Genomic DNA, 72,089 nt, shown 5'->3' with positions numbered 1-72,089 from the left:
TACTAAAAAGTTATTAGAAATAATCCACAATTTTAGCAAAGTTGCTGGTTATAAAATAAATCCACATAAGTCATCAGCATTCTTATATATCACTAACAAAATCCAACAGTCAGAGTTACAAAGAGAAATTCCATTTAAAGTAACTACTGATAGCATAAAATATTTAAGAATGTATCTGCCAAGGGAAAATCAGAAACTTTATGAGCAAAATTACAGACCACTTTTCACACAAATTAAGTCTGATCTAACCAACTGAAAAAATATTAAATGCTCTTGGATTGGGCGAGCAAATATAATAAAGATGACAATATTACCTAAACTAATCTATTTAGCGCTATGCCAATCAAACTTCCCAAAAACTATTTTGATGACCTAGAAAAAATAACAACAAAGTTTATATGGAAAAACAAAAGGTCAATAATTTCAAGGGAATTAATGAAAAAAAAATCAAATGAAGATGGCCTAGCTGTACCAGATCTAAAATTATATTATAAGGCAGCGATTACTAAAACCATCTGGTATTGGCTAAGAAATAGACTAGTTGATCAATGGAATAGGTTAGGTTCAAAGGACAAAACAGCCAATAACTTTAATTATCTAGTGTTTGACAAACCCAAAGACCCCAGTTTTTGGGATAAGAATGCATTATTTGACAAAAATTGCTGGGAAAATTGGAAATTAGTATGGCAGAAACTAGGCATTGACCCACACTTAACACCGTACACCAAAATAAGGTCAAAATGGGTTCATGATCTAGGCATAAAGAATGAGATCATAAATAAATTGGAAGAGCATAGGATAGTTTACCTCTCAGACCTGTGGAAGAGGAAGGAATTTATGACCAAAGAAGAACTAGAGATCACTATTAACTACAAAATAGAAAATTTTGATTATATCAAATTGAAAAGTTTTTGTACAAACAAAACTAATGCAGGCAAGATTAGAAGGGAAACAATAAACTGGGAAAACATTTTTACAGTCAAAGGTTCTGATAAAGGACTCATTTCCAAAATATATAGAGAATTGACTCTAATTTATAAGAAATCAAGCCATTCTCCAATTGATAAATGGTCAAAGGATATGAACAGACAATTTTCAGATGATGAAATTGAAACTATTACCACTCATATGAAAGAGTATTCCAAATCACTATTGATCAGAGAAATGCAAATTAAGACAACTCTGAGATACCACTACACACCTGTCAGATTGGCCAGAATGACAGGGAAAAATAATGCGGAATGTTGGAGGGGATGTGGGAAAACAGGGACACTGATACATTGTTGGTGGAATTGTGAACACATCCAGCCATTCTGGAGAGCAATTTGGAACTATGCCCAAAAAGTTATCAAACTGTGCATGCCCTTTGATCCAGCAGTGTTTCTACTGGGCTTATACCCCAAAGAGATCATAAAGAAGGGAAAGGGACCTGTATGTGCCAAAATGTTTGTGGCAGCCCTCTTTGTAGTGGCTAGAAACTGGAAACTGAGTGGATGCCCATCAGTTGGAGAATGGCTGAATAAATTGTGGTATATGAATATTATGGAATATTATTGTTCTGTAAGAAATGACCAACAGGATGATTTCAGAAAGGCCTGGAGAGACTTACACGAACTGATGCTGAGTGAAATGAGCAGAACCAGGAGATCATTATATACCTCAACAACGATACTGTATGAGAATGTACTCTGATGGAAGTGGATTTCTTCAACAAAAAGAAGATCTAACTTTGTTTCAATTGATCAAGGATGGACAGAAGCAGTTACACCCAAAGAAAGAACACTAGGAAATGAATGTAAACTGCTTGCATTTTTGTTCTTCTTCCCGGGTTATTTATACCTTCTAAATCCTATTCTCCCTGAGCAACAAGAGAACTGTTCGGTTCTGCACACATATATTGTATGCAAGATCTACTGTAACCTATTTAACATGTATAGGACTGCTTGCCATCTGGGGGAGAGGGTGGAGGGAAGGAGGGGAAAAATCGAAACAGAAATGAGTGCAAGGGATAATGCTGTAAAAAATTACCCTGGCATGGGTTCTGTCAATAAAAAGTTATTTAAAAAAAATAAAAAAGATGAATGTGATTAATGAATGTCAGGAAATAGTTGAAATGATTACAGGTATTTGAATTCTGACTATTCTAAGGATAATAATGTAAAGTATGGTCATTGATTCTAGTCTAATTGAAATATGAAGGTAAATTCAAATAATTCAAATATATACATAGACATCTAAGACCATGATACCTTTTTTGCATTTTTGTGAACCCAAGCTTTTGTGAATTATTGAGAGTCTTTATTGCTTTTCTTTTTTCCTCTTAACTACATCCTATGTATGTCAGAGTTTTACAAAATGTGAGGAAGACTCCCTTGAGTGGGTTCCAAAGACCTTGAGAAAGGGAATAAGAAAGGCAAGGTAGGGTTCAAATTTTTCACATATCTTCAAATATAACACTACCCCTTCCTCTTTTTGCAATGAAAAAAAGTTTAACTCAAAATCAACAAAAGCTAGTTGAACACGGCAAATTTGCTCTGACAGTGAGTGGATGAAGCATAATGATTATTTAATACAATATGTGCAGTGAGATTATATTTGAATTGGAGTGTGTCTCTTCTCCAGAAGGACTGGATCTGACATGACCTAAATCATTAGACATGGAGGGCCTATGACACTGACAAATAATGTCATTATGCTACTGCCTCCACTTTGACTTGAAATGGGCAAACTTGAAGTTAAGCAATCTCTGAGTGGAAGTAATATTTCTCAGTGTCATTCATTTTGTTAAATACACTAAAATATAATGATTTTAAAAAAAAAAACTAAAATTTTTTAAAGTTTAATTAACTTGAAATGTTATTAACCTTCTATTCTCTTTCAAATTTGCTTTCCTCAGGCAGCTGGATAATGCAGGATTTGAATTCAAATTTGACTTCAGACAGTTACTGGTTATGACAAGTCATTAAACTCCATTGTCTTATCAAACAACAATTTAAAAAAATCTGCTTTCCTCTTCTCAAGCCCTTGACTTTGATTGATAGCAGTGGTTAAAATATGACTGGACTTCCTAAGTTATTCATTCTCTTGTCTAAGATTCCATAAAATTTAGCAGATCACAATCCTTTGTTAACTCTTTCTTATCATATCATTGATGTCTGCACGAATCACCAGGAGTAAAAATAGTCATAATAGCATAATAGTCACCAGGGTTGACAGGTCATGAGTAATTTTCTATCAGATCCCAGACAAATGCTCTGTGTAGACAGCCCCCTTCCACAGAATCAGAGTGACAGTCAGTTGCTTCAGTGTTCCACATCAGGGACAGTTACCTCCCAGCACTACTTCCCTTAACTGCCTCTGAATGATTGCTTTTCTTTTATGGATCCTCATTACCAAGTCACCCCTACAGTACGCACTTCCCTTTTCTACAGAAGGAGTCTCAAGGCTATGTTCTAGCTTCTAGTGAATGGCTTAGATTATACTACTGATTTACCGTGTAATCTTGAATTATTTCTCCCTTTATCTCAATTCTTTTATATAACATGGTGGGGGGGGGAATGGATTGGGAAAGATAATATAGAAACTTTCTTTGTAGCTTTAATGTTCTATGTTCTAAGATGCCCTTCAGAACCCATTGTTCATGTATTAAAGATCTTTTTAGCTCTGGCAGATTTTGTATTAATAGTCCAGTCCTGGGATTCTGTGACTGCGATCTGGAGAAATTACCTTTGAAGCAAAAAGCCCCAAGTGCCCATGGGCATAGTTCAGGGACAAGATCTATTTTAGAAGAGGGCATAAAAGGTCAATATCATGGCACAGTAGATAAAGCATCAGATTTGGAGCCAGAGGAATCTGGGCTCAATCCCAGTTCTATACTTATAACTTGAATAATCTATAGCAATCAGTTAATTCTTCTGAATCTCAATTTCCTCATCTATAAAATGAGGGGCAGTTAGGTGGCACAGTGGAGAGAGTACCATGCCTGAATTCAGGAAGCCTCATTTTCCTGAATTCAAATCTGGTCTCAGGTACTTACTGGTTGTGTGATCTTGGGCTAGCTACTTTAACCCTCTTTGCCTCAGTTTCCTTATCTGTAAAGTGAGCTAGAGAAGGAAATGGCAAACTATGTCATTATCTTTGCCATTAAAAATCCCAAATGGCTGAAACAATTCAATAACACTAAAATGAGGGAGTTGGCCATGAGGTGCCTTCCAGCTTTGAATCTCTCACCCTAAAAGCTCAAGATGGAGCTTTTTATTATTCCTACATTTTATTACTATTTATTTATTTACTTATTACTATTATTATTACAATTGTGTCTGTAACTACTTTGGGGTCCGTAACTTACAATGGTCAACTTTAGCAAGAGGCATTTGAGAAGATACTAAATCACCACTGGGTGGTGCTATGGGAGCAATTTTTTGGGTTTTTGTTTTTGTTTGTTTTTTGTTTTTTTTGCCCTAAGAGAGAATTTTTAGATCTACCTAATCAATTAGGTGGCATTTAATAAAGCAAAGAAAGACTATGCCCTACCCATCTTATTCCTATGGGACTGATAGCTTTCTCTCTAATTCTCTTTTTCTTTTTCTATGTATTCTCTATGTATCTGACTGTGTCTTGTCTATTTCTGTATTTGCCTTTCTCTCCATTCTGTTTGTTTTCTTTGCCGTTTTCTTTTCTGTCTTTGTCTGTCTGTTTGTCTCTATCTCTGTTTCTGTCTGTCAGTTTGCTTCTGTCTCTCTTTCACACACACATGAACAAACAAACATACACACACACACACACACACACACACACAATCTTCTCTCTGTCCCCTTCCTCCTTCAGATTCAGAATTATATTATAACATGTAGAATATTTCTCTGCTTTCTGAAAAATTGAAAACATTCCACCAAAGACCTTAGGTGGCACAGTGGAGAGAAAGTCAGATCTGAAATCAGGAAGACTCATCATATTGAAATAAAATCCAAACAACAAGAACCCTCCAAGATCATCTTTATTCAACATAAATTATCCCCTTCTTTTTACACATAAGAAAACTGAGGTTCAGAAATAGATGACTTACTTTTTTTTATTATAGCTTTTTATTTACAAGATATATGCATGGGTAATTTTTCAGCATTGACCCTTGCAAAACCTTTTGTTCCCCTCCTTCCCCCACCCCCTCTTCCAGATGGCAGGTTGACTAATACATGTTAAATATGCTAAAGTATAAGTTAAATACAATATATGTCCATATAGTTATTTTGCTGTACAAAAAGAATCGGAGTTTGACATAATATATAATTTGCCTGTGAAGGAAATCAAAAATTCAGGTGGACAAAAATAGAGGGATTGGGAATTCTATGTAGTGGTTCATAGTCATATCCCAGAGTTCTTTCCCTGGGTGTAGCTGGTTCAGTTCATTACTGCTCTATTGGACCTGATTTGGTTCATCTCATTGTTGAAGAGGGCCAGGACCATCAGAATTGGTCATTATATAATATTGTTGTTGAAATATACAATGATTTTCTGGTCCTGCTCATTTCACTCAGCATCAGTTTATGCAAATCTCTACAGGCCTTTCTGAAATCATCTTGCTGGTCATTTCTTACCAAACAATAATATTCCATAATATTCATATACCACAATTTATTCAGCCATTCTCCAATTGATGGGCATCCATTCAGTTTCCAGTTTCTGACCACTACAAACGGGGCTGCCACAAACATTTCTGAACATACAGGTCCCTTTCCCTTCTTTAAAATCTCTTTGGGATGTAAGCCCAGTAGTAACACTGCTGGGTCAAAGGGTATGCACAGTTTGATAACTTTTTGAGCATAGCTCCAGAATGGCTGGATGTATTCACAATTCCACCAACAATGTATCAGTATCCCAGTTTTCCCACATCCCCTCCAACATTCTGCATTATCTTTCCCTGTCATTCTAGCCAATCTGAGAGGTGTGTAGTAGTATCTCAGAGTTGGATGGCTTTCTAAAGATCACAAGGTAGTAAGTGACAGAGTTGGAATTCAAGCCCAAGTCTTCTAATTAAATGTAACACTTCTTTTCCATTATAAAGTGCTCCCATGGAAATTGGGGACAAACAGAAAATGTCTAATCCTTTCCCTACACAATAGCCCTTCAAATATTTGAAGAAAGTTAGCAAACCCACCCTAGGTTTTTCTTTTTCAGACTAAACCTTCCTAGTTCCTTTAAAAATGCTCTATTTTGCTCCTCTGTCCCTCTTGGATGCTTTCCACTCTATCAGTGTCCTTCCTAAAAGTTACTTCCCACAACTGAACCCAGGATTCCCAAGTGTGGCCCAAGCAAGGAAGGATACAGGATTCTCTTGAGACCTGGATACTATACTCTTCAATAAGTCATAAACTTGAGGGCTCTTTTTGTAGAAAAGGGAGATGCATTCTCTGAGGAGGAAGCAGCTACTCAGGTTCCATGACTTGGTGATGAGGATCCAGAGGAGCCTAAGAAGAGAGAACATTCAGAGGAAGTTAAGGGAAGTAGTGCTGTGGAGTGACTCTCTCTGATGTGGAATATTGAAGCAACTGACTGCCACCCTGACCCTGTGGAAGGGGGCTGTCTATACAGAGCATTTGTCTGGGATCTGATGGAAAATTACTCATGACCTGTCAACCTGGATGGCTATTATGCTTTTATTATGACTATTATCATGCCTGGTGATTTGTGTGGATAACAATGAAATGGCAAGAACGGGTTCACAAAGGATTGTGGTCTGCTTAGTTTTATGGAGTCTTAGGCAAGAAACTGAACAACTTAGGAAGAATAGTCATGTTTTAATCACTGCCAACAAAGTCAAAGGCTTGAGAAGAGGAAAGCAGGTTTGTTTTGGGTTTTTGTTGTTGTTGTTGTTATTGTTTTGTAAGGTATATAATTGGCTCCAGACAGTCAAAGTAAGAAAAAATAGAAATTGCAAAGAAACATCCTGCTGACTGAGTGAGTAGAATGCCCTTTGTAACCTGACCTAGTCTCAATATTAATTTAGCTGGACTCTCCTGGATATAAATATAGTTTGGATAAAGAAAAGAAAGTGGCAAACAATGTGATTTATCCTATACTCTGCACCTCCCCTGATATCTTCACACTCACTGATCCTAGCCATGTGACTATGGATTGACAGGTCACTTAACTACCTGAGTTTTCAATTCTCCATATGTAAAATGGAAACCTGTTCTACTTGCCTGTGGTGAAGATCAAATGAGATAATACCTTCAAAACCATAAAGTCCTATATAAATGGCAGCCTCATTATTACTCTGGACATTCATCCCACACAGATACCCTGAGATACTCCCATTTCTCCAAGTCCCTTCTGAATCCCTGAAGGATAGCCCCTGGTCTCTCACCCTCTCAAGGGATATCCTGAAACTCCCTAAAGATGCCCTCAAGGTCTTTATAACCTTTAGAAACTACCCTAGCAGGAAGAAAGAAATGTTCATATGTTCATATGATAAGATGTGACAATCTGGGGGGAAATCACTTCAGAGTAGTCCTGATGCCAGAAGTAAGATTTTCTGGGTTTTTGCAGGTGCATTTTGTCACCTCCAATCCATTGTTATTCTGTGATTTTTCTGGGCTGTCAATAATCATTACTAAAAGTCTACCCTAGACTGGTATTGTTGGGGGAGGATGAAGATATAATCTCCCCTCTGGGAGCCTGGGGTTTTGTCAAGAACAAAGACACAAAAGAAAAACTGTCGAGGCCACACAGAGAGCCATATGATGATTATACTAACCAGACAACATAGAATAAAGGAGCAATTAGGGAAGATTCCTTGGAAGAGTTGAGTTTTTTTTTTATAAAGCTTTTTATTTTCAAAACATATGCATGAATAATTTGACAACATTGACTCTTGCCATGGCCTTGTGATTCAGATTTTCTCCCACTTCCTCCCACCCCTCCCCTAGATCGCAAGCAATCCGATATATGTTAAACATGTTAAAATATATGTGTAGACATTTATACAATTCTCTTGCTGCATAAGAAAAATCAGATCAAAAAGAAAAATAAATGAGTAAAAACAAAATGCAAGCAAAAACAACAAAAAGAATTAAAATGTTCTGTTGCGATCACATTCAATTCCCACAATCCTCTCTCTGAGTGCAAAGGGTTCTCTTCATCACAAGATCATTGGAACTGGCATCAATCATCTCATTGTTGGAAAGAGTTACATTCATCAGAATTGATCATCATATAATCTTGTTGTTGCTGTGTATAATGATCTCCTGGTTCTGCTCATTTCATTCAGCATCAGTTCATCTAAGTCTCTCCAGGCCTCTCTGTATTCATCCTGCTGGTCATTTCTTACAGAACAATAATGTTCCATAACATTTATATACCATGACTTATTCAGCCATTCTCTAATTGATGGGCATCCACTCAGTTTCCAGTTTCTTGCCACTACAAAAAGGGCTGCCACAAATAATTTCGCACATATGGGTCCCTTTCCTCTTTTAAGAACTTTTTGGAATATAAGCCCAGTAGAAATACTGCTGGATCGAAGCGTATGCACTCTTTGTTAGCTCTTTGGGCATAGTTCCAAATTGCTCTCCAGAATGGCTGGATCCATCCACAGTTCCCACATGTATCAGTGTCCCAGTTATTCCACATTCCCTCCAACATTCACCCTTGCCTTTTCTTGTCACCTTAGCCAATCTGACAGGTGTGTAGTGATACCTCAGAGTTGTCTTAATTTGCATTTCTCTGATCAATAGTGATTTAGAGCACCTTTTCATATAATCTGAAATAGTTTTAATCTGGAAGAGGTGATTTTTGTTCTGGTTATTGAAGTACTCAAAGAAAATGAACTGGGAGAATTCATAATAACCAGGTAGGGTAAGATTAGAAATACAGAATCATACAGTGTTACAATTGGATGTAAACCAATTCTTTCAGTATATGGGGTATAACACAGCTGGTGCTAAAACCCAAGTTCCTGATTCCTGATCCAGGATTCTTTCCAAGTTCCTGATTCCAGGCTACATTCCTCAATATGTAGGATTTATATTGAATTGAATATATATTGAAAACCAATGTGGCAGCTGTATTTCTAATCTTCCACAAAACACAAAGACATATAACTGCAACTACCATTGGTGTAGACCACCATTAAAGAGCACAATTTCTCTAGGATTTCTTGAGTAGAGGCTCTTTAAGAGATTCCATGGCCCTGCTGTGACCCAATTTGGGGAAGCCTCTTTGAATTTAGCTGGTGAGTGCTGGTGCCATAAAGGTTCGCAAGGCCCATGCTAGAAATCTTCCCAAGTTAGCAAGACCTTTTAAGGACTTGCATCCTATTGACATCACCCAGATGTCAAGAATCCAGGCTCCCTCCCATATCATTATGAGGTTTTATATTAGCACTTTGTTATTGATGAAAGTGTTGAATCAATTTTTAGTTGTGTCCAAGACCTCATTTGGGATTTTCTTGGCAAAGATACCAGGGTGGTTTGCCATTTCCTTCTACTCATTTTACACATAAACTGAGGCAAATAGATTTCAGTGACTTGCCTTGATTTATGTCTAGATTTGAACTCAGGAAAATGAGTCTCCCTGACTAGACCTGCTCTCCTAAGGGTCTAAATCCTATCATCCTATTGATCTACCCAAGATCAAATTTCCTTTTCCTCTGCCAAGTGACACTGTTTATTTGAGTTTATAATCAATTCCTTTCTCAAGCTTTCTGCTCCCATAAAAGTCTAAATGTTAATTCATTCAATTTAACAAACATTTGTCTAGAATCCACATCCTGTCTTTGGGCTGTTGAATTTTTGAATCAAAATGCAGAACTTGACATTTATCCCAGAGTTATGGTAGAGATGAAACATTGCACATAAAACTTATGAGATTCTTCTTTCTGTGAAAAACCAAGGAAATGATTTTCTAAGAGCTTGGAAAAGCAAATTCTAAGATCAGACATGGGACAAAATGTGTTCCTCTCAACTCTCAGAGTTAAATGGTCCTTCTGTCAACTGAAAACTGGAGGAGTTGGAGACCATACCATGTTACAATCAACATCATTTTCAAATCAACCAAGAATCTGTAGATACTGAGTCCTGGAGTCATCATAGAATTTAATCTCCCTCAGTTTTCTTTGCTTAATAAGAATACACCACCTCTCTCCTATTCCTTTATGAGACTTAAGTGTGCACACTCAGAAAATAAACTATCTATTCCTGAGAGGTGATGAATCTGGAAAGAAGAATTAATTTTTCTTTTTTGCATTTTAATTCCCATGATATGAAAACTACGGAATCATATATTACATTTGATCTATCTGGACACTCAAATTTCTGAAGCACAATGATAATTTTAATTGATTACTTTTATGACACCTACCACCGTAACTTTTCATTGAAAATTGCTAATGTAAAACCCAAAAAATTTCAAAAGGCTATTTAGCTCATAAATTACTAGCAAAAAAAAATCTGCTTCCCCCAACCTCCTTTACCCCCATCAAGTTATATCATTATGACATACTAATCTATAGGTGCCAAGGGAAGAAACCAGAGATGAAATACCTCTATGGGGTGGTGTTAAAAGAAATATTGACATGGGCCTCACCTTGGTCAATAAGGCAAACTCAGGAAAAGAAAGGTAAAAAGGATTTTATTTAACATACCAAGGTAGATTGCAATTGGGTGAAGCTTGTAAATTGATTCAAAACTGCCTACTCCTTTTAAAGATGGGAGTAAAAAATGTCCATATAAGGGCAAAGATATATTGACTGGATAACATCATCATCATGAGATGGAATTAGTGCCTCAGCTCCTCTCACAGATCCTCCCTTGTTACTGTTTTATAGGGATAAAAACCGTGTCCATATGCAAGGGTAACCTTTTCCTCTGCAGGCTGGCACCCACAAGTACACAAAGATTTTAAGTAAGGTTTAAAGTTTGAACTTCTTAGTGTCACTTTTCAAAATAGAAACATGAGCCCCAAATATAAAAAGTTGGTTTTATATTTTAGTATCTGAACAATATTTTATCTCCTATACTCTCTTGGAACTCAGGAGCAAGAGGGAAATGTCATGCAGGGAATCACCATGTTTAGAGGCTTTTAATCTGTCAGCCTGCTGCACAAAATTTTGGCTCAAATTTGGAACTAGGACCAAAGGGCTATCAGAATGTGCATACCCTTTGATCCAGAAGTGTTTCTACTGGGCTTATATCCCAAAGATATCTTAAAGGAGGGAAAAGGACCTATATGTGCCAAAATGTTTATGGCAGCCCTCTTTGTAGTGGTCAGAAACTGGAAACTGAGTGGGTGCCCATCAGTTGGAGAATGGCTGAATAAGTTATAGTACATTAATGTTATGGAATATTATTGTTCTGTAAGAAATGATCAGCAGGATGATTTCAGAGATATCTGAAGAGATTTACATGAACTGATGCTAAGTGAAATGAGCAGAACCAGGAGAGCATTGTGCACAGCAACAAGATTATACAATGATCAATTTTGATGGACATAGGTCTTTTCAACAATGAGAAGATTCAGACCAGTTCCAATGATCTTGTGATGAAGAGAGCCATTTACCCCAGAGAGAGAGGACTGTGGGAACTGAGTGTGGTTCACAATATAGCATTTTCACCCTTTTTGTTGTTTGCTTGCATTTTATTTTCTTTCTCATTTTTTCCTGTTTGATTTGATTTTTCTTGTGCAACAAGATAATTGTATAAATATTTATATTTATATTGGATTTAACATATATTTCTGCCATGTTTAACATATATTGGATTACTTGACATTTGGGGAGGAGCTGGGGAATACAAGTGTTTAAAAGGGTTAAGGTTGAAAAATTATCCATGCATATGTTTTGAAAATAAAAAGCTTTAACTAAAAAAGATTTGGGCTCAATATAAGGAAGAACTTCCTAATAATAATTATCCAACAGTGAAATGGGCTTCCAAGTGAAATAATGAGCTCCCCATTGTAACAGTTTTCAAATAAATGCTAGTTGCTAATCTGTCAGAGATATATTATGGGAGATTTTTGCACAAGATGGAAAGTTAGAATAGGTGACCACTAAGGGCCTTTTCGACTCAAATTCTCTATAACCCGAGATTTTAAAGACCTCAGAGATCATATTCAACCCATCATTTCATGTTGGGAAAACTGGGCCAACTGGGTTAGAGAGGTGGATGCATCAGTCTTACAATAATTGTTGTGCAGTCTTTGAGCCATGTCCTACTCTTCAAGGCTCCATTTGGCATTTTCTTGGCAAAGATACCAGAAGCAGTTTTGCATTGCCCTCTCTAGTTCATTTTATAGATGAAACAAACAGGGTTAAGTGACTTGCCCAGGGTCACACAGCTGAAGTCTGAGGCTGATTTGAACTCAGGTCTTCCTGACTCCAGAAAGGAAGTAATCTATCCAGTGTATCATCTTTTCCTAATCGTAGTCATAGCTCGCATCTATAACACTTTGCGGTGGTATTTTTTCCAAAGCCCATTCCCAAAGTAGCACTATGATATTGATATTGCATATACTATATCCTCATTTTAAAAAGGCAGAAATTGAAGTTTAAAAAGGAACAACGACTTGTCCTGAGCCAGAGAGTTAGTCAACTATGAAGTAAATATTCACACCTAGATAATTTGACTTAAACCAGTGCCTAATAAGCAGCTAGGTAATGTCATAGAGTCCTAGTCGAGGAGTCAAGACCCTGTTTGAATCCTACTTGATGTCCTTGAACCTCAGTTTCCTCATTTGTAAAAGATGGAATTTTTCACAATGGATGGAGTCTCAGATCTCTTCCAACTCAAAATCTATGATCTTGGTCCAAATATTTTAGTGTCAATAGTCAAACAGTGGAAAAACACAGGCACTGAACTCCAGCACAAAGAACTCTAGCAATTAAATGCCAGGGCTGGGTATTCCCACAAAAGGCGTGTAAATGAGAATTTGCACAGCTCTGTACATTTCCTGCTCCAAGTTGGCACCTGGGTTTCAGAGACCTACCCTTTAAGCCACAGACAGTCCCTTTCTTAGGTCTGATGAGATCATTCCAATGCAAAAGTGTAACTTGGAAGGGTTATGAACACTTAACAAATGCCAGCAAGGGCCCCCTGGAGCAACATGAGGAAGGCAGGTGCCTAGAATCTGTGCCATTCATGGCCTTCTGACATCAGAATCCTATTCTTCTCCAGTTCCTGTAGTCCAGTCATTCCCTGGAAGAAGATCCAGTCTCATCACGCTCCTTGCTCCTGCAGAATGGCTCTTTATGGCAGCCCCCAGAGTCCAGTGCAGAGCAGATAAGGTCTGTCCCCTGAAGCTTCCTGGTCTGTCATTATTCTACCATCATTTCCTGTAGTCAATTGATTAGCTTTCACAAGCATGACTGAAACTCTGTAAAGTCTTCCTTCCCAGCTGACACGGCTTGAATTTGCTGAGCCACTAGCCAGCCACGCTTGTGCCTCTGAATTACCAGCATCTGGGTCTTTTGGGGACACAAAGGCCCGTTTGTCCTTGGTCTCCCTTTAGTGGTCTCCCATTAACTTCCTCATAGGAAGAGAAATATAGGGCAGACCACATACATCCTTCAACTTTTAACCCAGGGTTTTGCCTCAAGGGAATGATGTAGGTTAGGGGTGAAGGAATTTTCTCCCAGCTGTGGGCAGCACGGGGAGCATGGGGCCATCTGAAAATTGTGAGATTCTGTTGACTTTTGTAGGGAGGGAACATACCCTTACATTTTCACCATTGGAACTCTAGGGGAGGAGAGGGAAGAGTACCTCCCTTGCCAAGATCTGGGGCTGCCACTCCCTTGACAGTACTCTCCCATCAACTCTACTTCTCTCTCCCAATCAATAATTTTCAAGTTTTATTTTTTTCATTTGATATTTATTTTTCATGCTTTTTCCTTTATATACATACATCAAAAATAATTTTAGCAAACATAGAAAAACTAAATCTTGTAACAAATAATGCACAAACAAGCAAAATAAACAACTACATTTGCTATATCTAAAACATACATCTCATTCTACACTTTGAGTCTATCTGCTCTCTGTCAAGAGATTTCCTCTAGTCTGCCTTCTCCCACTAGCTTAATTACATTCAGTGGGAATGAATCAACTTTGGGCTGGCCATGAGTCACTCCATATAGTAAAAGTTTAGTAAGTACTTTTTCTGTGTTACTCATGTAGGATAAGTGGGTTCACAAAGGTCTTTCTAGATGGAGCTAACAGGAATAAATAAAATTCCCCTATTCTTCCTTCTTCAAGGAAGATTTTGATTCTTACCAGAAGAAGAATGAAGCTAAATACTGGTCATTCTGGTCTCTTCAGAAAGATAGTATGGAGCTAGATTACATCTTTTTTCCTCCTAAATATTATTAGTCTAGGGAAATTTCTAAATTCAACTGTCCTTTAACAGAGAAGCTATAAATACAAGGCTTGCTGCCTTATTATCAAATGTATATAGTGAATAGCACAAAAGCAAAAGCAAAAACAAAAACAAAAAAATTCATCCAAATTAATAGCAAATAGAAAATCTGAAAAGTTATACATATAAGAATATACTGTTCACTACAGTGAATGAACAGTGAATGAATGAACAGAGTGAATGAACAGATTCCCAGTTCCTCAAAGCCTTGAGTAAGCCCTAGTTATTGTTTTTCTTTTAATTATTTTTAGTCATGTTCATTTGGGAATTTCTTGCAAAGATGATGCAATGGTTTGTTATTTCCTTCTCCATCTCATTTTATGCATGAGGAAACTGAGGGTCACATAAGTTAGTAAGTATTTGAGTATCTGAGGCTAGATTTGATGGGTCTTCCTCACGCCAGGCCCAGTGGTTTTTCCGCTGTGCCACCTAGCTGTTCTTGTTATTATATCTATAAAAAGAAGGTAATTGAATAAATGATCTCTAAGACCTGTTCCAGTGCTGATACTCTATTCTGAGCTTTCTCAGGTTGACATTCTCTGCTCTACATTCTAAAATACCTCTCAACTCCAGTGTTTTAAAATCCTGTCCAGCTCTAAAATTCTGTATGTGAAGATCCTTCCTAGCTCTGATTTTTGTTGTTCAAAGTATACCTCCAGCTCTGAGATTCTGATATCATGGAATGCTGCTGATATACTTTTTCCTGTTAGTGTATGAATGACAATGCTAATAACACTGCACATCCCAATTAAATGATATTTAAATTTCCTTTAATTGAATTCCTACGTGGCCTGAAGTCTTATCACTTAATTTAATAATCACATATAAAGCAACCTAGTTTCCAACACTAGAGTGAGATTTTTTCTTTATATTGGGCCCAAATCAGGCTCTACATTTTCTATCTACTGGTTCTCGTTCTGAGCTGTGAAGCCAAACAAAGCATGTCTATGCCTTTTCCACATAGAAGCCTTTTAAATATTTAAAAACCACCATTTTTTCTTTGCTAGATAGGTAATTCAGGAGATAGAGCATTGGATTTAGAGTTAAGAAGACCCAAATTCAAATTAGCCCTCAGACACTGTGCAACTCTGGGCAACTCATTCAATCTCTATTTGCCTCAGTTTCCTCAACTATAAAATAGGGTTATTAACACAATTTTCCCTTTCTCTTTTTTCCCTCCCTCCTTTCCTTCTTCCCTTTCTCCCTCCCTCTCTTCCTTTGTTTCTCCCTCCCTTCCTTCTTTTTCTAGAGTAAAACATCCCAATTTATTCAGTTGGTTGTTATATGACATGGACTCCCATAACTTCATCATGCTTGTCACTCTTGTTTGGACAAGTTCCCTTTTGTCCATGTTCCTCTAAAATGTATCATGCAGAGCTTAACATCAGCTCCAAAAGCAACCTGGTAATAGTAAGAAATTTCTGAACTCAAGTTTTATCTCTAACATAATATTAACTCTATGTCCCCAGACAATACACTGAGCCAATGGGCAACATGGAACGTACCCATATATAGAGGAAGAGGAGGAGAAGGAGGAGGAGGAAGAATATAGAACATATGTAATATTTATAATGTGTTTCTTCTTTTTTTTCTTCTTCTGTCTCTCTATCCCTGTGTCTCTCTCTCCCCCCCTCCCTCCCTCTCCCTTTTTCTTTCTCCTCCCCTCTGCCTCAAAAAATCTTTTTCTTCTTTCAAGATGGAGTTCATGTTATCTCTTCTATAGTAAATTTTTCTTAGTTGAGTAAACCTCAACTAGTAATGTCTTTCCTTCCTAAGGTTGTTGGTGTTTAGTCATTTTTGGTCACATCTAACTCTTTGTGACCCCTTATGTGGTTTTCTTAGCAAAGATTGTGGAGTGGTTTGCCATTTCCTTCTCCAGTTCATTTTACAGATGAGGAAACTGAGGCAAACAGGGTCAAGCTACATGCTCAGGATCACACAGATAGGAAGTATCTATTTGAGCTCAGGAAGATGAGTCTTCTTGACTTCAGGCCTACCTCTCAATCCATTGTGCCACTTAGCTTCCCTCCTTAACTACCTTATATTTAACTACTTCATATTTGTTCTTTTTATATTTATTCTATCTGTATTGCATTCTTATCTCACTTATTAAAATGTAAACTCTTTGTTATTAGGAATTAGTTTATTTTTAAAAATTCTTATACTCTAACATTACTAATACATGTTGTTGATGGATTGACTGATCTAAAACAAGTATTCTTTACACTATCCCAACGTACCTCTCCAAAGAATGACTTTCAGAGCTGAGGCTCAGCTTTTTAAATCTCCTAAGTGATAACAGATATTTCTGAGATCAGGTTTGATTTGTAGAAATAGCCCAGGGTCATTTGGAACTGCTTCTGGCAATGAAGAGAATGATCACACTGGAGAATATCTACCTCTATTTATCACAACATGATGAGCCCAATATGGTAGAAGCAGATGCCAAATTTGGATTCAGAGGACTTGAGTTCAGTGCCTAGTTAACTTATTATCTTAAGAATTTCTAGCACTTGGCATAGTGCCTGGCACATAGTAAGTTCTTAATAAATGCTTATTTAATGACTGAGAACACCAATTCTCAAGTTTGCTTATTTGTAAAAGGAAAGACTTAGATTACATAATACTAAAGTATCTTCAAGTTCTAAATTCTAATAATAGAAATACCAGTATTTAATGGGATACAAAGTAAAGTGAGAAAAACTAGAAGAACAATTTACACACTAGCAACAATATTGTAAAGATAATTAATTGTGAAAGATTTAGTAACCCTAATCAACATAGTGACCCACCATTGTACCAAAAGCCTCCTAATGAAACATAATGTTCATATCCACATAAGAATTGAAAGAATCAGAGTGCAGACTGAAGTGTATTTTTTCTCTCTTTATTCTTTTTTTGGGGGAAGGGGGCAATGTTTTATATTTAATGTGGAAATTTATTTTGCATGGCTTCACATATGAAATGGGCTTTGCATTTCTTGCCTTGTCAATGAGTGGAAGAAAGGTAAAGGAAGGGAAAGAATTTGAAAATAAAATACATTTTAATAAAAAGGAAAAATAATAAAATAAAATAAATTACTTAAGAAAGAAAAAGACAAATGAAAGAAAGAAGGAAAAGAAAAGAAAAGAAAGAGAGAAAAGAAGAACAGAAACTCTTTGATCTAGAAAGGAGATAATTTAATTGAAGTCACAAGACACAAGAACTAAGACCAAAACCCAAGACTTCTGATTATGAGGCCTGGCCAAGCCTTTCCTCACTGCACTTTATTGACAACTCACCTGGGGAACGTCATTTGGTTTGGAGGGAAGAAGACCGGCAGAGAGATCTCTCTGTTTCATCTATGTTGGATACTTCTCTAAAACTCCCTTCTAATTGGCATTAAGAAATGTTTTCTGAAGAAACTATCATGGAAAGAACATGAAATACAGAGAAAAAAAATTTTAAGTTTCAAAAGGAGGTAGAAGCAGTCATTTTGTTACTACCTTTTCAAATTCAATAAATACTTTAAAAAGATTTCAACATAACAGAAGTTCACAGTTTAGTATAACAGATCTGTTTGTTAGAATGTTTGTTATTTTGACAATTATTAAGCTTATAGTTTTGGGGGTTTTTTAAGTATATTGGATTTGTAGCTGCATTCAAACTCCTGTCCTGCTGTGTATTACCTATATAACTTTGATGAAATCATTTAATTAACCTTGGCTGAAGTTTCCCATTTTCAAAATGAGAAGATCCCCAGTGCCCCTTCCATCTTTCCATTCCATATACCCAGGATCTCCCCAAACATTATAGTCTGGAATACTCCAAAAACCATTCTTCTCTCAGTAAGTGATGTCCTATGTTTCCTAAAACTCATGCTCAGGCCAAGCCTCCAATAAAGGAGCTCTATCCCATTGGGGTTCTCTAGCCTGGTGGGGATCCTCCCAACTTCCTTTCCCTGGGACCCAGGAAACTTGAACTGTGAGTTAATACAGGTTAAGGGTGTTCTTTTAGTTCATCAAATCTCACAAATATTTACCTTGGAGGACTCTAAATACAATGGTGAACTCTAAATACAGTCCTAAAAGGAAGCACACCCATTCCTGGTGGCAATTTCTCAGGATAAAAAGAGAGTCTGTTATATGGTCCCACCAGGAGACAGTGACCTGACAGATGACAAGTGGAGAGCTGGAAACTCCAGCTAGTGCAGGTAAAAATGATATGAATTTTATAATGAACTTTGCTTTGTTGGAAAATACCATGGAGATTTCCCTGGTAGAGATATAATTCCTAATTGCAATCAGGAATTCCACTGCTATCTTCTGCTGTGGTATAAGTTCTCCTCATGGTTGACGAGACTAGAATGTATTAGTTCCCAGAGATCCTACAATTAAGTAGGTGAGTTGTGATGAATCAACCTGAGTCCAATCTTCTCATTACTGTTTAGTCAGAACCTTAAAAATCTGCATTTTCCTATTGGATGCAAAGTTTCATTCAATTTCTTTTCAAGTTAGCAATGCCATATTTGCTTTTCTGGTTGTCTTTATTGAGATAATATTTTGATTGACTTGGACTCAAGCAGCTAGATGGTATAGCGTTGGAGAGTGCTGGAATTGGGAATGGAAGATCGAAGTTCAAATTGACTCCCAGACACTCACTAGCTGTGTGAACTTGAAAAAAATAATTTAATTTCTGTTTCTGTCTCTCAATTCGTAATATGTAAATTGGGAATAATAATAATACCTAAATCCTAAGATTGTTGTGAAATTCGACTGAGATAATATTTGTAAAGTCCTTTGTAAATGTTAGATGTAGTATGATTAATAATAATAATAATAATAAATTATTGCTTACTGTGCAGAAGGCAGCTATGAAGCAATATGAGAGGTAGTCTATCAAATTATTCACAGATAGTTTAATTCAACTGATTGAGCTTCTACTGTGCAAAACATTGTGTAGATAATTGAGAACTGATTAGTTGCTTTTTGTTTAGATGAAAAGTAATCCATGGTTTCTTATTAATGAATTCTTCTACTCTTATAGACAAAATGGAAAGATGTGGTATAAATAATACAATTAAATTGATTCCTATCTGGTTGAAAGGCCAGATCTGAGTCCCCTGTGATCTGTCCTTGGTCCTCTTTAACATTTTAATCAATAACTTTTTGATCATTGATTAAGTAAAGGTATCTTTATTTTGATAATTTGTTAATAATATAAAGCTGGAATAATTGGTCATAAACTGGATAACAAAATCCAGATCCCCCTCTAAACCTGATAGGTTAGAACTCTGGGCTAAATCTAATATAAAAAATTTAATAGAGATAAATAGTCATAAACTTGGGTTCAAATAATCAAATTCACAAAAATATAATGAAGGGTGACTAAGCAGCAATTTATTTGAAAAAATATGGATATTTTAGTAGATTTCAAATTTACCTTAAATTAAGGGAGTGATATGTCAGCCAAATAAGTTAGTCCAATCTTGGAAAGCTTTAAGAAAGGCATAATTCCCAGAGTTTATAGTTTATAGTCTTGCCACACTTTGCTTTTGTTAGACCACATCTAAGCTCAGGAATAGGAATTATATTTTAGGAACGATGCTGATAAATTAAAAGAAAATCCAGAATAAGGTGGTAACCACAATGGTGAAGGGTCTCAAGTTCATGTCATGGGAAGACTGATAAATGATCTAGGGTTCTTAGTCTGGAGGATAAAAAACTTATGAGAAACAAGAGAGCTATTTTTAGGTGTTCGAAGATCTGTCATGTGGAAGAAAGATTAAGCTTGTTCTCATTGACCCCAAAGAGAAGGTTGTTAAAACTACTTAAGAGACAGAGTTCCTGAGATCCTTCACAGTTCTGAATTTCTGTGCTTTAGAATTCAGTGCACAAATAGAGCATAACCCCAGTGTTCCAAGGTGGGGAGGAGGAGAGTACAAGTTCTGAGGAACTCAATTTCCACTTAAACTCAATTTTCATGTATAGACAGATATCCAGATACTCCCATTATTCCTACCCTCAAAGTTGAAAATCTTCCATTTTCCCACTTTAGTTCATCATCAACACTAGGACATGACTGATTTTTACTGTAATTACTCTTAGCAGAGAGAGATATCACCAAGTAATGTCCTAGATATATGTTTCTAGAGCTGTCCACGTTTGATAACTGTCTGGTGTGTGTCCTTGAGTGGATGAAACTCAGAGCTATTGTTTATCATCTATTACATGCCCACATGTCTACTTCATGGAGGAAGTGTCACAATTGTCAGGAGCTCATCACTGCCACAAAGCATCTGTGCTACAGAAGATGAGACAGCAAATGGCCTCCAGTCACCAAAGGCTAAATAGCCCCATGACAGCTTAAGGGAGATATTTTAGTTAGGTATTCAGAAAATCCTTGTGGAAAATTAACTTTTTTCTTTGAGCTTGTGCTTGTAGTTTTTAAGGAATTAATTGTACCTTCTTTAGGGAGAATTTCTAGATTTGCAATAGTTTTTGACATTGGTCAGGGTCTAATTTATTTGTCTCTCCAGGTTTAGTTCTTGATCTGGGCATTTGTGCTAGAGCTAAGATTTTCCCCTTGCTGTAATGTTGGATGATGTGGCCTCCCAGGATCAGGTCCTTCTGGAGCTTTAAGGTTCAGTGTGATGGATCTTTGTGGTACTTTCTGGAATTTCAGTATAAAATGTTGGGGACTAAGCATAGGTGAAATGTTTTGTCCAAAGTCAACTATTAAGCTAGAACCTCAGTCCCAGCCCAGAACTCTTCATTCTACCTAAAGTTACTCTCTGGTATGCTGAGCAATTCTGTTATCACTTTTGGCTTTTACATCATTTCTGCCTTCTGACTTTGTTGACTGGCTTGTTCCATTTTGATCTTTACCTTCTGTGTCCTAGTGATTGAAAAAGAGAAATATTTCTTCATATTTTAATAGGGCTTTAAGGTTTAGAAAAATATTTTGTTCATAACAATCTTTTGAATTAGTATGAGGATTACCTTTATTTTATAAATGATGAAATTGAGTCCTAGAAAGGGAAATTGATTTATCTGAGCTGATTTAACAAAAGGCAGGAGACAGAACAAGAATCCACATTCCATGGCTCCATATCCAGCATGCTTTCTACTTTAATCTGATAACACTCAAACTTTTTCTCTACTTATTTCTAATCTTCATTTCTAACCTTTGCCTCAGTTCAGATAGTTCTGTTTTCCATCATGCTGACCCTGGTCTTGGGCTGATCACCTCCACTCATGGGTAATTGCAGCACAATTCCCTATGGCAGTAGAGATGGGAGTCACTAGGTGTGTTCCTTAGTGATACCAAGACAAAATGTCTCTTAGGGAAGCCACTGATTCACAAAAGATACCAACCTTTAACAGCAGTTTCCTGCTTGAAAATTATGCAGAGATATTGAACCTTCAGAGCCAGAACTCTGCCAGGAAGCCTCAATCAGATACATTCAGGCAATGATTTAATTTTTCTTTCTTGGATTAATTTCTCTTTCAATGTCTCATTATGTCATGACAGTGACCTTGACTTCTTGAAGGCTCTTCTAGTAGAGAACAAATACATCCTACCTAACTGGAAGAACTTCAGGTATTAATTCTGGTGACATACACTGTATATTATCTAAGGATGAGCCTAGATAAGTGCAGTGAGACTCCTAACCCATCACCAGAAGTTTAGCCAATAGAAGATGGAGTTTTTCATCCATGACAATCCATTAATCTTGTCTAGAAAGGCCTTCAGCATTGGGATCAATGTTGCTTGAGGGAATATTCAACAACATGAAATTATGGATCTAGAAAGAATAATATTGATCTTTTATATTTAGTCAATTAACAAGCATTTATTAGTCATGATTATGTATCAGACACTGTACTATGTGAAATGAAAGGGAAAAATAAAGTCCCTTCTCTAAGGAGTTCACAGTCCTTTAGGAGAGAAAACTATGAGATAATTGAAAGCCAAGGGAGAGACACTGGGAGAAGCAAGAGTAGAAGACATAGGCCTTGGTTTCAGGGAAGCTCACAGTTTGTTTGAGAAGACAAGACACATAGAGTTAATTATAACCTCCATTTCTGCATTGCTTTGGGGTTCACAAAGCACTTTCTTGACAATAGCTTTATAAGGTAGGTAATGCCTTTATTATTATCCTCATTTGACAGATAAGGAAACTAAGATCTAGAGAGATGAAGGGGTAATCAAGAATGACAGAGTAAGTGTAAAGACTGAGTTAGCATCCTGGATACCTTAGAATCAGCCCGAGTCAAGATAGCAAAAGTCCTTGGTCTTTATTCTTGGTCTTTAGGGGTAGAAGGGAATTGAATGGATGCAAGATCTACACTACCTTCCTTCTCTTCCTCTCTCGCTAAAAGTGACTCTGGCTAGTCTTACTCCACCCCCTACTTCCTCCTACAATTCTCTGTATACACCAAATGATTAAGCCAGCACAGAATAATGGGAAGGGCCATTTTCCAAACATATTCTAATAGAGTATTGTTCAATAAATAATTAGCCTTAAGTGCTCGGTTGTCCAAGTTCACCTACTCAGAGTTTCAGCCCTTTACAAGCAAGGAACAAGGGTCAAGGCTTGAAACCCGATCTTTGGGATCTATTGTTGTTGTTGTTCAGTTATTCGTGATTCTTCATGATTTGATGGATAATCCCATATCAGGCCTTTCTATCTTCCATTATCTCTCAAAGACTGTCTAAATTAGTGTTCATTGTTTCTATGATACTATCTATTCATCTCATTCTCTGCCATCCTTTTTTTATTTTTATTTTGCCTTCAATCTTCTCTAACACGGATCTTTTCCAATGAATCCTTTCTTCACATTATGTGGTTAAGGTATTTAAGCTTCAGCTTTAGTATTTGCCCTTCCAGTGAATAATTTAGATTTATTTTTTTTAGGTATTAACTGATTTAATCTCCTTGCTATCCAAGGAACTCTCAAAAGCCTTTTTAGCACCATAATTTTAAAGTACCAATTCTGCCATGCTCAGCTTTCCTAATAGTTCAACTCACACAGCCTTACATTGCTACTAGAAGAAGCATATCTTGTGATGATATGAATCTTTATCGTCAAAGTGATATCTCTGCTTCTTAGTAAGCTGTCCATATTTTCCTTCCAAGGAGAAAATGTCTTTTAATATGGTTACAGTTGCTGTCTGCAATGATCTTTGAGCCCAAAAATATAAAATCTGATGCTGTTTCCATTTCTTTTCCCTCTATTTGCCAGAAAGTGATGGGACCAGTTGCCAGAATCTTAGTTGTTGCTTTTGATGTTAACCTGCAAGCCAGCTTTTATGCTCTCCTAATTCACCCTCATCAAGAAGCATCTTGATTCCTCTTCACTTTCTGACATTAGAATGGTATTAGATACATACCTGAGATTGTTCACATTTCTCCCAACAACCATAATTCCAGATTTTGATTCATCCAATCTGGCATTTTGCATGATATACTCTGTATACAAGTTAAATAAATAAGGTGACAATTTATAATCTTGTCATACTCCTTTTCCAATTTTAAACTAGTCAGTTGTTTCATGTTCGGTTCTAACTGTTGTTTCTTCATGAAAAATACAAGTTCCTCAGGAGACAAGTAAGATGATCCAGTACTCCTATTTCTTTGAAGACTTGCCACATTTTGTTGTGATACACACAGTTAAAGGCTTTAGTACAGTCAATAAAACAAAAGTAGATGTTTATCTTGGAACCCTGGCAATTTTGTCTCTAGCTCTTTTGCTCCTTTGAAAACCAGCTTGCTCTTCTGGTAATTGAGAAAGAGTTAAATAATATAATAGATCTCACAATACAGTGTGAGCTAAAAAATCAGAATCAAGAGTTAAATAATACAATGCACAAGGCAGCATGAGCTAAAAATCAGAGTCAAATGTATCTAGCTAAAAGGATATCTGGACTAGGCAGTTCAGGGAAGGTTTTCTGCCAGGGTTTGGGAATGAACAGGGTCTTAAAGGCAGAATATTTCATTCTAGATATGGTGCATCTGAGCTAAAGCACAGGAGGATGAGATGAGCCTAGTATGGGAGAAGGGAGAGAATGGGGAAACATAACTGTCTGAAAGCAATGTGGGGTTATTTAGACAAGCAGCAAGCATGGAGCAGAGCTGGAAAAATAGCTGGAGCCAGATTATAGAAGGCTTCAAATATTGGGTGAATAAATTTGGATTTTACTCTGTGGGCTAGTGGTCCCTAACCTTGTAGTAAAAAGGGATTCCTCCCTTTTCTCCAGGCCTTGAAATCTCCTGAATAAGAGGAGAGAGGCAAAAAGAGGGTTTTGCAGTGAAACCTGGAGAGACAAGCAGTGATATCTAGTTTTCTTACATTCTGAACAATTGAATTGCTACTACCCCCAAGGAGTCTTCCCTGATTCACATGGTTGGCCACAACTCTCCCCTATAGACCTAACATAACACCATTTTGTACTCCTCCAATGCACTGCAATATTATTTCATATATATATATATATATATGTATGTATATTTCTTATTCCTCTAATAGACTGTGAGCTCTATAATGGTAGGGATGGTATTCTAGGTGATTTTGATCTCCCCCACCACTTAGCACAAAGTTCTTCATTCAGTAGGCACTTAAAAGATGGATATTGAATGAATGTTCCTTGTCCTGCTGCAAATCCTAGCAAAATACCAAAAGGAGACCTAAGGGAGAGGAGTAAGGAAGTTCTTGGAACTATAAAGCATCAGAGCTGTAAAGAACCGTGGAGACCATCTAACATAATCAGCCTTTCACTTTAAAAAGCCAGAAATATCAGCTTAGCCAGAAGGAGCTTGCCTAAGGTCATATCTTTGCCCATAAGAATATAATTTGTGGTTTAAGTAGCACTTGAATCATGCCATCTTGCACATGAGACTCTACAAAATTCCAGCTACCCCAGGTTCAAATTATAGCATATTTTTACTGGTCAACTAGATGACAAAATTAGTTAAAAGCAAAGGCATTTAATGAAATGCCTACAGACAGCTGGGCCTGGGGTTAGGAAGACCTTTCAAATGTGACCTCAGACATTTAGGATCTTGAGTAAGGTACTTGACCTCTTTCTGCCTTTGTTTCTTCAACTGCAAAATGAGGATAATAATAGCACCTACTTCTCAGAGTTATTATGAGGATTAAATGAGATATTTGTAAAGCTTTTTAGCACAGTACCATGAAGATAGTAGGAACCTAACAATTGCTTTCTTCCTCCCTCCCTCCCTTTTCCCTCCCCTCTTCCTTCTCTTCCTTCCTTCCTTCCTTCCTTCCTTCCTTCCTTCCTTTCTTATCTCCTGCCTTTTTTATATGTGTCCAAAAACAAGCTCCTTCCTTTCACCAGGCTTTTACCTACCCTATTAGTAATTCAAGGTGTTTTTACACCAGGCACATCCTTTTCCAAATTCTTCCTCTTTCTTGGTGGTCCTAATAGGATTGTTTCCCTTTCATGAAGCATTGTGATTGCTCCATATTCTCTGCTGATTTCAGGACTAAAGATGTTCCAGCCATGGGGAATGGTACTTATATGGGGTTTGCTTACAATATCCTTGGCTCAAGCTACACCAAGAGGCCAGGCAGTTTTGGTCGTTGGTCCAGAAGTCTTCAACAAAGGTAAGTCACTTGATAAGTCAGAAGAAAAGAAGGAAGGAGATACTGTCCCACACTAAAACCATTAGAGCTCTACAAATTGGTAGATAGTAAGGTCTACATCAATCAAAAGATTCAAGTACCAGGATACTAGAGAAAAGATTGCTGCCATAATAGTCATGTGTCCAGAACTCTTTGAAACAACTTCTACTGAGAGCTTCTTTGACTATCTGTCCTGCCTTAGAAAAGATATCAGCACCAGAACCAAAAATGCTTATATGGGGACCAGACATAGGATTTAAATACATGACAAGGATGAGAATTCAAATTATGACTAGATATGGCTGGACCTGGGGCTCAGTTTGAGGCTCGTCCCGAAGTTTAGTCTATAACAGAATCAAGAATCCATCTGTGCCTGTGGTTGATGTTTGCTCTGGATATGTTTGAGGGGCTCAGCTCACCATGTGGTCAGAGGTTTGAGAAAAGCTTACTGGATCACACAGAGAGATACTGGGATTTTAGCTTTGAGTTGCATCTGTAACTAAAACTTCTGTCATTGGGGAAGGGTCTGGCTGATCCATTGGTTGTGGTGAAACAATACAGTAGCAATGAGGGGAAGTTTATTGGCAGTTGGAGTATAGAAAACAAGGTAAGGAAAGAACAAGAGTGGGAGAAAGCTTGAAAGATTCCAGTTGTGAGCACAGTTTTGACAGGAGAGGAGAATCCATCCCCTAGAAAAACCCATTCTCTGAGAAAAAGAGAGAGATGGCTAAGGTGAAAGGTATCCAAGAAGAAGCATCAGACAATAATGGGAGATTAATAGATTTTGCACAGGTTCTTGTTTCAGGGCCTTTGTTTCAGGAAGACATTATTGGGGGGTGCAAGTGCCAAATAACACTATGTTTTGTTTTGGATTCTGCAAAAAAAATCAAAAGTCAAAAGACTTCTTTGTACTTAGAACCGTACTGAAAATTAATTCCTGCTTATGTTATGTCCCACCTTAATCTTTGTTCCCAAGTCCATAGCATATACTGCCTGGTCAATGTGTGCAATTTTAAGATTGGCATCTTCCTTGACTATGAATGTGGAGAGATACCATTTTATCTTGTGAAAAATAGATATCTAATTTACACTTTCCCTACCGTTTCATTCTCAAGACTCCTCATGCCCATCTTTAGTCTTTCTAAGAAAGTATTGACAAATGACTATTTTATCACAATCTGCTCCTAACTGAGAGAAATTAAGGAATACACATTTATTGGCCAATGGACTTCTGGCATTATCACCCCAATTCCTATGTACTATGTTACATGAAAATAATTATACCTACTTGCCCTGCTGATAACTTTTCCTATTTTATCTTTGTATATGTTTTATCTCAACTCCAGTAGAATATAAGCTGTTATATCAGAGATTGTTTCAAAGGCAATAGGGGGGTGAGGGAGCAGACTTGTGTTATATGCATAGCTGTTGCTTGTCCTCCATTCTCAAAAAGGTCCATGACATCAGGGAGAGGATGTCATGACATGCAAGTGAGGGGGATTTAAGTGAGGGACCCAGAGAGAGGACTGTGGGAAATGAGTGTGAACTACAACATAGCATTTTCACTTGTCTGTTGTTTGCTTGTATTTTGTTTTCTTTCTCAGGTTTTTTTCCTTCTTGATCTGATTTTTCTTGTGTAGCAATATAACTCTATAAATATGTATATATACTGGATTTAACATATTTTAACATATTTAACATGTATTGGACTTCCTGCCATGGGGGAGAAAATTTGGAACAGAAGGTTTTTGTAAGGATTAATGTTGAAAAATTACCCATGCGTATGTTTTGTAAATAAAAAGCTCTAATAAAATAAAAAAATAAAAAAGACAATTAAAAAATAATCAAGACAAAGAATGGCCTCTTTTATCTAATCCAAAAAAAAAAAAATTCAATCTGGGAGAGGAAAACCCTCAGGGTTTCTGATCAAAACAGAAACAATTGCTATTTACATTCACTCTGAGTGGATCAAGGCCCAATCAATGGTCAATTGGCCTGGGACCTATAATTGGCCAAGCAATAAGAGTCTGAGAGATTTGGGTTTAAGGTATGATCCTTAAAAAAATAGATCTAGTCTTCAATGGGAGGTTTCAGTTGTATGTTTATCCTATATAGAGAGAAGGAAGGAAGGAAAGAAGCAAGCAAGGAAGGAAGGAAGGAAGGAAGGAAGGAAAGAAAGAAAGAAAAGGGGAAGGGGAGAAGGGAGGGGGAAAGAAGGGAAAGGAGGGAGGGAGGAAGGAAGGAAGAAAAGAACGGAGGGAGGAAAGGAAAAAAGGATGGAGGGAGGAAGGGAGAGAGGGAGGGAAAGAAGGGAGGAAAGGAGGGAGGGAAGGAGGGAGGGAGAGAATTATGTTATTCAACTGACCAGTTCTATTTGGGTCTCCAGAGGGGCAATTCTACTCACAGAGGTTGTTGTTCATCCTTTGTTATCAAAGAGACCATGACATCAAGGAGAGTTGATGCCATGATATGCAAGTGAGTTGTATTTAAGTGAGGGCAAACTGTATGTGCATAGGATAATACATGGAAAAGCCAGGAGGTTTAAGGACAGTGGTCTGAATACAGTCAAAAGAAGGAAGCATGTTTCCTGGGAAAAGCATTGCATTTCTCTGGGTATAGATGCTCTGGTACAAGACTTCAATAGTTATACCCTAGTTATAGCTCTGCTCAAGAAGCACTGTAGTCCAGCAACTAAGCTGATGAGAAATACTCTGCTATTTTGCTGAACCCTAGTTCCTCTTGGATAAAATGGCAATAATATCTGCACTACTTGTATCAAGGAGGGTTTTGTTTTATTTTGTTTAGGAAAGTGCTTCATAAATCATATATTTATATAGATACAGTATGATTTTTTTTACTATAGCTTTTTATATACAAAACATATGCATGGGTAATTTTTCAACATTGACCCTTGCAAAAACTTTTGTTCCAATTTTTCCCCTCCTTCCCTCCACCCCTTCCCCTAGATGGCAGGTAGTCCCATACATGTTAAATATGTTAAAGATACAGTATGATTTCAAGAAAAAAATTTTTTTCAGCTTTTCACCAGGAACTCATGAATCAGGATACTATTAAGATCCTAAAAACCTTGCCTCTTTATGAAGCTATGGAAAAGAATCAGGTCAACAGCTTCCCCTTGATTGGAGGCCTTGTCAACAATTTTCTGAAGCAGATTATATGGTAAGCAACTTAGTGATACCAAGTACATCCTGATATGATCCAGTCTCTGGAAAGAGATATTTGAATGTAACTTATTTCCAATAATAGTTGATTCATTTCAATTCAATAGCATTTATTAAGGACTATATTCTAAGTATTGTACTAAGCAAGGAGATATCCTTCCCTTAAGGAGCTTAGAATCTAGTTGACCCAGAAACAAGGTGAAATCATGATGCTCTACAAAGAGCCCTGAATTTAGAGTTCTGGGACTTGAGTTTAAGCCTCTTAAACATTTTGGACCTCAGTTTCCCAATCTGCAAAATAGAGTGGAACTAGATAATGCAGGAGGTCTAAAATTGCATTTTCTTCATGTATGATCCCATATGTGTGCATATATGTGATGGAAAGTATATAGTATATGTCAAAGAGATAAAGTGTATGTATGAAATGAGCAGAGAAAGTTGGGGATAAGGGGTTTATAGCTGCTCACCTTGTCCACCTTAGTTGCAATTCTGTATATTTATGTGAAAGAAATAGGGTGAGTATATTGATACATATGTATGTTAGTATGCATGTGTTTATGTGTGTTTTTGTAGATATACTTGTGCATATATGTGTGAGTGATGAAATTTTGCTCTGGAATTAATGATCTTTCAGGTCTCAGAGATTCCAAGATTCTAGAATTCTATCACAAGAGGACTATGTCAGTCAATTCAGTAAGAAAAGTCAAACAAAACAGTCATTTGGTTTTTTATGACATTCTTTTTCACTAAGGCACAAAATTAGGCTATTTATAAATCACCACCACAAGAAGTATGTTTGGATCTGATGTTTTATCCTAGCCACTTATGCTTTTTATATACAAATGTGTCATGTGCAAACTTCCTCCCTTCCATTAAGAAGCAAGGCACCTTGGTCCCAACACATCTTGAGTCTAGGGGTAGAGCCTTGGCTACATCTTTGTTTCATTGTCATTCCCTTGCTGCAGGCTGAAAGTTACTGAGGCCAGTATTCCCCATGTAGCATTCCAAATTTCTGAGGGGCATCATCTCCAGATAAGGATCCCCCTGGATATGGTGGCTGGCTTCAACACGTGAGTAATCCCACCAAGAGTTTGGGCCACCTCCTTCACTGAAGCTGGGGGCCTCAGGGAGTAGCACCTGTTCAAATCAGTATTATCCTCCCCATTTCTTTTCTGTTGTTGTCCCTCAACTTCCATCTCTGTTATTGGGCCCAGGTTAAATCCAATCTTACCTAAATTCTTGGGGGTACGGTCTACCTGGGCAGACACTCAGTGCTCCTAACTTCTTCCTGCCATCTCTTTGGATAATTTTTTGCTTGCTGAGTTCTATTGGGTGAAGCTTAAGGTCATTTCCAATGATATCTCTTTTCCCTTTTAGCATAATTTCCCCCAAACTCATAGAGCTGCATGTGGAAATTGATGTCATAGCTGATGTCCATACAGTAATTGACCAACAAGGACCCTCTCATTTAGTCCTCAGGCACTGTACCAACAGCCCCAATAACTTACGCATCAGTCTTCTACAAAAGTGAGTATTTGTCATTTCATAACTAATAACTCTTTATAGCTAGACAGCACTTTATAATTCTCTAAGGTATATCCTAATCCATCTGATTTGATTTTTTACTTTATCAAAAGTCACCTTTATTTTTTTCAAATTATCTAAGATGAAATTTAATAGAGATAAATGTACATTCTTACACTTGGATTAAAAGGTATCAATTTTGTGAGTATAAGTGTAGACATGGTTATGTGGCACTTTGTCCAAAAAAAAAAGATTTGAAGAGGTATTAAGTGGCCTAGTTATAAGCTCCTTATATTTTGTATATTGTGACATGGCAGCCAAGAAGGCTACTTCATCTTGGACTGCATTTGCAGGAGCATAATATTCACAATTTAGGAGGAGAATATCACACTGTATGCTGTCCTGGTCAAATGAAATATGGAATACTGTATTGTCATGAGCAGCTCACTTTAGGAAAGATAGCTCTATCAGGGACCTTTTTATCATACCCCAAAACAATCAAAAGAATGTCAATAATACCTTCCAATCCCCATTAAATTTTACAAAGATAGACTCCATTTGTATTAAAGATATAGAAGTCAAGAAAAAGAATCAGGTCTTCTTTCACAAACATGTTAAATAGCCAGCATATGTTTATAGCCAAAAAAAAAAAAAAAAAAAGAGTGAAAGTGGCAAATAATACATGATCCCATTGTTCTTTTTGTTTGTTAACTATTTTTTTTAAAAAAAAGCATTTCATTTGGTAGAGTAAAATTTGCCCTGGAAAAGCTTTTCTCTAAGAGAGTACAATTTATACATATATTAAAATCATATTATTCATTGAAAATGTAGCAACAGATATAAATTTGTTTTATTACCCTGAGAATATTGATGAGCTCTAGACTACAGAGATGAATCTGACTCAAGAAGTTTGCTATCCTATAGGATGTCAATTGCAGGATCCAAATTCAACAGGGATTTTTTTTTATATGTTCCAGATATTTATTTTTGCAAATAACAATGTACCAATAGTATTAAATAGGGGAACACTGCAAGCCTTCCAAGTGGGACTCACATTAGCGAAAAAAAAAATCCACTCTTCACATGGGGCTAAAAAATAGATGATGAATACATATTTAATTGTATAGAAAATCCATAGAGCTGATCCATCAATAAATAGAACTTAGAAAGTGAAGAGAAAATAAACCTGGACAAGAATGAAATTGATTTTCACAAAACTCATCATTCCTTTATTTATTCTTTGAATGAATTATTTAGTGAACCACTATTTATTAAGATTTTGATATGTGTCAAGCATCATGTTAAATGCTAAGGATACAAATACAAAAACAAAGAGTTTGCCTGCCCTCAAAGTACTTATGTTGTAATGAGGGAAATAATGCTTATAGAAAAATTGTGAACAGGATTGGTGAGTAATGTCACAAGGAGAGTATGGCATACTCTTTTCAGAAGCAATGGCAAGGTTAATTTAATCATGGTTCATGGTTGCAAAAAAGGGGAAGGAGATTTTAGAGAAGAAAGTTGGAAGAAAATAAAGCATGGCCAAGACTTTCCAGAAATAGTGCCTGGAAGAGATATCCACTAATTCAGAAAGGGGCCCTCAAAGCTTAAATTCTTCCTGGATGTAGTCTCTGATAGGGACAGTTTGATCTAAGAGATCATAGTAGGGACAGAAAAAAGGGAGTCCCTTAATGTGATAATAAAAATGGCTTTCTGTTGTTGTTAAACCTCTGGGGATTGTGATAATCTGTGACCCCTCTGAATATAGGCACATAGAAACATAATTTATGTGTAGCAAATAAAATATTAACAACTTAACTATTTTAATGAGCCAGCTCACTAAACCACAAGAAAATGTGATTATCTATTTTCTACAGTAGCATAGAATTCATTTTCCTATGATTTCTGCATATGTGGTCTTCAGTATGGTCCAATTTTTTGTGACCCTATGGACTTGTTCTTGGCAAAGATACTGTAGTAATCTGGCCATTTTTTTCTATGATGTGTTTCCATTTTACAGATAAGACACTGATACAAATAAAGAATAAGTAACTTGCCCAGGTTATACAGATAATAAGTATCTGAAGTTACATTTGAACTCAGAGCTTGCTGACTCTATCTATCCATTTATTGCATTATCTAGTTGCCCCACTATAAATATTGACAGTATTCAGGTATCCTTAATTCTAAAAAAAAAAAAAAAAAAAAAAAAGAAAGAAAGAAAAATGTTTTCCTATTTTCTATTCAGTTATTTCATTCCTATCCTCCCCTATTTTGCTTAACATCTTGAAAAAGTTTATACCCAAGTCTTCTATTTTACCACTGTTTTCTCAGCTTCTTTCAGTAAAGGTTCAATGATCTTTTCTTTTAAGTCTTTTATTTTGTTGATGCTCTTTTGTTTACATGGCTGTCAGTCCCCAATGACTACTCCATTTCCCCACATATCCTTCTCAAAAAAAAAAAAAAAAAAAAAAAAAAAAAAAAAAAAAAAAAAGGAACCTTTCCTTTTAAAAAATAAGAAAGTTGACATTTTTGACCATTGTTTCAATGCAAGCCTTATTCTACATGTAAAATCTATCACTTCTTTGCCAGAGAAGCATGTTTCATGACCCATTAGTCCTTTGAAATTATAACTAACTCCTGTGCTTATCAGAATTTTGAAGTCTTTTAATGCTTTTTTTTTTGCATTTTCAATGACTTCTTTATCCAGTCCTTATGTTTTGTTTTTTTTTACTTTGCTATAGTTTTTCTAACCCTTGTGACCATTTTACTTTACTAGAAGAGAGGTGATAAATGTGCCTGAGTAGTTACATTCCCTGAATAGGGCCCAATCAGATTAAAATGAAGTGTGCAAATATTTAACAAAATAAATAAATATGTAAGAGAGCATAGATAATATTAGATAATATTAATGTGTGGTTTTCTAAATCAATATGCAGTCCACAGGGATTCTTATGTGAAGTTTAGTGATCCAATTTCTATTTGAATTTGACACTACTATACAAGACTATGCTTAGCTTTGAAGACAGCACATTCTGTGGATCCTCCTCCTCCCCCCACCCCCAGCAGCCTCTTTTCGATTTCCTTTACTGACTCTTTTTTTGTGGTTGTGGTTGTTCAGAACTGCTGGACTTGCATGACCCCATCTGGAGTTTTCTTAGCAAAGTCATTGGAATGATTTGCCATTTCCTCCTTCATCTCATTTTGCAGGTGAAGATACTGAGGCAAACAGGCTAAAGTGACATGCCCAGGACTTCTAGCCCAGGGCCTTGCTAGAAAATGTTTGAGGCTAGACTTTAACTCAGTAAGATGAGTCTTCCTGCCTCCAGGCTTGGTATTCAGCCATTGTGCTACCTAGGTGATCATAATTCTGATTACACATAGTTGAAGCTGTTACTTAAACAAAAGCAGTGAAGCCAGAATTAGAAGTAAGGCAGGGAACCATGAAAAAAATTATAGCAAGTTTCTCTGATAAAGGACTCATTTCTCAAATACATCAGGAAATTATCTATATTTATTTAAAAAAAGGGAGAAAGGACCCACATGTGCAAAAAATATCTGTAGCAGCCCTTTTTGTAGTGGCAAGGAACTGAAAATTGAGTGGATGCCCAACGGTGGGAATATGGCTGAATAAATTATGGTATATGGATGTGATGGAATATATATGGACTATTATTGTCCTAAAAGAAATGATGAGCAGGATGATTTCAGAAAGACCTGGAGAGACTTACATGAATTGATGTTAGCAACGAGGTAGAACTGAGAGAACATTGTACACAGCAGCAAAAAGATTATGTGATGATCAGCTGTGATGGACTTGGCTCTTTTCAACAAAGAATGAGGTGATTCAAGGCAATTCTAATAGGCTTGTGATAGAAAAAGCCATTTGCATTTAGAGAGACTAGTATGGAGACTGAATATGGATCAAAACATAATATTTTCACCTTTTTTGACAATGGTGGTATTGTTAGTTTGGGTTTTTCTCATATTTTTTTTCCCTTTTGATCTGATTTTTCTTGTTCAGCATGATGAATATGGAATTATGTTTAGAAGAATTGCAAGTTTAACCTATAGTGGATAGTTTGTTGTCTAGAGTTGGGGGGAAGAGAGAGAAAAAAATCAGAATGCAACATTTTACAAAGGTGAATGTTGAAAACATGCATGTATTCAGAAAAACATAAAGCTATTATAAAAAAGAGCCATTTCTCAATTGATAATTAGTCAAAAGATGTAATAGGTAGTTTTCAGAGGAAGAAATCAAAGCTGCAGTTATATAAAAGATGCTCTAACTCATTAATAATTAGAGAAATGCAAATTAAAACAATTCTTTTTTAAAAAATAATTACAACTTTTTATTGATAGAACCCATGCCTGGATAATTTTTTACAATATTATCCCTTGCACTTACTTCTGTTCTGACATTTCCCCTCTCTCCCTCTACCCCCTCCCCCAGAGAATAAGCAGTCCTATACATGTTAAATATGTCATAGTATATCCTAGATACAATATATGTGTGCAGAACCGAACAGTTCTCTTGTTGCACAGGAAGAGTTGGATTCAGAAGGTAAAAATAACCCGGGAAGAAAAACAAAAATGCAAACAGTTTACATACATTCCCCAGTGTTCTTTCTTTGGGTGTAGCTGCTTCTGCCCATCATTGATCAATTGATCTCTTTGTCGAAGAAATCCACTTCCTTCAGAATACAGCCTCATACAGTATCATTGTTGAAGTATAAAATGATCTCCTGGTTCTGCTCATTTCACTCAGCATCAGTTCATGTAAGTCTCTCCAAGCCTCTCTGTATTCATCCTGCTGCTCATTTCTTACAAAACAATAATCTTCCTTAACATTCATAAATTAAAACAATTCTGAGGTGCCACCTCACACCTATTATATTAGCTGACATGTCAGAAAAGGTAAATGAGAAATGCTAGAAGGGATGTGGAAAAAGAGATACACTAATGACAGTTGGTGGAATTCTGAACCACTCCAACAAGGAAAACAACTTGAAATATGCTGAAAGGTCTATAAAACTATGCATACATATACTTTGAGCCAGCACTAGATCTATTCCCCTGAAGAGAAGAAAGAAAAATACCCATTTGTACAAGAATACTGATAGCAGTTCTTAAGGGGTGAAGAATTGAAAATTGAGGATACGTCCATCAATTAGGGAATGACAGAATGATCTATGGTAAATAAATGTAATGGATTACTTTATGATTCTGCTGTAAGAAATGATGAAGGGAATGGTTTCAGGAAAACTTGGAAAGTTTTATATATACTGATGAAAAGTGAAATGAGCATAATCAAGAGAACTATTTACATAGTAACAGCAATTTTGTCAAGATAATCGACTGTGAAAGACTTAGCAATGCTGGTCAATATAATGATCTACCACAATTCCAAAGTACTCATGATGAAAAATGCTACCTACCTGCAGGTAGAGAACTACTGGACTCAGAGTGCAGATTGAAAAGTATTTTTGGATGGCAGCTAGGTGACACACTGGATAGAGCACCAACCCTCAAGTCAGGAGGACCTGAATTCAAATCTGACCTCAGATACTTAACACTTCCTAATTGTGTAATCCTGGGCAAGTCAAGTGATTATTCTTTTTGAACATGGCTGGTGTAGAAATCAGTTTTGCTTTGCTTCATATGGATGATGATACTTTATTTATTGCCTTGGGTAGGGAGAGAATTTAGAACTGAAAACAAAATAAAACTGAATGGAAATGGTAAGCTATAGGAACAGAACGCTTTTTTTTTTTTTCCCAAAGGAAGAAAATGGAAAGTAATAAAAATAAAGACGTTGAAGGGGAAAAGAATTACTTGGGGCGCTGAGAGAGTGTAAAAGACTTGTCTAGGATAACACAAGCATTGGATGTCAATAGGGTAGCTTGAACCCAGGTGTTCCTAGCTCTGAGGTCAGCTTTCTATACAATATAACATACTGTCTGGTTTTATAGGTTAGTATATTTAAGTAAATATATTCATATATAGAGAGTGTGTATTTTTATTTAAATATATTATAAATGTGTATATTACATATTATACAAATTATATATATATTCATATCATGTAATATATAATATTTGTATATAAATGTCAGGTAATAGTATATGTAAAGACTCTAAAGTCTCTTCTCATGCTTTATCATAACCTGGCAGTGACACTAAGTTTTTAAAACAGTTTTAGAAAAACACAGATTGTTATAGATCCCACCAAGCTGAAAATGTTTCCATAATGACCTTGTAGAAGATTATACATTTCCTATCCAAATATTAGCTTAGAAAATTTTCTATTAAAGCTTTTTATTTTCAAAACAGTCATGGATAATTTTTCAGCATTAAATCTTGCAAAACCTCCTTCCCTCCACCCCCTTCCCTAAGGCAAGTAGTTCAATATATGTTAAACATGGTAAAAATATATATTAACTCCAATAGAGACATACATATTTATACAATTATCTTGCTGCACAAGAAAAATCAGATCAAAAAGGAAAAAAATGAGAAAGAAAATAAAGTGCAAGCAAACAACAACAAAAAGAGTGAAAATGCTATGTTGTGATCCACACTCAGTTCCCATGGTTCTCTCTCTGGGTGTAGATGGCTCTCTTCATCACTGAATAATTAGAACTGGTTTGAATCATCTCATTATTGAAGAAGCCATGTCCATCTGAATTGATCATTGTATAGTCTTGTTGTTGTCATGTATAGTGATCTCCTGGTTATGCTCATTACACTTAGCATCAGTTCATGTAAGACTCTGCAGGTCTCTATGAAATCCTGCTGATCATTTCTTACAAAATAATAATATTCCATAACACTCATATACTATAATTTATTGAGCCATTCTCCAACTGATGGATATCCACTCAGTTTCCAGTTTCTAGCCACTACAAAAAGGGCTGCCACAAACATTTTTATACATGTGGGATCCATTTCCCTCTTTTAAGATCTCTTTGGGATATAAGCCCAGTAGAAACACTGCTGGATCAAAGGGTATGCACTCTTTGATAGCCCTTTGGGCATAGTTTCAAATTGCTTTCCAGAAAGGCGGGATCAATTCACAACTCCACCTCACATTAAGTTATGTGGCAATGTGGAGTAGTGGATAGAGCTCTGGACATGGAGTTGGGGAAATCTAAGTTCAAATTCTACCTCAAACATTTAGTAGTTTTGTAAATCTAAGCAAGGTTTAACCTCTGTCTGCCTAATCTGCATCTGTCAAATAAGTATAATAATTGCATTAATCTTAAAGAAAGATAAAGTGAAATAAATTATGCACATGTTAAAGTTTTGGATAAATATGAACTCTTACCAATTTATGTGTCATTGGAGGAGGTCTTCACACAAACACCATTACAGAGCCTCAAAATGTTTAAATAGAACCATTATTTGGTATCATAATGGCTGTTTTATTTTGGGCAGGTTCTCCTTTGCAATCAACATCTTGGCTAACAAGATCATTGATGCTCTGATGCCAACATTGCCCAGCTTAGTGAAAAATGAAGTGAGTGTGATGCCTTTTTCTTATAGGAGGTACCTTTGAGCATAGTATTGTGGGAATACATTCATGCTGATAACTGATCCAGTGAGTTCTGCTCTACAATTGCAATGATTGGGCCATTGGCAGGAAGAACCAGCCAGTTTAGTTGTGAAAATTGAGTCTTGAATAATGGATTAGTAAACACAATTTGACTATGGATGTTTCAGCTGGAGAAAAAAAAGGGGAGACTTAGGGATGGTATCTACACTGTCTTCAAATATCTATCTGGAAGATTATCATAGTAAAGAGGGATTATACCTGGGATTCTTAAGCTTTTTGTGAAATAGACAATTTCGGTAGTCTAGTAAGTGTTTTGGACTCCTTCTCTGAATGTTTCTAATGCAGAAAATAACAACAATACAAAAAAAATCAATTATATTAAGATATAATAATGAAAATATAAAATTAAATAAAACAAAGGCACCAAGTTTGTGAACTCTAGATCAAGAACTACTTAAGATATTCTTAAGGGAAGGAACTTTCTTGATTTTTGTTAGTGTTCCAAGCACTTGGCACAGAGTTTTATATATTATATTTTAATAAATGTTCATTCATTTATTCTATTTGGCTTCAGAGGATAGAGTGCAGAAGTAGGAGCAATGGATAGAAACTCGGGGGAATAATATTTCATTTCATTATAAGAATTTCCTAATAATCAGCATTATCCCAAAGTGGAGCTGATTGCTTTAGAAGGCATTATTCTTCTCTTCCCTAGAGGTCTTTGGACAGAGGTTGGTTGACTGCTTGTTCAAAGGTATTTTATATAGGATTCCTGCTTTCCGTTGGGTTTGCCCCTTATGTTACTACCCAATTCTACAACTATTGAGACTAAATACTTGATCTGCCGATTGTCATATAGATAAGATAGCAACCTAAAGTCTTGTTCAAGAAAGAGTTACAATCTGACTTTTACTTCCTTTGTAACCATATTGTTTTTTATCACAAAACAACTCCCCATCTTACAACACTCCTTATATTGTGCTGACAAGTTGTGTGTAAACTAAATTTTTGTAAGTTGAATTCAATGTCACTGACTTGAAATTGCACAGACTTTTTTGGGGGGGAGGGTGCTGTGGGTTAAGTGACTTGGGGTAAGTGACTTGCCCACAATCACACACAAGGTTTGAGTTGAGATTTGAACTCAGGTCCTCCTGACTTCAGAACTGGTGCTCTATCCACTGCACCACCTAGCTGCCCCAGCACAGATATTTTCATTGTGCTTTCTAATTATGATTAATTATTTTTCTCTGACCAATAAATGTCTTCAAATATTAGAAGAATTGTATGTGGAAGAAGGAGTCTTTCTATGCTTAGCTGAAGCTAATAAGCTGAACAAGAGCAATGGAAATATCAGAGAAAACTTCCTAGCAATTAGAGCTATCTAAGAGAAGAATCATCAGCCTCAAGAGAAGATGAGTTCCCCTCTTCTTCCATTCAAGAAGAGGCTAGATTGTTGAGTACTTATTGGGTGGGTATATCATAGTGGGGATTCTTTTGGTGAAGAGGTTGGACTAGTAACTGATGGAAGTCCTATCCAATTCTCAATTTGCATCCTAAGATTTAAGCTTCCTTCCTTGCTTGCTTCTTCTTTTCATTCCTCTTCCTTCCTTCCTTCCTTCCTTCCTGCCTGCCTTCCTGCCTTCCTGCCTGCCTTCCTGCCTTCCTGCCTGCCTTCCTGCCTTCCTGCCTGCCTGCCTTCCCTCCTTCCTTACTCAGCCTTATACTTAACATTGTGGCACCTTGCTTTATTGTTTCCATTGCATAAGCTCTGTAGGTCAAGCTGATCATATAGTTCAGAACTCTCATTAAACTTCTTGAAACCCCAAATTTTTGTTGTTATAGATATGCCCAATCATTGAAAAGTCCTTTACAAGCGTGACTTCCAAAATCTACACTTGGTCAACCTGTAAGTCCTAGGCATTTGATATTTTCTTTCCATGTAAAAATATATTTTCTTTCCTCCTTTTCTGCCTCTTGGGTTAAGCAGCCTGTCACAAAGCTTGGGAGTGGGAGGAGGGTAGCCCTCTTCAGGGCAACTACCTTTTATATTCATTAAATAACTCCTGTGTGCCCAGGATTTCTTATGCACATTCCTATTTTCAATGTGATATTAAGCTCTATAGAGCCCCTTTCCTTACAAACTATTATGAGATGTGTCTGGGTCAAGTTTTATTAACCTTATTTTACAAATATGGAAACTGAAGTACAGAGAGAACAAATGGCTTGCATAAAAGTCTTAAGATTTAATAAAGATACTATGCCTGGGAAGTGCAGTGAAAGACTGAGGGTAGACTGGGTGGGGACGGGAATCACCACAGTATAGTGAGTATAGTGAGTCTATTTCCCCCTGAAGTGAGGAAATAGACAGGAGTATACAGTCAACTGTTTCCATTTGTTGATTTTAGATTTAAGATCCTAAGTACCATTTTTATCCTGGCCACAGGGAAGATGAGGAGGAGGAAAAGAGGAGGGAGAGAGAGGGAGAGAAGGAGAGAGGGAGGGAGGAAAAGAGAGGGGGAGGAAAGAGGAAAAGAAAGGAGGAGGGGGAAATAAAGTGGGAAGAAGGGTGGAAACAGAAGGGGAAGAAGGGAGAGGGGGGAGAGAGAGAAAGGGGAGAGGGGTGGAAGGAGGGAAAAAAGGAAGAAAGAGGGTAAGGGAGGAGGAAAAAGAGAGAGGGGGAGAGAAGGAAGGGAGAGAGGGGAAGGAAAGGAGAGGGAGAGGGAGGGAGAGACAGAGCACAAGAGCCACAGAGAGACAAACAGAGAGAGACACACACACAAACTGACAGACTGAGACAGAGATAGACAAAAAGACAAAGGAAGGCCTTGGAGTCAAGAAGATCAGACTTCCTATCTGGCCTCAGATATTGATTAGCTGTGTGACCCCAGGCAAATTATTGAACCCCTATTAAGGTTAACAGTTTCTTCAAGTGTAAAATGAGCTAAAAAAAAAGGAAATGGCTAACCTTTCCAGTATCTTTGCCAAATGGGGTCCAGAAGAATTGGAAACAACTGAGCAACAGGGAACCTTTGGTGGAAGTGGTATTATGAGGTGGCACTTTGAGTAGACATTTCCTATCAGGGAAGAGAGATAAGTCTGGAAAGGTAGTTTGAGGGCAGATTGTGGAGTCTTTTAAATGACAGGGAATGGGCTTAGCTTTTTGTTCAGTGTCTATTACATTCTAAGTTCTTTAAGGTAAGATGCTTTAATTTTGCTTTTCTATTTCCCTTTCTTTTCCTTTTCACATTTTCCTGGCCCTGCAATGGTTTTGCCAGGGCTATTAACAAACTAATGAGTTAATCTCAAAATTGTAGTCCTTAAACTTCTTAATCACAAAGTTAAAGAATGTCAGAGACAGAAGGGACCTGAGAACATAGAATGTTGGCACTGGAATGGGCCTTAGAAAATAGAATGTTAGAATTAGAAGGGACTTTAAAATACAAAATGATAGAACTATAAGGAGTCTTAGAGACACTGTCCTCCCCAAGCTCCTCAGCCTATCTCCATTTCCAATACTTCATACTATTGTCCCAGTATATTCTACATGCACATGCTGTGCATTTTTAACAAACATTCTGCTATCCTCTTACAGTACCAGTGCCAATTGGATCCAATTTCCTGAGTTTCGATGTTCTGTCATTTTCAGTTGTAGACACCAACTTTCAGCTGGATCTAAATGTGAGTATAGCTGCTTAGAGATATATGCTAATCTAAGCCCTTCAAAACCTTTAAAGAGACAGTATGTCTTCCTGAGGTTGGGTGAAGGCGCTAATGTGCCCCCTAAATAAAGCTCAGAAATCCTCTAGATTCTGGCTCCCTTTGAAACTAAAAAAGATAATGGAACTCTTCAAAAGAAGTCCTTTTCCCTTCCCCAAGGGGGAATGCTAAATCAGTCCCATTCTAAGCTTGGGGTTAAGCACATAGATTTCCATTTTCCTTACCTCTGATTTATGTCTACGCTGAGGATGAGAGAGTGAGAAGAGAGGAGAGAGGAGAGAAGGGAGAGTGGAAAGGGAAGAGAAGAGAAGGGAAAGGGGAGAAAGGGGAAAGGAGAGAAGGAAAAGGGAAGAGGAGTGAGGAGAGAGGAGAGAGGAGGGGGGAAGGAAGAGGAGGAAGAGAAGGAGGGAGGGAGGGAGGGAGAAAAAGAAGGGAGAAGGAGAGAGGGGAGAGAGGGAGGGAGGAGAGAGGGAAAGGAAGGGGGAGACAAAGACCGAGATTTACAACATGGGTTGTGAGAGCAAAAGGGACCCTTTGAATGGAGAATACCAGAACTGGAGTGAATTTTAGATCATCTAGTCAAATCCTTTCCTTTTGCAGAATGACAGAGCAGGGAAGTGACTGGTTCTCCTGAACAATTCATCATTACAACTTGGGTTTGAGCTTGGCGCTGAAGCTAAAGCTGACCCCCATAAATGTACTTGTGGAAATTACACAAGCTTGTCATTCAGGGAGAAGAAAGCCTTCTGCCAACTATACTCTCCTACTCAGGGATGCAGTCAGAGCTCAGACTGAGGAAGCCACACAGCTGGAATCCTTTCACAACTTCCTCTTTCCCATGTATCTCCCCAGGCTAAGCTTCGGGACCGAGGAGGAAAGCTGATCAAGGTCTTCAAAGACACAGAGGGCCAGCTGGTTATGCCCAGCTTGAATAACTTTGATTTCAGTTTTATAGTGAGACAAGAAGTGGTGAAGGCCGCCATTGGGGCACTGATCCCTTTCCAGGAGCTAACAGTTCTTCTGGACTCTGTGGTAAGGAAGTTCAGTCTTATGGACTGGCTGCCTATGATGTATGGGTAGAATCACAGCAGCTCAGAATTTGAAGACAGTAAAAAGAACATCCAGTTCAACATCACTAGTAAAAGGAAGGAAACAACATTTTAAAATATCTACTAAGCACTTTACAAACATATCCTCATTTGAGCCTCAACAATATTGAAATATAAGTGCTGTTATTATCACCACCTTCCACTTGAAGAAACTGAGGCAAACATTAAATCACTTGCCCCAGGTCACACAGCCAGTTAAGTCCCTTGAGATCAGATTTTAACTCAGGACTTCCTGACACCAGGCCCAGCATTCTATCTACTGCAACAACTAAATCACTTTTAAAAAGAAAAGTCTATTTCACAGTTTCCTCCATTGTGAGAGGAAAAGAACATCTGCAGTCTTTCATCCATCCTTCATCTAATCTCTACCCACACAGACATTACCCTAATTAAGGCCTTCATCACCTCTAACCTGAACTAAAGCAATGATGTCCCAACTGAATTTCCTGACTCTTAAGATCTTCCCTCTCCAGTCTATCTACTACAGTTACCAAGCTGGTGTGTTTTTGTTTTTCTGAAAGCAGAGCCTGTCATGTCAGTCACCTGCTCAAGAATTTTCAGTGGTCCCTTCTTTCCTCTAGGATGAAATTCAAACTCTTTGGCTTGACATTTAAAACCCTTTAAAATCTGGCTCCTGTTTTCAGACTTGTTATTGTCCATTGCTTCCCCTAAATTCCAACCAAATTTGACCATTCCCAATGGGTTCATTTCTTTGGACCCTATTTGCTTTGACTTTGGCAAGATTGCCCCCCAGTGGTCATAGGTCCATCTCCCTCACCTCAGCTTTCTGGAATGTTTAGTTCCATTCCCAGCTCTTTAAGTGCCACTTCCTACAAGTCCTCATTCTCTGTCATCATACTATTTCCTTTAAGCTAGTCCTTTGAATTTACTATATATTTTTAATTGATTTATTTATAAAAAGCTATGTCATTCCCATTCCTCTAATCTCAGTTGTCTGAGTTCAGATTTGAACTCATGAAGATGTTTAATTCCAAGCTTAGTACTCTATCCATTGAGCCACCCAGCTGCTCCCTACTCTTCTATGTGTATTCTCAATCTCATCCTCTCCCATCTTCTCCAGCTAACTATCAACTCCTCTCTCTATTTCTGTCTGTCTCTCTCTGCTTCTATCTCTTGGTCTCTCTCTGCTTCTATCTTTTTGTCTCTCTCTGATTTTCTCTGTCTTTCTCTGTCTGTTTGTCTCTCTGTCTTTGTCTCTGTATCTCTGTCTCTGTCTTTCTAGGTCTCTATGTTTCTCTCCCCCTGACTTTTTCTGTCTTTGTCTCTCTGTATTTCTGTCTGTGTCTCTGTGTTTCTGTCACTCTATGAATCCCTGTCTCAGCTAAATTTCTTGAGAAAGCTATCTCTTGTTGCTTATATTTCCCCTATTTTCATTTTCTTCTAAATCATCTTAAATCTCATTTCTGACCTTATTGTAAAATTGAAACTACTCTCTCCAAAATTATCAATGATCTCTTAATTACCAAATCTAAGGACCTTTTCTCAGTTTTCAATCTTCTAAACCTCTGCAGCCTGTGGCATTAGTGAGAATTTCCTCCTGATTATATTCTCTCCTGTAGGTTGTAATGTCATCTTCTCTCATTATTCCTCTTGTCTGATCAAGCCTTTGCTGTCTTCTCTGCTAATTCTTCATCCATATTACATATGGTAACCATGTTTGTCCTCCATTTCCAAGTATTCTGTCTGGATACGCTTCTTTTTTCCTTCTATATTATCTCACTTTCTACTTCTTATATATTAGTCTTCTTTACACCTGGATCCTCTCTGTACACTCCATGGCCCAACTATACTGGCCCTATATGCTAGTCTTCACCCTCAATTCCTGTGTCTATGCATTTGGCAGGGACTGTTCCTCATGCTTGGAATGGTCTCCGTCATTAGCACTGCCTCTTCATTTCTTTGTTCTCCTTCAAAAATTAACTCAAATACTATGTTCTGCAAGAAATTTTTTCTAATCCCTCCAGCTCTAGTTCCTTCTCCATCTATATCTTGTACATTTATATCTGTGTTATCCTCCCTTATTATGTAATGTGAACTTCTTGGGAGCAAAGACTGTTGTTTGACTGTTTTTGTCTCCTTGGAGCTTACCATCCTACACATAGAAAGTATTTAATTTGACTTCTTGACTGTCTGACCTGTGGGATACAAAGGCAGCATCAGGACTTCATTATGAATTTTCTTGAATTGGTGGTGTGAATAAGCAGCATAGTCAAGTATACCATGGAGGATATTCATGTTCATATGTAGTTTGAACCAGACAGCCTTTGAGATGCCTTCTAATTTTTTAATCTGTGACTTACCTCTAACTCCAAGAATGAGAAACTGTTCAGAACACTATCTCCCTGATCTCACTGTAACTGAGAAAAAATGATTTTCCATTATCTATTGTCCAATTCATCTATTAATTCATTATTTCCATAAGTTTGAGTATTAGATGACTCCTTTGAGAACTTCACCCCCATTTCATAGTTGAGAAAATTGGGACCCAGTTTGGGGAAGGAGTATTTCTAAGGTCACATAGAAAAATGTTCCAATGAAATTCAACCTATAACAAGTTTTGATCTCTTTTGATTCTTAGCTTCCTGATGTTGCTCGTCACCTGAAATCAATTCTCAATAAAATCAACCCAAAGGTTGGTCTATTCTCTATGTTATTTTCTTCTTAATTTTTATTTTCCCCAGTTACATGTAAAAACATTGTTTTGGTTATACATTTACACCAATTTTTAACATATTTTCTTATGAATTATGTTGGGAAAGAAAAATCAGAAAAAAAGGAAAAAAACACAAAAGGAAAAAAGCAAACAAAGCATGTGTTGTTTCATATTCAGTCTTTATAATTCTCTCTAGATGCAGATGGAGTTTCTCATCCAAAGTTTATTGGGATTGCCTTGGATCATTGAACCACTGAAAAGAAAGAATTCTGTCATAGTTGATCATTGCTATTGCTATTGCTATTGCTGTGTACAGTGTTTTCCTGGTTCTGCTTGTTTAGTCATCATGAGTTCATGTAAATCTTTACAAGCCTTTTAAAAATCAGCCTGCTCATCAATATTTATAGAACAATAATATTTCTTTTTTTAGTTTTAAATTTATTTATTTAATATTTTCTCCAAAACATTTTTTACATTTGCTTTTAAAACGTTTGAATTCCAGATTCTCTTCCTTAATCCTTCCCCCAATCCCCATTAAGAAATTACATGTGAAATTATTAAAACATTTCCATAAAAGTCATGTTATGAAAGAAAATATAGATATTTCACCCTAATAAAAAAAAAACTCTCAAGAAAAATAAATTCAGGGGTAGGGGGACAGTGCTTTAATTTGCATTCAAATACAATCAGTTTCTTGGTATGGATAGGATTGTTTCATCATAAATTCTTCAGAGTAACTGTGGATCATTGTTCTGCTGAGAACAGCAAAGTCATTTATAATGGTCATTCCAGAACATTGCTATTTCTTTGTAAACAATAATATTTCATTACTTTCATATTTCATACAACAATATTTCATTGCTTTCATATACCATAACTTATTCAGCTATTCCCCAATTGATAGGTTTTCCTCTTCATTTTCCAATTCTTTGCCATTACAAAAAGAGCTGCTATAAACATTTTTTGCACATGTGGAGTCTTTCCTCCTCTTTTATAGATTTCCTTGGTATACAGATTCAGTAATGGCACTTGCTGGATCAAATAGCATGCACACTTTTATAGCCCTTTGGACATAGTTCCAAATTGCTCTCCAGGATGGTTAGATAATTTCACAACTCTACCAACAATGCATTAGTATCCCAGTTTTCCCACATCCCTTGCAACATTTATCATTATGTTTTCCTGTCATTTTAGCCAAACTAAGAGGTGTGAAATGGTACTTCAGAATTGTTTTAATTTGCGTTTCTCTAATCAATAGTGACTTAGAACATTTTTTCATATGACTATAGAAGGCTTTAATTTTTTAATTCAAAATTGTCTGCTCATATCCTTTGACCATTTATCAATTGGGAAATGATATATATTTTTATAAATTTGGTCCAGTTTTTTATATATTTTAGAAATGAGGACTTTATCAGAAATACTGATTGTAAAAAAATTTTTTTTCAGCTTTCTGCTTCCCTTCTAATCTTGACTGTATTGGTTTTGTTTGTGCAAAATCTTTCTTATATGATGTAATCAAAGTTGAATGTTTTGTACTTATCTTATAATCATCTCTAGTTCTTCTTTGGCCATAAATTCCTCTGTTTTCCAAAGATCTAATAGGTAAACTATCCCTTGCTTATACTTTCACCCTTTATGACCTAATCATATACCCATTTTGACCTTGTTTTGATACGGGATGTGAAATGTGGGTCTGTGCCAAGTTTTTGACATATTATTTTCCAGTTTTCTCAGCAATTTTTTTGTGAAAAAAATGAGTTCTTATCCCAGAAACTGGAGTTTTGGGGGTTTATCAAATACTAGATTACTATAATCTATGATTATTGTGTCATGTGTATCTAACCTATTCCCCTAATCCACCACTCTATTTCTTAGTCAGTACCATATGGTTTTGATGACTGCTGCTTTATAGAGTTTTAGTTCTGGTATCACCCTAGGTCACTGTCCTTTATATTTTTTTTTTCATGAATTCCCTTGATATTCTTAACCTTTTCTTCTTCCAGATGAATTTCATTATTTTTTTTCTAGCTGTATAAAATATTTTGGGGAGTTTGATTGATATGACATTGAACAAGTAGACTAATCTAGGTAGAATTGTCATTTTTATTATATTTGCTTGGCCTACCTATGAACAATTGATAATTTTCCAATTGTTCAGATCTGACTTTATGTGAAGAGTGTTTTGTAATTGTTTTCATGTGGTTCCTAGGTTTTGAGTTGATAGGTAGACAGCCAAATATTTTATATTGTCTACAGTCATTTTAAATGCAACTTCTCTTTCTATTTATTAGTAACATAGAGAAATCCTGATGATTTCTATAGATTTATTTTGTATCCTGCAACTCTTCTAAATCTGTTAATTATTTCAAGTAGATTTTTCAAGTAGATTTCTAGGATTCTCTAAGTATACCATCATATCATCTACAAAGAGTGATAGTTTTATCTCCTCATTGCTTACTCTATTTACTTTGATTTCTTTTTCTTTTCTTATTGCTAAAGGCAACATTTCTAATGCAATATAGAATAATAGTGGGTAATTATATAGAATAATAGTGGGTAATTATAGGCATCCTTGTTTCATCCCAGATCTTATTGGGAATGCATCTAACTTTTCCCCATTTCAATAAGGCTTGCTGATAGTTTTATATAGGTGCTACTTTTCATTTTAAGGAAAACTTTATTTATTCTTATGTGCTCTAGTGTTTTTAATATGAATAGGTGTTGTATTTTGTCAAAAAGCTTTTTCTGCATCTATTGAGATTATCATATGAATTTCTGTTAGTTTTGTCATTAATATGGTAAATTATGGCAATACTTTTTTTAATATTGAACCAGACCTGCATTCCTATTATAACTCCACCTGGTCATAATATATTATGTTGCTGATAACTTCTTGTAACTTCTTTGTAAATATTTTATTTAAACTTTTTGCACCAATATTCATTAGGGAGATTGATCTGTAATTTTCTTTCTCTGTTTTGATTGTTCCTAGTTTGGGTATTAACACCATATTTGTGTCATAAGGGGAATTTAGCAGAATTCCTTTTTTGACTATTTTCCCAAATAATTTATAGAGTATTAGAATTCATTGTTCTTTAAATGTTTGGTGGAATGCACTTGTAAATATATCTGGCCCTGGACTTTTTTCCCCCTAAGGGAGTTCATTGATATTTTTCTAAAATAGGATTATTTAAATAATTTATTTCCTCTTTTGGACAATTTATATTTTTGTAAATTATTCATCCATTTCAACTAGATTGTCAGATTTGTTGGCATACACTTGGACAAAATAGCTCTTAATTATTGTTTTAATTTCTTTCTCATTGGAAATAGGTTCACCCTTTACATTTTTGATACTGGCTTTTTTCTTTACTTTTTAAAATCAAATTAACCAAATGATTATCTATTTTGTTGGATTTTTCATAAAACCAACCATAAATTCATTAGTTTTCTTACTTTCAATTTTATTAATCTCTCCTTTGGATTTAAGAATTTCTAATTTGGTATTTAATTGATGGTTTTTAATTTGTTATTTTTCTAGCTTTTTAGTTGTATGTCCAAATTATTGATCTCTTCTTTGTTTTATTCATGTAACTGTTTAGAGATCATAAAATTTCTCCTAAAAACTGCTTTGGCTGCATCCCATAGGTTTTTTTATGTTATCTCACTATTGTCATTCTCTTGGGTGAAATTACCTTTTGTTTCTATCATTTGTTGTTTAACCTCCCCTCCATTCTTTAGAATTGATTATTTAATTTCCACTTGGTTTTTAGTTTGTCTTTCCCTGGTTTTTTATTATATGATGTAATTTTTATTTCATCGTGATCTGAAAAGGAAGCTTTTACTATTGCTGCCTTTCTGCATTTGATTATGAGGTCTTTATGCCCTAATACATGGTCTATTTTTGTGTAGGTGCCATATACTGCTGAGAAAAAAAAATATATATTCCTTTCTCCCCCTATTCAATTTTCTCCAGAGATCTATCATATCTAAGTTTTCTAAAATTCTATGAAACTCTCTAGTTTCTTTCTTGTTTATTTTGTTAGATTTATTTAATTCTGAGAGAGGGAGGTAGAGGGTCCCCCATTAATATAGTTTTGCTGTCTATTTCTTCCTGTAACTAAAAACATTTTCTCCAAAAATTTGGCTGCTATACTACTTTGTGCATACACATTCAGTATTGATATCACTTCATTGTCTATGACACCTTTTAATAAACTGTCATTTCCTTCCTTATCTCTTTTAATGAGGTCTTTTTTTTATTGTTTGTTTTTGATTTATCTCAGATCAGAATTACTACCTCTTTTTTTGTTTTTTTTTTTTTGTTTTTTTTTTGCTTCAGCTGAAGCATAATAAATTCTGCTCTAGCCTGTTATACTTACTTTATATGTATTTCAAACTTTCAAATGTATTTCTTGTAAATAACATATTGTAGGAGTCTGGTTTTTAATCCATTCAGCTATCCACTTTTATTTTATGGGACAGCTCATCTCATTCACATTCACAGTTATGATTACCAGCCGTGTATTTCCTTCCATCCTATTTTTTCCCCTGTAATATACTTTTATCCTCTCTTTCCACCCTGTCCTTTCTTAGTAGTGTTTCATCTCTGACACACCCCACCTTCAACCCCTCTTTTATCACCCCTTCTTCTCTTACTCCTTTCTCTTAGTGTTTCTGCCTTCCCTTCTATTCTATCCCTACCTTTTCTTTCCCCTTTCTCATCCTTATAGGGTAAGATAAATTTCTATACTTAACTGAATAAATATGTTATTCCCTCTTTGAGATTAAGCTTCAGATAATGCTCATCCCCCTCCCTTTTTTCGCTGTATTGTAATAGATCTTTTGTACCTCTTCATGTGATGTAATTTATTACATTTTGCCTCCCTTTTCCTCTTCTCTTAATGCAATCCATTTTCCATCCCTTAATGTCTTTTTCTTTAATATTATTACATCAGGGTCAATTTATACCTACCCTCTGTCTATGTATGTCTTCTCTGACTGCTCTAATAAAAGATAAAGTTCTCAAGACTTACAAGTATCATTTTTCCACCTGGGATATAAATCTTTAAATAACATTTTGGGTTTTTTTTCTTTCCTTTTTGCCTTTCCATTCTTCTTCTCTTTGAGTCCTGTGTTTAAAGATCAATTTTTCTGTTTAGTTCTGGTCTTTTTAATAGAAATGATTGAAAATCACTTATTTCACTGAAGATCCATCTTGCCTCTTCCTCTTTTCCCCCTCCCACCCCACACCAAAGAATGATGTTCAGTCTCATTGGGTAGTTGATTCTTGGTTGTAATTCCAAGTCCTTTACCTTCTGAAATAAGTTATTCTAAGCCCTCCCATCTTTTATTTTAGAAGCTGCCAGATCTTGAGTGTGGCTCCTCAATTCTTGATTTTTTTCCCCCTGGCAGCCTGCAGTATTTTTTCCTTGAGATTTGCAACAATATTTCTAGGATTTTTTCTTATGGGATCTCTTTCTGGAGGTGATTGATGGATTATTTCAATAACTATTTTGCTCTCTGGTTCTAGTATATCAGGAAAATTTTTCTTGATGATCTCTTAAAGAATGCTGTCCAGGCTCTTTTTGGTTATGATCTTTAGACAGAGCAGTAATTTTTAAGTTGTGTCTACTCAATCTATTTTGTTTTTCTGATGAGGTATTTTATATTTTCTTTCATTTGAAACAGAACTCAACCATAAAAGTTAAAAAAAAAAAAAAAGAGCAAAAAACAGAAAACTCTTCTGAGTTGGTGTTTTGATCTGCCTTGTCACCTTAGTAGCTTTTTATGGCCAAGGTTCTTTTCTATTTCTGATTCATTTTCATTCTTTCTTTTTTTCCTATTTTGTCACTTTTAAGGTTGAGCTCTGCTCCTGGGATTCAGGGGATGGTCCCAAGCTTCTTGTGTCACTCTGAGTCTTGGTTTTGAGTACAGAAGCCCCTTGTAGAAAGGTTCATAACAGGGGGTAGCCTTACCTGCTCTCTCCAGGAAACAGCCTGGTTTCCCAGCTGGCAATTTGCCTTCTTTGCTGGGACTGGAGGCTGGCCCACTGATTCCTGAACACCTTCTGAGCTAGGCTGAACATCCCTTTCACCCCAGAGAGACTGGCCTTTCTTCAAGTCCTTTTAAGCTATCTTGAGCTAGAGAGTGGTTTCATTCTCTTAGACTCTGTTCAGAGGCCTGGTTTCATATGCTTTTTCAAAAGGAACTGGGCTATATATCTGGGTACCATTTTGACTCTGGCCCCCTCCAGATACATTATAGCTAAATTATTTTCCATATCTCTTAAGAAAAATGTTTGTCTGTCGCAGTTGCTTCAGGATGAGATAGGCTCAAGGAGCTCAAGGTCAAACCAACTATCCTAAGAGATTCTTCTGATGGGCTGTTTCTGCCCATTCTGCTAGCTAGTATGACATAAACGAGCCATGGTTACATGAAGTATGGTTATAAAAATGGGGACTTTTTTAACTAAGGTGGAAAAGGGAAAGAAAGGGATGGAGGAAAGATTTCAAGAACACTTGGTCAGTGATGTCCAATTTTTGAAGGGCTATCATGGAGAAGAAGGAACAAGCTTGTACTGAGTGAGGGTGGAATTAAGAAGAGAGCAGTTGGTAGAAGTAACAAAGAATAGCAAATACTGGCTCCAAAAATGGAAACTTTCTTTATAGTGACCCTGTGAAGTAGATAATGCAAACAAAGCATTAACTCTATTTTATAATTGAAAAGTGAGGAGGTGGGCGTGTTTGGGGGGATGTCACTTATCCAAGGTGATATAATGGCTAGTAATTATAAGCATTATATAATGATATAGCAAGTTTACAAAGAGCAAGTATTAAAATGTTGGATTAATCCAGGATCCAAGCCCAAGGCACCTGACTCCAAATCTAAAGTTCTTTTTTACTCTTATCTTAATAATGGGTGCTGTATAAAGATGGTTTAGGGAGCTCACTGGGTGGGAATGAATGAACTAGAAAAGAAGAAAGTTGAGTTTAAATGTAGCTAATAGCCTCCCTTCCAAAAAATTCAAATTGGTGACACACCCACCACCTGGATAATTGTAATCTCTGAGGCCTTAAACCTAAAATGGGATGTATAACAGCAATTCAATCCAATCTCAATTAATAGTGGCAGAACAGCATAATTTAGGGGACTCAGCAGGTATAGGAAGAGTTTTCTGAAGTAAAAGGTGGTTTTTGAGTCCTCTTTCTCTTCTTATACTCTGAAATTGAGGAATTATATAGAAATTTTTGTTTGCTATTGGAATACCCAGGGTCATCTTTGTGAGCACAAATCCTTCCATCTAGGCTGAGACTACAAAAGGAAAAGGGCAGAGAATTAGGGAAAAAAATCAACCTTGTTTCTTAGTGGGTTTGATTCTGGAAGACTGGTTCAGACACAGAATATCAGAACTACAAGAGATTGCAGAGATCATTTAATCCAAACCTTTCATTTTACAGATGAGGAAAAAACCGAGTCACAGAAAGAGAAAAATGGCTTGTCCAGGATCACAGTTGGAGAACTTAAAATCAAACTCATTTTCTTCGATTCTAAGCCAAGCACTCTTTCCATTATGGATCAGCTTAGTTTTTATTTAGCTTTTGTTTGTTTTGTTTTGTTTATTTATTTTTTGATTATTTTTTTTCCCTTCTGGAAACCAAAGAGAGTAGAACAAAGGCACTCAGTGGGGCTTGCAGATGGGAGAGCAGCAATGAATTAAATTTTCCTTTTAGAAATGGTTTTTGGATTGTCTAGTAGAGTAGAGGGGAAGTGGTGAGAATATCCCTGTACATTTATGTTACAAAACAAGTTAGCTATAATCCCCAGATAAGTAAGGAAAATAACATATTCTCCAAAGTCAGTACTTCACATTCTCCCACATCTTCCAAATCCTCTCCTTATATTACCCCACAATTTAATTTTCTTATCCTAGTGTCCTAAGCCTAAACTCTCTCCTCAAAAAAATAAAAATAAAAATGATGCTTCTAGGCTTACTTTAAGTGATCCAGGTCACTGGATCTATCCATCTCTGGAATATAGAGTCCAATGATATTTGGGTCTTATTCTGTATCACTTTCCACACCTGTACAATAAATAATCATATCCTGTATTTGTCATAGAATGATTATGAGGATCTAATGAGAGGATTTTAAGGAAAGTTAAAGTATTTCTATCTTACATTAAGAAAGCCGTTTTTCCTCTGGACCCTAATTGACTCATCTCTCAAAAGGGGATAATAAATCCATATGCTACTCAGAATTGTTGTGAAGAAGATGATGTGTGTGAAGAGAAACTGTAAAAGATTCTAGATATACAATGGTTGTTATCATTATTCAGGCTTCTGCACAATTGAAACAAACTCAGATGGTGAAGATCTTCCCTGAAGAACCTCCAGAGATTATCTTGAAAGCTGGCAGTGTCAGGGTAGCCCACATGATTGTATTGGAAGTGTTTGGTACCAACCAAGAGACCCGGCCTCTTTTCACTCTGGGCATTGTAAGTAGTATGGCCAATGGCCATGATCATATCCAAACTCCTCCACAAAATTGACAGTCTTTCATGGGTTCTAACACATTAGCGGGGGGAGACCTTAGAGCATAGACTAGAAAATGTCAAAGCAAGAAACAACATTTATAACAATGAATTATAGAATGAAAGTTAGAAAGAGAAGTTTGGAGCTATCTTGTTCAACTCCCTCATCTTACAGATAAAGAAACAGACTGAGGGAAACCAGAGGTCTTCCAGTATCATTCAATTAAGTAGAGATGTGAAGGACCTTGAAGCACTGATAGAGCTTGAAAAGAGACATTAGAGGTGGACTGATCCACTCCTGTAATTTGACAGCTAAGGAAATTGAGATAAGGTAAAGTGACTTGTTCAGGGTTATATAGGCAGTAAGTAACAGAATAAGGATTCAAATTCAAAATCTCTGCTTTCTGATCAGATCTGATATGGTAGTGGAATCTTTTGCCTCAGTCCCCTCTAGAAGCTATTCTTTGACTCCTTAGCCCCTTAAGTCACTTTTACTTTCTGAATTTTTAGGTCAGATCATGATTACTTTTTAAAAAAATTATTATTACAGGAAGCAAGCTCTGAAGGTCAATTCTACACTGAAGGAGACAGACTCTTTTTCAACCTCAAAGGAATCAGGTAAAAACAGAAAACACTCTTCATTCTTTTATTAATCCAACAAACTCTTATTAAAGTAACTTCTCTCTGTAAATCATTAAATCATGTTGGGGGACATTGGGGATTTAAATAAGTCACAGTTCCTGCCCTCAAAGATTATCCTGACATTGGCTTTTCTGTTACAGCTCTGATCACATCCATCTGATGAACTCAGGATCAGGCTTGTTCAGTGTAAGTCAATTATCTTCAGAGACTGGTGTGAAAGCCTGGACTGAAGTCCCTGAAAATGGGCTTATTCAAGGAAAAGGCAGCTGTCACAATGACTTGTCTAAGACCATTTCTCCCCAGACATCATCATGGCTTAGTCGCTTAGAGTCCTGGGGATCAGTCATGTGGATCCTGAGTGCTCATCATTGCCAAATGCTGTGAATAGGAACAAACAGGAGTACTTCTTTTTGGATGGGGTTTTAAATGTGAATTATGTAAACCATTGTCTACATTTTCCATTTAGAGTGAAAAGCAAGGACCACTGAACTTGGATTGGGTCTTAAAGGTCATATAATTAGGTCTTTATAAGCCAATTCTACGTCAAATGATGGCTTTTTATTTGTGGCAAGTGAATGATGATGGTCGGTTTTATGTCAAAGGGACTTTTTCTGTAGGTCACGGTTTGGAGAAGTTAAGATAGGGAAAAGGTAGGGAAAAATTGAGACCCAGATTTAAAAAACTGTTGTCTAGGGGCACATATAGCCAAATAAGTCTGCCCAAATGTTGAGATTTGAATCTAGAACACTCTCTCTCTGGCCAGGGCTTTTCCCATTCTCATCAAGTTAATTCACATTGTTCATATAGATTTAGCCTTAGTGAAGTTGGGAACATTCTTCTCTGAGTCACAGTGTCCCTATTGCTAAAAAAGATTCTTAGACCTCTAGATCTCTACATTCTTCTTCAAATGACACTTTTACCTCTAATTCACTTGTATTATAGATCTCTAAGAATCCTGTATGCTCTGACATTCTATGAATCCAAGGACAAGGGTCATGACTTCAATTCAATCCAAAGGATTTTTAAGCGCTTATTATGTTGGGAGCCACGTGGCTGGCAATGGGCTGCACAAATATGCTGAATAACATGGCTTCTGCCATTTATGGAGCTTATATTCTATTAGGGGAGATAGAGTGTGATGAGAACAAAAGAGGATCCAAGCCAAAGTCTACAAACAAACTAAGGAGGAATGAATTCCCTTCAACCAGGAAGAGATCAAAGACTTTGGGGAAGAAATAGCACCTGAACTACAGAGTATTCAAGGAAGGATTTACAGATGTTTCCTCTCTTAGGTTGGGTTCCTAAGAAAGAGATTTTCTTAGACCACATCTATATGTAAGGATCATTAGTTTCATGTAGGAACCTTGATAAAGCTTATGATAGTGTCTTCTGTTTTCTCCATCCTATTTGCCCTGGGACTACCATTAAGGATTCCTAACCTCTCCATCCACAACAATAGCAATGTACCAACTTTCAAATATGAGGGTTATCTTCTCACCTACTCTCCATAAGACATAAGATTTTAGTTGCTCCACTTAGCAATAGGGATAAACTTTATTGAGTCATTCATTTTCCCTTTCCCCCCCTCCTCCCCAAATCCCTCATAAACATTCTTTCTCATCTATTTTCCCTGGGACTAACTGAATCCTAGAGGTTTATGGAGAAGAATCCCTGGGCAAGAGTATAAGACTTCATTTTTCTTTATTGCAGCCCGAACTTATGGGGAGCGTGATTAATGAAATCTTAACCTCTGTGTTGCTGCCAAACGAAAATGGTAAGCATAGCTCCTCAAAGTTCCTAGAGGAGATAAGATATTAGCTGGGCTTTGAAGAAGGTGTAGAGTTTAGTGAGAAAATGGAAACAGTGAGAGGGGAACATCTCCAGCAATGGCCAAGAAAGGAGAATGTATATGTAACAGTTGTGGGTCATTGGGGAGACTGAACTGGGGGAATGGTAGGCAATTATGTAAGACCTAAGGCTTGAAATGAATGGAAAGAGGGAGAGTGTACCAGATTTTGAAGGACCTCAAATGCCAATCTTATTACTTATTAAATTTATTGTCCTTGGTATTAGGGGAGATAGAGTTAAAATAAAATATGGTTTCTACTCTTATAGAACTCATAGTTTAGCCTGGAATGAAATACACAGATAGTTGCATAGTTGCAATATATAATACTTATTATGTAAGTGCATTAGAGGGTCAAACAAGAGGCTAAATGACATTTAAGGAAGAATATGTTTTATGAAATAGGGAAGGAGACAGAAGATCAGAGAAATGCCTAGAAAATATACATTTCAGTTGGGTTTTAAAGGATGGATATGAATCCCACAGTGGAAAAGGAATAAGGAGATTCTATAAAGAACAGATTAAGTGAAGGTAGAGGATTTTATCTCATGGCCCATGGGGAGTCATCAAGGGATTTGGAACAAAGGAAAGCTATAAAAAGGTGGAATTTTTCTCTTGAGATGTCCAAAGGCATGAATAGGAAGAGAAGGATCATGGGAAGCTAGGAAAGTAGAGTATCTGAGAGGCCCAGGTTGGTGGGAATAAGGATACCTTCATGGTGAGTTTCCAGATCCTGCCCTAAGAAACCTAAATACCCCTCAAATGCAAATAGTGGATTTCTGGGCGTGGTCCTCTTCTCTTACTCAAACACCTGTGCTTTGTTTAAGGTATATTTCGAAAGGGAATTGCCTTATCTATCCTTAAGGACATGGGATTTAATGAAGCCAAAGTGATTCCTATCCAGGTGAGTAAACCATTCTGGAAGTCCCTAATACTGCTTCTTTAGGGAAGTCTGACAGTGAAGAGGAAAGAATATTGATCTTTGAGGCACAGAGAAGGAAAACCATTTGCCTAAAGTCAACACAGTAAATCTGAGACTAGAATTTAGTTGCTCTAGATTCCCAAATCAAATCAGACAATAAACATTTATTAGACACCAACTATGTGCCAAGTGCTGGAGATACGAATAGAAACAAAGACAGTTACTGACATCAATAAGCTTACAATCTAATAGAGGAAGATAATAATAATAATAAATATTTCTGTAGCACTTACTATGTGCCAGGCATTATCCTAAGTGCTTTACAAATTTTTATCATCCCCCAACATCCCTGGGAGATAGATTCTATTATCCCCATTTTTCAAATGAGGAAATTGAGGTAAACAGAGGTTATGTGACTTGACCTGGGTAATCCTGCTAGTAAATGTCTGAGGCAGGATTTGAAATCAGATCTTCCTAATTTCAGGCCTGATAACTCTATATCCACTGTGTCACTTAGCTTCTTCTAGATAGTACACAAAAGAAAGCTGAAAAGTAGAGGATAGTCTTAAGGAGTGTGATGGAAAAGGTATCAAGTATAGGGTCATGATGGAAAGCTCCAGAGAAATTCAAAAGTCAAGGTAGCTGATGGGAAATATGGGGAAAAACTATGGTCAATGCCTTCCTGAAATAGAGGTCCCAAAACCCAAGGCTTGCAGTCGTGGAACCAATTAAAGGAGCAAGAGATATTGAAGAGATGTTTGAAGCAGGCATGTTTGGTCTTACAGGATCATGAAATTTCCCAAAAATGAGTTTCCTGAAGAAGGAAACATGGTGCAAAGATCCAAAGAAGTCCAAAAGCACTCTGGCATCCCATCTTTTTTCCACTGAACTATATACTGTCTCATGCAAAAGCCATGTGACTGGATTTATTAGACCATTAAAAACACACACATACACACACACACACACACACACACACACACACTCTACCATCACCATCACCATTACCTCCATGAACATCAATACATCACACAACATCAAATGTGGCTTGCTCTAAAGGATCGTGTACCTTCAGATGGCAGGTTGCTGATCTCTCATGAGTAACAGTTCAAAAAGAATTGTAAACTTCAGCTGATCAAGCAATTCAGGGGGAAATTAAAGCAATGGTATGACCTCAAATTTTTCTCTTTGCCATGGTCATAGAGACTATCAGAGTAATAGAAACATTATCAATCTGACTCTCCATTAGGTCTCAGGCAGCTGATTTTGCTCTGTCCTTGGTGACATGATTTATTTTTAAGGATGGCTCTTATCCCTCAGCCTGCAGCTCAACTAACCTTTCCACAGCAAGAAAACTCATATTCTTCAGCCAGTATTATCAGAGGAGTTGTATCTAATAAGAATGACATTTTGAAGCAAGTAGCATGACACAGTGGAAAGAATTCTGAGCTTGGAGTTAGAGAATGTGGGTTTGAATCCATACTTTATCACTTAAAATAGCTCTGGAATTTGGACAAGTCACTTGACTTTAGTTTCCTCATCTATAAGATTAAATAACTGGACTAGATTATTTTTTATATCCCATCCATTTCTTAATCTTTATGTCTACCAAAGTATAAAAGAGTAGCTACAGGCTGAGTGAAAGACAGTCTGCTATTTGAGGATGATCCTCAGTGGTTCAGAGAGAAGCCAGAAGGCTGGTCATTGGGATATTACTTGTTTTTAGCCATAGTGATTTTTAATGACAATCTACTAAGTCACAGAATGTTGTGATTCCCTCTGTGCCTTCCACCAATAAATTCATGGATTTCTGCTGTATGTGCTAGATGTAGTCTTCTCAACTAGGATGCTTGTTTGATTTGTCCTTTTCTAGGGTGCACTCCTGATCACTCCAGCCTAATTTGAGAACATCTGCTACTCCTGGCTCAGCAGATCCATCGATAAAAAGAAGCCAGAGGAGATGGAGATGATGGCAGAAGGAGAGATCATCAAGTTTGCTCCTAAGTTGGACTTGAGAGGAGCTGAGAATGGGAGAATACAAGAACTTCCCAGTCTGTAGCTGTTCTGACTTATCAATAAACATGTCTGTCCCTGCACTGGTGGCATTCTTTAACTTCTCCCAGGCAGACAAGCTGTTGGTGTGGGGATGATCTCTGAATGAAAAGAACAGGTTGTTGATGTTAGTAGCTCTATGTCATAGAGCACTGAATTAACAGTCCCAAGAGGCTTTATTCAATCTTCCACTAACTTGTGTGAGCTTGAGTAAATCAAACTTTTCAACTTAACATTTTTCATCAAAAAACCTATTCACTATAGAAAACCAGGAAAATCTTTAAAGATGTTTATCATTTCTTTTTGAGTTTACACACACACACACACACACACACACACACACACACACGTGTTCACATAGGGTATTACAAACCTTAAAGTACTTAAAGTATATAGTACTTTACAATCTTTTCCCCTCCTCTCCCTCTCCTGTTCCCCTGAGTTTCTGTTCTCTCTCTCTCCATGGGTATACATTGCCTACAAAAGTATTTTTCTAAGTCTTTTTGAAATGAAGGCACACGGAGCTAAAACAAGAAATTTTTGTCCCTGGGCAAGAGGTACACAAGGTGTCTTTAGTTGAAGAGGCATAGGGAACCCCTTGCCATCCTATAGTTAACCAATCATCTTTGTTAAGTAGTTAAATAATGTCTAGCCATTCCAGAGAGCCCAAGCGTGTGTGTGTGTGTGCGTGTGTGTAAGGCAGGGGGAGGAGATGTGGTAGAGATCTGAGACATTTGATACATCCACCTCCCTCTCCCTTTCCTCTCCCACTGCCATGTTGGCAAAGAGGCAATGTGCCAAATGCATCTCTTTCTTCCTGCTAATGGGGAGTGGGGGCTGACCTAGCCTAGGCAGAAGGGAGGAGAAATGGCAAAGGTCCAATATCTTCTGCCAAATTTGGAGCTTATATGAGCATTCCTGATCTGGGGCCAAGTGAGTGTATACCACATGGTCTGAATAGCACCATGTTTGGGGAAGGGCGGGAGTAGTTGTGCAAAATAGCTGGGAGTGCTTCATTACCAAGATGTATGAGGCCAAAGTGAGAGGGCATGGACCTGCCCTTGAGATCCCCTCACACCACTCCTGTTTCCATATGGAGATCCTAACAATCATCTCCTGAAGCTCTTTGAGGAGGCTCAGACATTAAGAAGTACTGGGACTCTTGCAAAGCAGGAAGGCAGTGGAAACTATTGGCAACACCATGCCCTCATGCTGACCAGATGACTTTCCCAGCCCTTCTCTGCAGTGATCCATTGCTCTATATGTCCTCTTGGGCCAGGTCCCCTATCCAATTCCTTTCCCTGAGGGGAGTCAGGATGGGGAGAATGATGGATAATCAAGAATTCTACTCATGCTTTCCCTTACCCTAGGTCCAGACACTTACCCATTCGAGCACAGAATTCTTTCACTAAATTGCTGTGAGATACTGAACAGGTTCCTTCCTCATTCTGGGCCTCCTTCATTTGTAAATGGAGAGGGTTTGACTACTAGGATACTCTATGGATCCTTTGGCTCAAGCATTTGTGATCCTAAAACCCTATGATTCAGGAATTACCCGCTATTCATATTTCTAGACTCCTTATCCATGCTTGACCTATTTTTTAAAAAAAGATGTCTTTCAACCACTTCCTGGATCTTGGTGAAAGTGTGAGTAAAGTCTATTTGCCAGAGGATACAGATATGAATAATCAAACCAGGAACTAATAAGTACATGGAAATAAAGAGGTCCTGAGTGAGGAATACCAGTGTGGGAGTTCCTATAATACCCCACTTTCATGTTTTCATGGATGTATTCCTCTCTGCTCCCCTCCATACCTATGGGAGAATTGATTTTTCAGTACCCAGGGCAAAATGCTGGTAACCCTTCTATACTTATAGGTCTAAGGGTATATATTACATCTAGCTTTCCAGAACTATACAATAATTGTATAAATGACCATGATAAATATCCTCATGATAATTATTGTGGGAGAGGTGCCTTGAAGCAACTCTCTAGCCTTTAAACGCCAGATGATGATTCTGCTCCTAGGATGGCATCCTTTAATTGGCTAATTTACATTTTAAAGAAAATGCTGTGGTCAGCCAGGGCCATTATTTCATTGTCCTTTAGCATACATTCCTCCTGCATCCCACTCCCTCTTTTTTCTTTCCTTTATATATTGTCTTTTCCTATTAGAATGTAAGTTCCTTGAGGAAAGAAAGTGGTTTCCTGTCTCTGTATTCCCAACACTTAGCACAGTGCTAGGAATATACTGGACACTTAATACTTGTTGACTCAGAAGAAAGGTCCGCATCTTATCCTCCTTCATACACACACATACACATATACACAGCAACATAGGGTCATGTTCACAGGAGGTATCACATTCTCTTGATCCTCCATCCTTGTGATTCACAATTTAAAATAATCCGGGATCTGGAGGAGCAATCCATGACCAGAGTACAGAGCTTTTACTACAGGAGACTAATAAGTTAATATAAGGATAGAATCCACATTCATATCTGTCCTCCTTTATTTACCTTTTCAAGGAAAAGTAAGTCTATAATGGGGTCCATGTGGAGGAGTGGAAAGGCTTCTGGAGTTAATTGCAGAAAAAAAAAAAAAGACATTTCTGTCCTTAACTACTTCTGTGATCATGGATCAATCACTTAAATTCTCTGGGATCAGTTTATGAATTAGTAAAACAAGGGTTTTGTTGTATACAGACATCTCCAAGGTCCCTTCTAACTGTTCCTCTGAATTTTAAGGTTTTCAGAGCAGTTTCCCAACAATTCTGTGAAATGGATAATGTGAGCATTACTATTTCTATTTTGCAGATGAGAAAATTGAGGCATAGAAAGGAAGAAAAGTCTCTCTCTCTCTCTCTCTCTCTCTCTGTCTGTCTCTGTCTCTCTGTCTCTCTGTATCTCTGTATCTCTCTCTGTTCCCCCCCCCCCCCTTTCACACACACGCACAGCTAGAAAATGAAAGAGTTGGTATTCTCTTCCAAGACTTTCCACATACTAATTGACTAATTAATTACTAATTAATGCTAAACATACTGATTGACATGCGATCTGTGTTTAAATCTTCTCAAACTGTACAAAAAGTCCTCTGCCTAAGAGAGGTGGATTCCGGAGACCTGGGTTCTGCCATTAAATTGGCATGTGATGTCACACAAGTGTCTTCCTCAGCCTGTTCGTAAATGGTGGCCCTTGACCTAGCTAAGCTCTATGGATCCTTCGGTTCAGGTGTACCAGAGTCTTATGACTGTGTGGTTGTCCTTTTTCCCAGCGTGGCGGCTGGCATCAGGATCAGAGCAGCACAAGGGCCCCCTTGTTCTGGGGTGGACCGTGATGTGAGAGGCCTGGTCAGCCCATGTCATCTTGAGGGTAATTACACTGGATTGGATTGCATCTGGTGTTGAAGGAAATGATGTTTTTCCAACAAAGACTAACACAGAGTTTCGAAAATTCATGTTAGGAACAATAGGATTGAATGTCTTTGGTGAATGCACAGAGGAAAGAATGGGGCCCAGAGGGCCTGGGCAGCTTAAGTCAACAAAGGTCCTATTTCCATGGACAAACACTTTAATTTAACCTTGAATTACTCCCTTAATCAAAGCTTCTTTCTTTACCTTTTTTGGAGTGTAGGTCACTTTGACAATCTAGTGATGTCTGGAGTCCTCAGAATGTTGGGTTTCTTTTTGCACTTAATAACATTTTATTTTTTTCCAATTACATGTAAAGATAGTTTTGAACATTCAATTTTGTAAAATTTTTGGGCTCCAATTTTTCTCTCTCCTTTCCTTCCTTAGGAAAGCAAACAATTGCTATAGGTTGATTGATATAGGTTATACATGTACAATCATATTAAACATATTTCCAATTAATTATTTTGTGAAAGAAGAATCTAAGCAAAAGGGAAAAACAACAAGAAAAAAAGTGAAAATGGTATGGTTTGATCTGACTCAGACTCTATAATACTTTCTCTGGATGTGGATGGCATTTTCCATCACAGAACTTTTGAGATTGCCTTGAATCATTGTATTGCTGAGAAGAGCTAAGTCTGTCATAGTTGATCATTGCACAATGTTGCAATTAGTATGCACAGTGTTCTGGTTCTACTCACTGTGCTCAGTATTGTTGAGATTGGGAAGGAACTCCCAAAGGTTGGGGGTCTCAGACTGGTGTCCTGAGGTATCTCAAAAGAATTTTCAGGCTTGAACCCATATCCAAGTCAAGAGGCAAAGTTTATTGTAATTATAATACCAATGGAAGTGAGCTAAATTCCAAAAGAATTTAACAAAGAAGCAGGAGCAAGGGGACAAATTTATCCAGTTCTTCATGTTCCTGATATGCTAATTTTATGGCCTAGAGTTAGAAGTGATGAGTGGTCTCAGGAATTTTGTTATCACTGACCAGCATATTATGTATCTGACAGTCAGTAATAATTTATAGAACTATTCTAAGGCAGGAAGACTTTAGAATCATTGACAGACAGATTGTCAGAACAATAGCACTCTAAGGTCAAAGAATCTCAGGATCACTATTGTATCTTCCCTAAAGTCTAAAGGAAGAAATATTTTTATATTCCTAGGCCAGAGGACTTTTACAATCATTAATAAACAGATTGTTAGAACAGAAGAACTCTAAGGTCAAGGGATCTTAAAATTATTGCCATATTTCCCCTGGAAGATATACAAATCAGTATCAGTATGTAAGTCCAGGTTTTTATGAAATCCTCCTGCTTATTACATTGATATACCATGGCTTGTTCAGCCATTCCCCAATTGATAGTCATTATCTTAATTTCCAATTCTTTGTCACCACAAAAATTGATGCTAGAGATATTTTTGTACATCTGGGTTCTTTTCCTTTCCTTATGATTGCTTTGAGATATAGCCCTAGTAGGGGTATTGGTGGATGAAAAGGAGTATACAGTTTTATAGCCTTTTGCGCATAGTTCCAAATTGCTCTCCATAGGGTTGCATCAATTCATAATTCTACCAACAATGCATCAGTGTTTTAATTTTCTCACATCTCCAATATTTATCTTTTTTTCTACAATATTAACTAATCTGATAGGTATGAAGAATTTTTTTAATTTGCATTTCTCTAATCAATAGTGATTTGAGCATTTTTTTCATATGACCATAGATAGCTTTAATTCCTTTGTCTGAAAGTTGTCTGTTCATACCCTTTGACTACTTATCAATCCGATAATTATTGCATTCTTATATTTCTCCATATATTTTAGAAATGAAGACTTTATCAGAAATACTGGCTATAAAAATTGATTCCCAGCCTTTTGCTTTCCTTCTTAGATCTAATTGCATTGGTTTTATTGTGCAAAATCTTTTTAATTTAATGTAATCAAAATTATCCATTTTGCATTTCAAAATGTTCTGGGTTTTGGTTATAAATTCTTCCCTTCTCCATAGATCTCCATAAAACAAGCAAACTATTCCTTACTCTTTTAAATTTTTGTAGGGTATCACCCTTCATATCTAAATCATGTACCAATTTCAACCTTTGATATAGGGTGTGGTTGGTCTATGCCTAATTTCTGCCATACTATCTTTTAGTTTTCCTAGCAGTTTTTTGCCAAATAGTAAGTTCTTGTCCTAGAAACTGGAATCTTTGGGTTTATCAAATTGTAGTTATTTAATATTGTATCTTGTATACTTAACCTATTTCCACTGATCTATTATTATTTCTTAGCCAGCAATACCAAATAGTTTTGATGATTGCTGTTTTATAATATACTTTTAGAACTGGTACAGCTAGGCCACCTTCCTTTATCTTTCTTTCATTGTTTCCTTTGATGTACAATGTTGTTTTTAAATGCATTAAAAAAATACATTGTATCAAAAAGGGAAAAGGAAAAATTGAAATGTAATTTTTTCCCTGATTTAACTTTATGCCCTTCCTAAAATTTATCCCTAGGTTAGAAGCCTCTTGTTCTAGAATCTTAAGTTCCATCAAACACACAATGCAAAATGGACTGGATCTGGAACCCAAAGACTTAAGTTCAAATTCTAGCTGAATACCTAAGGCAGCTCTTAGCCTCGCTCCTATACCACATAAGATATTGTTACTTAAGGTTCAATATCTGAGTCTAATTGAGGACCACTGAGAACCTTGTGAATTCACCAAATGGTGCTATGAAAGAATGCACAAAGATCCCCTGCCAGATTTATTATCCACCCCTTGAGGGCAAGTTCTTCATTTTATCTTCTAAAGCTCCCTGCATCCAGCAGCACAGTCCATGTAGAGAGGAACCCAGGAAGTCCAATTTTTGGTGTCATGGAAAGAGCATTGAGTTTGGAATCAGACTATTGAAGTTGGCTGTGCCCTGGCTCTTACTAATTATGTCACCTCTGGGGAAAAAAAAGTGGTTCCCATCTGTGACTTTCAGTTTATTCCCCCTAAAAATAATGAGCTTGAGGTATCTTCAGGCTCCAATGTTCTTTGTTGTTGTTTGTCCTTTCTTCTCAAAAAAGACTGACATCAGGGAAGTGAATCCATGAATGAATGAATGATTGAATGAATGAACGAATACATGAAACACAACCTAAAAGGACCAAATTCAGAAATTAATAAGCAGCTGTCTTCTTCTTCTCTTGCCCTAGGAAACCCTTCTGAAAATTATTATTATAAATTTATGTACTCCGAAAATTCCTCTGACTCTTCTATCCCTGTCTTTCCCTGTGTAACAAGCTACAGCCCTCCCTCAAATACAATTCACTTGCATATTAAGCCATCACTTCCCTGATGTCATGGTCCTTTTGGATAACAAAGGACAAATAACAACAAGCTATTTCCTAATCAATTTTTTTTTTCTTCCTACCACATTTCTCCTTATTCCTTTCTTCCCAGCTCCTTTTTTGGACCTTCTCCCTTTACTCACCTTCCCCCATCTACTTATATCTGGAAGCTTCTAGTTTATTGGTACCTCCCTGCCTAAGACATTGGACTTTGAAAAACATTCAGACCTGCCTAAGTAGAACTTACCCGTTCTTATAAAATCCCAGACCAACTCTGATCCATGAGCTTCCTAGATTCCACTCATCTTCCATTTTTCAGCAATGGCTATGACCCTAGGAGTTGCCCTAATTATTGAATTTCGTGAGCTGCTCAGAATCATGAACTTGGAATTATCGACAGACATAGATCCTTCCCCTTTTCCTGTTATAGCCTGAAGGCTTGACTTCCCCAAATTCTCTGGTAACATCCCTAATTATATCTCTTCTGGGCTGGGTTTTGCATGTGTTAATCCTCTCTTACAGGAGTTTAAAGAAGTCAGTTCTGCCCCTCAGTGAAAGACTCATTAGGTTGCCTGATACTCCTCCTTTTTTGTCTTAGATTCCTATCCATCTGGGGGAGTAGGGAAGGGTACTAGACTTTCTCTTTGGGGCCTTCTTTTAAATACTTCAAAGCATACAAATAGAAGGTTCTATCCTCTAATTCTTTTGTATTCTTTTAATTTGAATTCTAGATTTTGAATTCTAGATTTTATATTTATGAATTTGGGCAATCAATCAAAAAACAATTATTAAGTACCTACCTTATGTTACTGAGTCATTTATGTTGTATCTGACTCACATGACCCGATTTTGGAGGATTTTCTTGACAAAGACACTATAATAGTTTTCCATTACCTTCTCTAGCTCATTTTACACTTGATGAACTGAGGCAAATAGGATTAAGTGATTTTCCCAGGGTCACACAGTGAGGGCAGATTTGAACTGAAGATGACTCTTCCTGCCTCCAGTTCTGACATTCTATCCACTGTACATCTAGCTACTTCTACCTACAATATGCCAGGCACTATGCTGGGTAGTAGGACTAGAAGGTCAAAAAACAAAATAGTAATCCTCCATCAAGGAACTTACTTTCTGGGGGGGAAATATAAACACATATCTGTAATCACAAATATATGCAAGTAGGTACAAGGGGATAGGAGGGTATACAAGGAAGTAGTAGCTAAAGATATTAGGAAAGTTTTCCTGTAATAGGTAGTCATTAAAATTTTTATTTTTTAAAATTTATTTTATTATAGCTTTTTATTTACAAAAGAGTGAAAATGCTATGTTGGGGTCCACACTCAGTTTCCATAGTCCTTTCTCTGGGTCTAGATGGCTTTTTTCATTACTAAACAATTGGAACTGGTTTGAATAGTGTCATTGTTGAAGAAAGCCGCGTCCATCAGAATTGATCATCATATAGTCTTCTTGTTGCTGTGTATAATGATCTCCTGGTTCTGCTCATTTTACTTAGCATCAATTCATGTAAGTCCCTCCAGGTGTCCCTGAAATCCTCCTGCTGGTCATTTCTTACAGAACAATATTATTCCATAACATTAACATACCATAATTTAATCAGCCATTCATCAACTCAGTTTCCAGTTTCTGGCCACTACAAAAAGGGCTGCCACAAACATTTTTGCACATGTGGGTCCCTTTCCCTCCTTTAAGATCTCTTTGGGGTGTAAACTCAATAGGAACACTGCTGGGTCAAAAGGTGTGCACAGTTTGATAACCCTTTGAGCATAGTTCCAAATTGCTTTCCAGAATCATTGGAACAATTCACAATTCCACCAACAATATATTAGTGTTCCACTTTTCCCACACCCCTTTCAACATTCATCATTATCTTTTCCTGTCATCTTAGCCAATCTGAGAGGTGTGTGATGGTGCCTCAGAGTTATCTTAATTTGCATTTCTCTGATCAATAGTGATTTAGAGCACCTTTTCACATGATTAGAAATGGTTTCAATTTCTTCATCTGAAAAATGTTCATATTGTTTGACCATTTATCATTTGGAGACTGGCTTGAATTCTCATAAATTTGAGTCAATTCTCTATATATTTTATAAATATGCCTTTATCAGAATCTTTGAATATAAAAAATATTTTCCCATTTATTGCTTCCCTTCTAATCGTGTCTGCATTACTTTTATTTGTATACAAACTTTTTAACTTAATATAATTAAAATTATCTATTTTGTGATCAATAATGATCTCTAATTCTTCTTTGGTCACAAATTCCTTCCTCTTCCACAGATCTGAGAGGTAAACTATCCTATGCTCTTCGAATTTGTTTATAATATCATACTTTATGTCTAGATCATGAACCCATTTTGACTTTATCTTGGTATATGGTATATGGTGTTAGGTGAGGGTCAATGCCTAGTTTCTGCCATACTAGTTTCCGATTTTCCCAGCAGTTTTTGTCAAACAGTGAATTCTTATCCCAAAAGCTGGGATCTTTGGGTTTGTCAAACACTAGATTGCTATAGTTATTGACTACTTTGTCCTGTGAATCTAACCTATTCCACTGATCAACTAATCTATTTATTAGCCAGCATCAAATGTTTTTGATGACTGCTGCTTTATAATATAGTTTTAGATCTGGTACAGCTAAGTCACCTTCATTTGATTTTTTTTTTTCATTAATTCCTTTGAAATTCTTGAACTTTTGTTCTTCCAGATGAATTTTGTTGCTATTTTTTCTAGATCAGTAAAATAGTTTCTTGAGAGTTTGATTGGTATAGCACTACATACATAGATTAGTTTAGGGAGTATTGTCATCTTTATTATATTCTCTCGACCTATCCAAAAGAATCACTTATCTGTTTTTATTTTTTATTTTCAAAACCTTGCATACCTTCTCCATCTCATCTTTCTAAGGATGAGATGCAGGCTCATGCTGAAATCTGAGCAATTTGTGGTATATAATATAATACAATACAACATTCCAGGCAACATATGTCAGCAAACATTTAATGAGCACTTACTGTATTCAGAACCCTAGATTTGGTGTTCAAAGACATTCAATGTTAAGGGAAGAAGCCTGGGCTCATAGGAAGATAAAAAGTCTATGCAGATAACTAATGCAAAGTAGACAAGGTTAACAAATGTTCAATTGAATAAATGAATATTACATGAGTATGAATCTTCTTGGTACCTTTCCCCTTAAAGAGTGATCTCACTTGAAACTCATCATTAATACAAGTTCTACCTCCATATGATCTTGAACTCTGAGAGTTTCCCTTTTGGATAAAAATCTCCGGTCCATCAATCTCTTCCTGTGCCTCAGTACTCCAGAACCTATTCCTTCTGACTACAACCTTCATTCCTTCTACCCCTCCCTATTTCCCGTTTATCATCTACTCTGTCGCTATTTCCCTCCCTTAATAATCTTGACCCTATAAGTCAAATTCTATTTGCTCACTAGTGCAACAGTTCAACTCGACACTGTCCTTTGATTCCTTTGCCTCTTTGCTCTTTGGAATTCCTGACCTGACAAACCTCATCCTTGACTTACTCCCCTCTCCACCATTCCCCTTCTCATTTCCTTCTCAATTTCCTGTTGAATGCTGATAGAGGATGCCACGCAGATGCCACGCCACCACCTCAACTTGGTCCAATACAAATTTATGTTATCTTATCTCAACTATATCCTCACCATTGCACGCCAAGCCTTTTATTATCCCCTGATTGATTCCCTATGACTTTTTCAGGGCTTCTCTTCCCCATTCAAGCTCCCTCTGTAACTCTTCCTCCATCTCTCTTGGAGTGCTTCTTACCTCCCAGACAAAACCAGGCTCTTTGCTTTGAGTTATCTCCAACTCCCCCCATTCCATATCTCAAATCTCCTTTCATACATAATCCACCCAAATTGTCCCCTTTTGCGAGTCTTTGAAGAAAAATAACCCTTCTCTTTACCAAAGTCTATCTCATTCCTTGCATTTTTGATCCCAGACTTTCTCATCTCCTATGGGAACTTGCTCCTTTGATTATTCACTCTCATGTTAAGCATTTCTCTATCTAACAGCTTTCTCTATGGCCTATAAGCATTTTCACATTTTCCCCATTCTTTATAAATCTTCTCTTGACATTGACATTCAATCAAGTTATTTCTCCATTCCTTCTCCTTATTCCTAGGAATTCTTGCTCTTAGGTGTGGTTGAACTTATAAAAATTTCTTTATCTTAATCATCTTCACTTTCTCACCATCTACTCACTTCCACCTCTGGTCATCTGTTTTTGACTTTGATACTAAAATGAAATTTCTTTTTTAGACTTACCAACTCTCCCTCAAAAACTTTCAATGTGGGAGCAACTAGATGGTTCAGTGGACAGAGCACCAGCCCTAAAGTCAGAAGGGTCTAAGTTCAAATCTGGCCTCAGACACTTAATACTTCCTAGCTGTGATATTCAGATAGCTTGGGATGGGGAGAGGCATTCTGATATTCTAAAACATAGATCTTTTATCCTTATCAAATATTCTGATAAAGAGGGAGGAGTGGTTTCCACAGGACTGAGCAGACAATTATAAACTGGAGCAGAATGCTTAGGGCAACTGAAGTAGGACTGGGTCAGGATAATTAGGGAAACTGAGTCAGGACAATAAAAAAGAACTGTGGCACAACATTCCACATTCTCTCTCTCTCTCTCTCTTCCAAAAATTCAAATCTGGCATGCATAGGCAAAAGTAAAATTATTTCCCACCATTTTAAAACCATCCTAAAATTCCAAATCAGATATTTCTCCAGCTAGAGTTCAAAGCAATTAGTGTAAACTCCTTTTGATCTCCAGAGGCTTTATCTAGGCTAGCTCCATCCAAGCCACGCCTGAATTTTAAACTACCCAAGTGCCAGTTTTTAAGTTTAAAATCACAAGCAAATATTATATTAAATACAGCTGCAACATTGAAGTAACCAATTTCCAAATTTCTTAATTTAACAGAGCTCTGAACCAACAGGACAAACAAGTCACACAGAACACACAGACATAAACTTGGCAGTCAAAAACATTTAACACAAACCAGGGGCTATCTGGAAAGGAAGTTGTCAGCTAAAGAGTCTTCCCTCCCAGTTTGGTGCATTTCTCTGCCTTCACAGAGAATGCCCATATTAAAACCAGGTAGTACCAAAAGGCACTCAGGTACCAAAGGGTACTTCAGATAATACCGCATAGCATCCTACTGGCACTCCCCAGAGTTGTATGGCTCTTCAGCCCAACTTTTTCTGGGGACCAGATTTGATAGCAATCAGACACTGTCAGAACCAGATTGATGATAGTCCCATTCCCACTCTCAGCACCCTGACTCCATCCCTGCCTCAGTCTACCCCTGTAGCTGAGCCATGTATATATAGGTCATTGAGAACTCACATTGTTTGCTGGATTCTTAGAGACCATAATCTCATTCAACCCTGGGACCAAAATGGATCTATTTGGTCCCAGCAAATCTCTCCCTTTCAAATAAAATATTAAAAACTCTCTAATTTCTATTTTGCCTCAGTTTCTCCGGCA

The 72,089-nt window shown here is 36.9% G+C and overlaps 1 protein-coding gene across 9 annotated transcripts; it reads left to right on the top strand.

The window, feature by feature from the left end:
* The first annotated feature begins 20,666 nt into the window (after nucleotides 1-20,666).
* Nucleotides 20,667-59,831, top strand: BPIFB1 (BPI fold containing family B member 1). 9 transcript variants are annotated; one of them, XM_031954081.1, is made up of 19 exons: nucleotides 20,678-20,769; nucleotides 21,580-21,642; nucleotides 21,916-21,984; nucleotides 22,495-22,520; nucleotides 25,890-26,012; nucleotides 29,069-29,210; nucleotides 30,178-30,282; nucleotides 30,590-30,739; nucleotides 38,173-38,254; nucleotides 40,133-40,196; nucleotides 41,883-41,968; nucleotides 42,860-43,039; nucleotides 45,716-45,769; nucleotides 54,131-54,289; nucleotides 54,876-54,943; nucleotides 55,108-55,153; nucleotides 56,678-56,741; nucleotides 57,641-57,717; nucleotides 59,609-59,831. In XM_031954081.1, the coding sequence occupies exons 5-19, from the start codon at nucleotides 25,898-25,900 to the stop codon at nucleotides 59,633-59,635; spliced, it is 1,419 nt and encodes a 472-aa protein (XP_031809941.1). In that variant the 5' UTR covers nucleotides 20,678-20,769; nucleotides 21,580-21,642; nucleotides 21,916-21,984; nucleotides 22,495-22,520; nucleotides 25,890-25,897; the 3' UTR covers nucleotides 59,636-59,831. The 9 variants fall into 9 exon arrangements, with proteins under 9 accessions (XP_031809936.1, XP_031809937.1, XP_031809943.1 ...); XM_031954080.1 differs by lacking the exon at nucleotides 22,495-22,520; XM_031954078.1 differs by lacking the exons at nucleotides 21,916-21,984; nucleotides 22,495-22,520 and adding an exon at nucleotides 21,729-21,851.
* The last annotated feature ends 12,258 nt before the right edge of the window (nucleotides 59,832-72,089 follow it).

Source organism: Sarcophilus harrisii, chromosome 2, assembly GCF_902635505.1.
Source record: "Sarcophilus harrisii chromosome 2, mSarHar1.11, whole genome shotgun sequence".
Classification (NCBI taxonomy): domain Eukaryota; kingdom Metazoa; phylum Chordata; class Mammalia; order Dasyuromorphia; family Dasyuridae; genus Sarcophilus; species Sarcophilus harrisii.
The sequence above is the reverse complement of the archived record's forward strand: the minus strand, read 5'-3'. Positions and strand labels throughout refer to the sequence as shown.

Coding starts and splice junctions, on each gene's coding strand:
- BPIFB1 (XM_031954076.1), top strand. CDS start 25,898: ATGTTCCAGCCATGGGGAATGGTACTTATATGGGGTTTGCTTACAATA. Junction 26,013..29,068: donor TCCAGAAGTCTTCAACAAAG/GTAAGTCACTTG, acceptor AATTTTTTTCAG/CTTTTCACCAGGAACTCATG. Junction 54,944..55,107: donor TTCAACCTCAAAGGAATCAG/GTAAAAACAGAA, acceptor TTTCTGTTACAG/CTCTGATCACATCCATCTGA.